The 72,089-nt window shown below is 39.9% G+C and overlaps 1 protein-coding gene across 1 annotated transcript; it reads right to left on the reverse strand.

Annotated features, from left to right (window-relative positions):
• Positions 1-46,355: 46,355 nt before the first annotated feature.
• On the reverse strand, positions 46,356-48,221 carry LOC139644123 (leucine-rich repeat and immunoglobulin-like domain-containing nogo receptor-interacting protein 1). The gene has a single exon (XM_071519499.1). The coding sequence runs from the start codon at positions 48,201-48,203 to the stop codon at positions 46,356-46,358; it is 1,848 nt and encodes a 615-aa protein (XP_071375600.1). The 5' UTR covers positions 48,204-48,221.
• Positions 48,222-72,089: the final 23,868 nt, after the last annotated feature.

Below are 72,089 nucleotides of genomic sequence, written 5' to 3' on the forward strand. Positions count from 1 at the left end.
TCCTCGTGCTTACCGTTTAAATAAAGAAACCATAAATAGCCTCTGTCAACATTTCTGCCATTATGAAGGATTAGTGGTAGATCATCTTCTATTCACTTTACCTAACAAGGGTCACGCAGCTCAATGCCTGTCACTCCAACGGCACAAAGAAAATAATCGGTGCAAAGATAATCTTAAACGTGATAACCTGCAACCAGAGAGGCAGAATTTTAGTCACCGCAGTGACAGGCGAGCCAGACAACACGCATAGCAAACAATTCATGAAAAATTAAACAGCAGGTTTAAAAAAACTGGAGTGGGCTTTCATGTTCTGAGTTTGTCACCTTACATTTTGCTGTGAAATCTCCTGCAATGAAATGCCATCAAATGGCCTTTACATTACTGCCCAAAAGGATTACAGGTTGGCATGCAATACGTCAATAACAGCGATCGCTTCTTGTCTGAAATGACCTTTTTCCTGCTCTGTCTCGGGGGTCCTATTCAACTGCCCCTTTTTAGCCTTTAACACAACAGCTTCCCATTAACACACACTGTAAATGTACTCACAAGGCCATACGAGGGGGTTGAGGGCAACCGTAGCCCCTCAGGAGATTCACCGGTGTCACTGCCTGACTTACTGAGGCCAATATGTGGCTCATCTGTGAGGCGAGGGGGGGGTTAAGACTCGTGAATTCAGCTTGAGAACTTATCAATTTCCTCCCCTCCCAAGACGTGCCAAGGGGGGGGAAAAAGACACATTCAGCATCACTCAACGCAAAAGAAGAAAAGCAATGGCCCAAAGTTTAATGAGTACCATCACTTGGCACTGCTCAAAAGCAGCAAGTGAGGTTATCTGAGGTAAAAAATACAGTAGGAAGTAAGAAGAATATATACATTAAGCACAAGATTATGTACATTATTAAAGCACATTATTACGCAGTGCTTTTTTAGAAGGGCAAAAAGTGCTTATTATGCAGAAAGTAAATCTAGGATGCTGTAAATGTGATGCAGAAACTGTGAATGAGTCTTTTTCCTCAAGGTGTAACCAAATTCAACAGAGCAGTAAGTGTTCAGTTAAGGTCAAGTGAATGATTGTCCTGTTGGTAGCACAACCAGCCTGGAACATTTTTGTACATTTTGTTGAACTGTTGAATGAGATCACAGAAATTAGGGAGCTATGCATTTTTCCCACATTCATGTGTTCTTTGTATTTCATTTCCAGAGTAGTCTCACTCCACTGCTCAGCATTCATGACTTCCATTAATGGATTGTTTCATCCCTGCATCAAATCAATCTGCCACTCTCACTGACACACAGCATTTGTTATGAGCTTGAGGTGTTTGAAAAGAAACAAACAGAAAATTGCCCATCACCTTGGTGTGAAGTCTTCAGGAATCTATCTGCTTGTTCTCAGTCACTCACATCCACTCATGTTGATAACCCTGCCCTCGACGCTAATACTCACCCATATCAAATGAAGCAGTGCAATATTACAACACAGAGTTGGATGATTACCATCACAAAAGCAGTGAAATGAATATATTCCTAGAGCTTTTGGTGGATGGAAATTTAATCAATTGAAAAGGGGTTGGGGGTACATTATTGAACGCTTGCCAGCGCTGCCCCATTAGTAATGACCTGATTTCACAATTCAGTCATGGAATCATTTGTAAAAAAGCTTAAAACAGCATCTCTGAAGCAAGATGCCTGTACTCCCTTATACAGTAACACTAGAAACAGTGTTGGAATTGCTCCTGTGACAGAGGACAACTCTACATTGCCACTTTCAGCTTTTAAAAAGGATAGATAGATAGATAGATAGATAGATAGATAGATAGATAGATAGATAGATAGATAGATAGATAGATAGATAGATAGATAGATAGATAGATAGATAGATAGATAGATAGATAGATAGATAGATAGATAGATAGATAGATAGATAGATAGATAGATAGATAGATAGATAGATAGATAGATAGATAGATAGATAGATAGATAGATAGATAGATAGATAGATAGATAGATAGATAGAAATGTTAATTTCAAAGTATAATCCATTACAGTTTATTGATCGTTTTAAAAATTGCAATCAGTAATGGAATCCACTGGAATGATCAAACTCAATAACCCTCATTTGATTATTCTCATTTACTTTTGGGTTATTTGCCTCCAAAATCCATCAAATATGCAGTTCAATGAATATTTAAATTTAGATACTGTAATTTGAATAATGTAATTGCTATCATTTGCAATCACTGTCAACCACTGTTACAATATTACATTACTGTGTGTCGTCTGATCGCTCTGTTTTTATAGCGATAGTAACAGAGTACCATTTACAGTTTTTGTAATTAGATTACTGTATTGTCAACACATGCAGTCCTTTGATAATTCATCCTAACCCTGGTGATAACACACTGTTAGTATCACAAAGCTTTTATATCAATCATTCATGGTGTAGTGCATTTGCATGGCAGTGGTGCATTGGCCATATTGGCTGTCCAGCCTGGGAATACGTAATTGATAGTTTCCACAAATCATTTTGCTTGATCCTTAGATTTATAGAGAGCCTCACTAGGTATTCTTTTTTATTATTGAGTATTTAACGCCAGCATGCAAGCCCTGAAGCGATTCATATCATGTCAGAAGCATGCACTTAGTGCACTGGCAGATGTAATAAGCTGTAGCTAGCCTGGGAAACACATGATTTATGTTCAGATGTATGATAGTTCTTTAGTGGGGAATGCAATGAGTGGTTTCAATCTCTTACAATATAGCCATACACACTTGTAGATTGTGTGTGTGTGTGTGTGTGTGTGTGAGTAAGAGAGAGAAGAGAGAGAGAGATGCAAATACACACACTCTCTGTATGTGTGTATTTGCATGCTTGAGGAGGAAGAGAGCCAGACAGCGAGGGAGAAAGAGAGAGTAATATATGAATATATAATATATATTGCACAGTACTTCATGCATGCCTGAAATCCACACCTCACACAATAATTTATATTAAATGAATGGAATTTCATTCAGACACATGAAAATAGAGGAAATTTCATGCATTTATTTTCATTTGCCTGCTCTCGATCTATCAAGGTGGGATATTGACGTTCACCAACAGATGTTCTTCATTAAACTGTTGTTTGTACAGCACATCTAGCTCAAGGCTGTGGCACACTGAGCAAGGGGTTGATTTCACTTATTGGATACACAAGAACAACAACCCTATTAAAAACCATGGTATGAGAGACAGTAGTGCAGGCCCAGAGGAGATGGTTTCATTAATATTATTACACATTTGAAAAACAATAACCAATAAAAAACTAAATGGCTCCTTGTTTCTTTTGTTCAAGAGACTGATAATTATTCCACAGTTTGATGATGGCGAGTTGGGACCAAACTTGCAGTGTGCACTGCAAGCAATATCTTGCATTCTCACGCTCCGCTATGATCTCCTCGCAGGGGAGGAATGAGGTCGTAAAGTCCAACAGCCGCCAGCTTAAAGCATTTATTTTACATGGTGGGCTAATATGAGTTTTGCTCCAAAATGAGACCAGCCACTATTTGAAACAAATGGCAGAAATCAAATGCTCGTACTTTTTAAATGACAATAGGTAACTTACTTATAGGTAACTGTAAGTTCTTAGGTGACACTTTTCCAGAATGGATCTTCAGCTATGATGCATAACAAATTTCAGAGAAATCTGACAATAAAGTTCTATTGTATTGTATCATATCGTATCGTATTGTATCATATCGTATCGTATTGTATCATATCGTATCGTATTGTATCATATTGTTTCGTATTGTCTTTCAGATCCATTCGTGTTCAGGTCCATCCCACCTCTGACAACAATGTATTATCTGGATGGCATTGGGATCAAACTGAAAGTGGCCATTTGAACCCATTCATACTGAGTTCGGTAATGGATCTTTAAAGCAAGTACAGCAACTATTTTACACAACTATTTTTAACTATGTCTCGATCAATAAATGTATCTAATGTCGGGATTGTAGCATCTGCCGCATAACGAGACCTTGAAAATTCATGACTTTCAATTAGACAAATATATGACCGTAAAGCAAATTCTAGACATGGTCTATTAAAAGGAAAAATTTAGTTTTCTACATTTTATACAACAGTAAAGTAAGATCCTGTACAAAAATGTGTCATACACTTTAATTAGGGGAGAAATTACATTCTGCATCTGTGAATGCTACGTATCTTTAAATCAAAGCTTTTAAGAAACAGCCTTGAGTGTTTTTCTTTTGGAGAGAACTTCTGAGTTTTCTTGGAGATAATCGTGCCCTCCCTCTCTGACACTACTGAATACTTACAGTTCTCCATTTCTTTGTAACTCTCAAGGGCTGGGATATTACTATTTCAAAAACAAGCTTAATGAAAAGCACTAGTCTCAGGTCAAGAGATTACATTCGACTCTCTTCAGACTAATATTTAATTTTGGGAAAAACATTTTAATTTTCCAGTACACTCCTCAACGTGACCTCATGAACATTCAAACATTGCTGACATTCACTGGCCTGGAATTGGTATTCACCATTGGCATTCAGGTTTTTTCTCTGGCTCTCTTTATCATTATTGCAAACACGCAAAATAGCTTCTTGAAAAATATAATTAAGCATACACAAAAAACCTCCCACTTCTCTTCCATTATGTCAGAAGTATGATGTTTACACTAACCAAAGTGAAACAAAAGCAACTTAGTGGCATGAATGCTGTTAACTGAGACAGTTGTATCAATTAAACATTTCTACATATAAGTTAATTAAAATTCAGGTTTGCTACTGGTGTCTTATTAACTAAAATCTGGCCATATAGGCATACCATTTTGAATGTACCCCAACCTGAATCTACCTGCACAGCTGTCAAAATGTATTTTCTATGAATAGCATGTGTTGCTAACATTGTGTTGCCCCAATTTTGCATTGTTGTTTCCCATGTTCAGTGTTCCCTACTGGATTTCAGCCAAACACAATGTTGATTCTCCCCATGAATATCAAATGAGTATGAATATTAATCAACTCCCTTGACTGGCTTCAACCAGAGTGAGAATGGAATCAAGCTGGAGGTTGTCACAGTGAAGAACAACACTGTGAAGCTCTTCCATCTAAAATGGGTTTCAACTTTCCATCCTAAAGAAAGACAATTTTAGGTCTATTTAGTTATCAGAAGGACACGCGCATCCCTGACCAGTTAATGGTTAACTCTTGTCGAAGCAAGGATTATATTAAATCTAACTCCGCTTCAAGAGAAAGCCGGTTTAAAACTAACGTGGGCCTCGTTTCCCACATTCACTGGTCTTGAATATGCTGATGCAATCTTCTGCCTGGGATTTCAAACAACACCAGGGAGCCAACCGGCAGGGGAAAATATTTCCAAACTTTCTTCAAACAGCAGGCAGAGAATGTGGAATCACACAGATTTTAAGAGGAGCTAAATTCCATTCATTCTTGTTAGTGCAACAACGAAAGCTAACAATGAAGAGAGAAGTCTAGCAAAGCACCAAAGAGTTACAGGGGAAGCTCAAGGCTCAGGTCTGTCTCCATTGCACTACAGGCAGCAGAGCAATTGGATTTAATACATGAATTCTGCGGGGAATTTGCATGGTGCGTGGAGAGTGGTGCTTACTGAGGGATGGAGGCTGCAGTGTTTTCTGGCTGCTTGGGAGATCCTGCGTGTTGCTGCACCCAGTGGGAAGCTAATGACCAGTGCATGTCGACAAATCAATGAGGATCTCCAACACTGCTCTCCAGTCCTCTACGGAGGAGGGGGATTTTCTCCAGCAGCTAAATGAGCTGAGAGTGGAAGCACATCTCATTTGAAAAAAATAAATAAATATATGTCTACATATATATCTATATAAACACAAATCATGAGGACACATGGCAGAAGTGAGACACCTGGGGGAAAACATCACAAATATTTACTGTAGATTAATGAGGAAGTCTTGCACCCATCTGTGTGTCAATCTTTGCGATGCAGTAGATGAATGCAGCTACTGCACTTTGATTTACTGTAAAGCTTTCTTCTAAAATATACAATACATATCAAATGGCAAAAAAAATGGTACCATCTACAAAATCACCAATCACAAACAATCACCAATCTCAAGGAATTGGCACCACATAGCACAATCAACAATTAACATCTCATCTCTCAGGTCATATCATTTAGAATTCATGAAAATGTATAGTATGTACATATCATTTCATAGGTCTGTGCATCGCTGTATTGGTATTCAAGATACACTTCATGAAAATTTGTGTAGTTTTCCTCCACTCCATTTATTGTGTTGGCATGTGCTATTGTCTTGTGAATAGACCTGGAAGGTTCTCGTCTCACCGGTGTTACATGAAAACAGAATTGAAAGTTCTGGATCAGTTTGGGGTTGTGAATTAATGGAGTGGTTTAATTTGCCTCGGGCATAGTAGGCTGCCTTATGGTTGGCTGTCCCAGGAGAACGATTACCTCAGTGTGTTGTTATTTATGGAGAGCCAGGTACAAAAATGTTTGTTGCTTTGAGCCATAGTGCACCGCCATGTAAATTATCAGAAAGCCAGATGCATGTGCACACAAGCATGAACACAAATGAATGTATGCATAAGCATGTGCATGGAAAAACACAGGAAACACACACATATACACACACACACACAGTTGCCCTCCATTAGCAACCTTTTGCCAGCATGCAACTTCATTCCTTAGTCACTTTCGCGTAAAATCAATCAAAGTTAAAAGATGACTGTTGGTAGAAAAAGGAGCCTGATGTGTTGTCTATGGTAATTTCTATTTGACAGTGCATTCAGCTTTGTCCTCCAACTTCCCCAAGGTAAAAAGAGGCTACACCTCTTCAAATCATGTATTTTATTGTTGTGGAGGAATCATAATTCACAGTGAAGTGCAACAATAAGTGTCTCCTCTAATTCTACTCTAATCACACCCTGATCTTGTAGTGTAATAATCATGAACTGGGTTTACAGTATTTATATTGTTTCTATAACTAAACCATGTTAGAAAAGATTGCGTAAAGATTATGCACATAACTCAGGGGTGGCCATAGATCTTTTGGCACCCCAAGCAGAATTTCAATTTGAACAAGAACAGCACACACAGATTGAATAATGTTGATGCATTTGGAATTGAGCATAAGTAGCCTACATTTTGTACATTTTGAAATAATGCATAGATATGATGTGGTATCAGTCAAGATGTAGACGCCTCACATGTCCTTGCATTCCTGAAAATGCTTGTTGCTGTTGTTGTTGTTTTTATAAAACCATATATAACAGTCAATAACCTTTCATTGTTTCGAGGATAAATTTGGCCAAATTAATTTTTAACTTTTTCCCTTTCATTGCAATGCCTTGTGTATGAGAGAGAAACATGTTACCAAGTCATCATCTTGTGATGAAATAATATGCATCATCATTTTAAACAATATACTACAAGATGATTAGCTGGACTTGGCTCACAGAAAGGCCAACATGGCTACAGGCAAGGCAGTTGAATGCTGAGTTGCCCTGGGGAAAGAGCCCAGCTTGTGTGAGCTTTGCTGCCTTAGTCCTTTTTTAAACTACCCAATGAAAGTGAACAAAAAAAATATATATAGGTTCATCCTTTGTAATATGGTTAGGTCAACAAGTTATTACTGCAGTAAAGAGGAGCATATAATTATTATAATCCATCGGCACAGTGTGATGGGACCGAAATTTTGCCCAGGGCACTAAGTTTACCTGCAGGAGCCCTGAGGAGACTTATCCATTTTTATCTTCAGAGGAAGGGGGGAGCAGTGGGTGGTCGTTGCATACAAGGGGTAGACTCAATGAAATGGAAATGTAATGCAATTGATTTTGGAGCAACAGCGCCCCTGGCATGTTTAACAGAAAATGTGCTACATGTGACGCTTCAAGCACGGAGCAAAGGTAACAGATGTAGAACCTTCCATTCTGCAAAACAGATGCCTGCGGAACAAAGCGTGTGTGTGAGAGTGTTTGTTTGTGTGTGTGTGTGTGTGTGTGTGTGTGTGTGTGTGCGTGTGTGTGTGTATGTGTACGTGTGCGGAGATGCTCATGGTGGTTGGAGGTGAAATGATGATTAATTCAGTCTTCTCTTCAGCTGTATGTGTGTGTGCTCTTACTGAAATCTACACCGCAGAGACAAACCAGACAAAATACGAAAAAAAAAGACAAATTGGTATGACTGGGTTATTGACAGTGTACCTGTGCTGTTGACAGAGAGATATCAATATCCATTTCCATGTCCCTGCTTCTAACTGCTGGCATCACCATGCTCATTTGTGACTGAGGAGTAATGATGCACAAGTCAGCCTGATACTGAGCAAATGCCCACTGGCCACAAACACAAAAGCATGACACAACTTACACCTGGAAAGCTTGCTTTCCCAAGTAAGCCAAGAATTCATGAATAACACCTTTTTTCTGCTTCTGCTCATATTAGTTGGTTGCAAATATTTCTCATATGTTCATTTTTTTCCATTTGACATACCCTTTGCCTGTGTAAAATGTATTAGTCAAGCATGCGTTTTCTGTCCGCAATTCCTATTCTTCAACTCTGTACAAAACACCTACTGAGAATGAGGAATTAACTTTTCAAGCACTTGCCATCCATAGCCTTGGTCTAAAAAGAGATGGATAGGCCATGATGACAATGCAATTTGCTTTTATTCTGTTTTTTTGCCTTTTATTGTTCCATCTTATTGTTGTACTTTTTTTCTTTTAATAGTTATTGTCTTTGGACTTTCTTTTATTTTGACAGTAAAGCACTTAACTGTGTTTCGAAAAGTGCTATATTAATTAATTTATGAATTACTCACTAATAACTATAACGTAAAGACTAGAGATAGAGAAAAACAGGTGCAGTGAGAATTTATATCGTCATATTTTAAGACAATAATAGTGTCCCCTAGCTGAATTTCATATATTTTTTTTTTTTTTTTAAGTAAAACCCTCTATAATGATGTCGGCAATCGGCTCATGAAAATGTCTGAGTCAAATTCTCTCTTGTCTCCTGACCTTGAAGAAGACGTATCAGGTGAGCTCCTCGGAATAGCTTTTGGAGAGTGACATTAAACTCGCCTGCCTCGCCGCCCTGGAGCAGCGGTGGTCTGATCCCTTCTTGTTATCCAGCGGAAGGCAGGTAGTGACTCCCTGACAACAGTGGGACTCAATTGTCTGTGCTTATTATCCCTTTCCATAGAAACATCTCACGTCTTGCTTGCTGTGCAGGCTGACCTCTATTCCATCACTTAACTGCAGATGATAAGATGGAGGAGACTCGAGCTGACTTATTCATGTACGGCCAATCGAAGGTGAATACACACCATGTCACAGGTCACGGGTCAATCATGTTGACACGTGTCAGTTGTTCAATGAATCCAAACAGTATTGGTGAAGCTTGCTTATCCATATTCAAGTGGCAGCATCTTACCACCTCCAGTGTTGGCCTTTAAAGATCCAGCACTTATTAATAGCTGGGAAATTCAGCAAAGCATAGCCGCATTTTGGAAGAAAACAATAGGAGCTACCAATTATGCTCAAATGCTGAAACACTCTATCGGCAAACAGGACCGATTTAATAAAAGTGGTCCATGATCAAAGTGGGTCTGAGGAGGCATGAAATTGGATGTAAGAATTTTTTGGTTAAGTATTTCAGTGTGGAACACACTTCTTAAACGTCTTGAGCGCTGCTGGGTAATGTAACTCTGTACACACCTTGGGATAATCACCACACAGACCATTGCACATGCAATACCACTCTCTACTGAACTGTAGGGTTCATTCTGCAAAGGTCAATGGTGTAGGGTTTGCTAAGGCTATTAGATATCTGCAAGCTAAACCAATCAATGTTCAACCTTATCAGTGGGCCAATCTCCCATTTTCATGTTGACAAGGAAATGAAATGTAGGAAATGAAAGGGAGAGTGACCAAAATAGATTGCAGGTATTCTTAGAGCCTTGAAAGACAAAATATTAGGAACAACTTTCTAATCTTGACTTTTGCCTAGATGTCTCACGGCTTAAAAATCCTTATTTATCATCTCCCCTTCATGACTAAAGACAATTTAATTGGTGAAATCAATAAGAGTTTGCTACATGGATTCAGCTAGTCAGTCTATTTAAGAAACAAAAAAAAAAAAAAGACTTGCACTATAAGGGGACCGTCTCATCTTTTTTGTGTTTTTTTTTTTGTTTTTGTTTGTGTTTTTGCCTTTTTTAGGTCTAGTTCATTTCCTAATCTTTTTTCCACCCAGTGAATTTAGTGTTTAATAGAATGTTTACAAGGTTTAAAAAAGAGGTAAAAATGCTGTTAGCCAAAGAACATCAAAAATTCTCTCTCGGAGGCTGTTTTCCCACCACGTGTTGAACTGTTAATTTATTTTGAGTCTTAGTCACCTCTTCATCGATAATTAATTCTGTTAATTTTTTATTGAACTGTTGATGCATGAGAAGCCAATTAAAATGCACTTGACTTTGCGGCTATTGTGAAGTATGAAATAAAAGTGGCAAACATTTTCTCTTCATTTAAATAAGAAAATTGCGCTTGTGTTACATAATCTGAGGTGACGAATGGAGATCCACACAGACTTTTGTCTACAATTGGTCTTAAAGTCTTATTTTTCTTAAAATAGGTGAAAAAATATACTAATATGATGAAATACTTTCACTTATTTCCAAAGTAAATCCAACTCGTTTCAAAAATGTTCTCGATTCAAACATTTTCTTGAATCATCTCAATAATAGTATAGTGTGGAAGACAAGACTTCAAGACAAATTACATTTTAAGATGGACGTTTTTGCACTGCATGCCTGTAGACACTTTGAATCTGTGATCTGCCATCAGCAAACGTGTCAAAACATCTTCACACTCCATCTGTTCACATTTTCAGAAGTGCAAGGAAAGCGATCCTATATACCCTGCAACACACACACACACACACACATAATTGGGCCTCCATAATTGGGCCTTTCAAGGGGATTCATGGACAATTACAGGCATAACATGCCTACATAATTGAAACCATTGACATGTAGGGGAGAGGAGGAGAAGAGGGAGTACATCTGAGTACATCTGGTGCCCCTGCAATGCTATGATGCAAATGCCCAGGTAGCGGAGGTTAACATGGGTGAAGTGTCTGGTTTGACATTATCAATTTGTTGATATATTGTATGGAGGAATATTCATGACAAATTTAAATAAATAATTAGATCATTAATAATTAAATTAGTGCACAAATTAGCACACACAAAGGGAGCAATTGGTCATTCCTTTTATTCCTTAGAGCAGATTGAAGGCTTCTTTGAGGCAAATGCATCGATATCAGCCCAATCTGACTATATGACATTGATGATGCCGTACCTGCAAACCGGAAGGAACTTCTACAGTGAATTAGGCTGCATCACAGGACAATAACAATAACATATACTAAAACAGTTACTATAAAAATAAGACTATTTGCCCTGGATGCCCCTCTTTTGACTCCCATCCCCCTCCACACAGACACACACACACACGCACTAAATGAGTGTGCCTTTAAGGAGCTGTGAACCCACCTAAAAAATGCATTAGTATGGGTCAATGTTTTCAGTGCCCCATAGTCTAGTTCAGAGGTGTATCCGTCCTGCCAATAATAAAATTCTGGGTAGAAACAATGACTCCTTCTCGCCATGTAAAGATATTGAATATTGGCACAAAATGTTGGCTAACTTAACTGTAATTTTAATACAGCATGAGACTATTTGTTTTAGGGGGAATGCCATGAACAAGAGAGTTGCATTTTGGATATCTAATTTTTTTCCTACTGTTACCACCTACATATATGAGTCAAAATTTAGTTTATGGGTTGACCTGTGGAACTGAGACCGACTCTCCTATTTTCAAATTCATATGTCCTCGAATAAAATTTAAAAAACCCATCTTAGAATGCGTCGCCCTCAGTCATTGCTCCTGTCAGGCAAAATAAAAAAAGGAAGGTATGAAAGTAAAATATTTTTGAATTTCAGTCTTTGGGCATTTATTCAGTCCTTTCACCAAATGAATAATTGGAAGACCATAGACCACAGACCACTTGTGAGGACGTCAAGAAGACAGTGAATAGTTTGATAGATGACTACCTTATGCCCAGACCCTGGGCTTGTGTACCAGACAAAACCAATGCCCCCACTACCACCATGTTTTCAAATTTAAGAGTTTAATTGCAAAACACTATACATACATAGAAGATAGATTGAATACAGAGGATCCAGTCTGAAAGTGTGAACATTTCATCAACCAAGAGGTAGAGGTTACTAACTATCCATTAAAGCTGTGCCATAATTTGTTTGACTTTTGCTTATGATTATCTCTGAGTAGGTGTCACTTATTTTTCAAATGGTGGATATAATATTTTGGAACAAAACTCTTCAATTATTCAGAATCACTTCAGCGGTGGGATTCCTCATGTGTATTTTCGAGTGGAATTTAGTGGGAAGATTAGATTCAGTGAGTGGGCTTAGCTAGTAAAACAAGACAATTCTGGCATAAATATTTATACCTACGCAATATTCATTTCATCACACATTACTACTTGTTGACTCAGGTTGCAGACTATTCCTAGAGAGAGCATCTGGCCCAGACTCAGAGCAATATGCCAACAACTTTTTACTGGGTCACATCATGAAACCCAGAAAATGAGCTGCCATCATCAGGGTGAAATTACAATAATATGTGCATGAAAGCCAAACCCTGGTGGGTGAAATATTCAAATTCCTGTTCATTTTCCCAGCAGGGAGTGATGTCATGATCCCATGTACGAGCATTTGGCTTACACATGATAACGATACTTTTGTGCCCTTTGCAACGTTCACCCGAAATTTGCCATCAAGTTAAATTTTCCACCACAGGAGATAAAATTACACTCCACTCATACCTTTTTTTTTTTTTTGGGCAGAACTAACATAAACAAGTTAATAGGCATCCTGGCATGACAGCACCTGGCACCGCATTAGAGTTCAAATATGCACAATATGGATGATTAATAATAATTAAATATTCCTCTTACAATATTACAGTGCAAATGGCTCAAGATTATAGCCTACAAATTATGCGGGTGTGATGTTTGTGTGTGTGCATATGTGTGTGTGTGTGTGTGTGTTCAACAGCTTGCATAATGTCACAGTCATGAAATATTAATTAAAAGCAGTGATATTGAAGCCCCTACATTGTTGCTCTGCTGTAATGAAGTTAGAAAATCAGAATGTTGTAACCTGCTGCTGCCTATTGCCAACTAAATGCCCTGCTAACAGAAAAGGCCTTCAAGGTATTATACTGCCAGCACTATATTGCAAGCACTGTTACCCAGGCTACAGAAAGTTCAGCATTTGCACCATAAAGCACCGTCCACAGAGTGAGCCGACAAAGATTTCAGTACAGTCCAAATCCTGAGGGGAGCTACCGAGGACTGAGCTCAAAATCCAATCAGAGGAGGAAAAGAACAAAGAGGATTGATCGTTCTCTACCTGTTCATTCCATGTAAAGTATTGACAGCACTCTCTGCCGCAGGGTAATCCACTCAAAAAGGAAGGAAAATGTAATTTTGGTGCACCAAGTCTTGGTAAACAGTCCAGCAATGCTAGCTAGATAATCCACTTCCCAGATGGTGAAACTGAGCCAAGATGATCACTTATTCGTCTGCCGTTATATTAAATTAGAAACTTGTTTTCTGGCCCACTTGCAGCACAAATGCTGATGCACATTTAATATCATGTTTTCTGTGTTTGGTTATGTTCATCTTGGTTCATTGTCACAAGGCATCATGGGTGACTGTTTAGCATACTACTTCCTGGATAGTACTTTTCTAAAGCCTGGTACTCAAAAATTAGGATGAAAATAACATGCTGGCATTTTAATAAAGCGATGCTAGAGAGAAGATTGCTAACTAAAGTCAGCATACAAGTCAGCAAAGTCATATTTATCACACAACTTAGAATACATCTATATTTTAATACTACTACTCATATTTTCGGGATATACACAAGTAAGGGATACACAACCAAGGATTAAAGTGAGAGATTATTTATTCTACCGACACACTTTTCAGAGTCGCTTTACTAATAATCCTGGACTCCAAAAGTCCTGTCTAGGTCCTTGTCATTGTTACAAGCACTATGTTTTATGCCCTGCTTTGTGAGCGCTCCTCAGCTGTTCATTTTCATGTCATAAAAACATCATGTTTACATTATGAATACAGGATCACATACCGCACACTACCAGACGATTTATTTCAGAACCTCAGCAAAGATGTTTTCCTGTCTGGTCGACTGCCGGGTTCTGCTCTAATGTTGACAAATCACACTGTCTTGTCAAGGTGGTTTATTTATGGTCAATGTACAGTAGCTTTTGTGAGCACATCTCAATGACTTGACGTTTTAACCCTCCTCCAACATCTTGCGTTTCAGTTTTCCTATTCATTCTGTCACTGCTTGCTAGAGGGTACTGTGTGTGCAACATGCCGATAACTTGTTTAGACCTTTGCTGAACTTGTCTGTAAAGAACAGGGAACAATGGATTGTTATACTACTGCTGACAAAAAAAATATATTCTATTCATTCTCTCCTTTTCTCTTTCATACTTATTCTTTTATGAAGCATTTATACATTGTCATGTTTATGATATTATTATGTTGATGTGACTTCCATTTGCTTTCATATATATTGAAATATGAACAGCATATCTACTGTCAAATTAATCCTACTGAATGATGTACATAATAGAAATACTCTAGGTCTTCTTCGATTATGTAGGCCTATGTAAGAATGAAGAAATGTAATTTTTGTTTTTTGTTCTAGATTTGAATGTGAATGAATGTTTTGATTTGTAGATACCAGAGGCGGGGACTCAAGTCACATGACTTGGACTCAAGCCAGGCTCAAGTCACAATTTTAACTGCTTGAGACTTCACTTGATGCATGAACTTGAGACTTGACATGACTTGGGTCTGGTGACTCGGGACTTGACTTCAACTTGTACTTTGATGACTTGAAAAGGTTTCTAAAGTCTTGACAAAAGATATTGTGTTTGTGTAAATGACTTAGATTGAAAGTGATGAGATTTGTTCCACCAGGCAACTGAATTTAAATTATTTTTTTCTGAATTTGTATGGAATGATTGAATTTAATGTAGTTGAAACTGATTAGAGAAATAAAACTCATGATGCACTTAGTAAGTTTTTATACTATTAAAATCATATCGCATTGGAAAGTCTTAAATATTTTCTTTAATACATTAAATTGATACTGGACTCTTGATTTGTTCTGACTTGACTTGGTGTTCTACATTATTGTTATACATTTCATTTAAAGGAATTCACTAACAGGTGTAGGCAATGACTTGACGAGTCATTTTGCCAAGCTGCATAGTTTTTTTATTTGAAACATCTAAAATAAATCAGTCAAGATATCTTTTTTAGAGAGTAGATTTCCCTTTTTTTGATCTTGAATTGCCTGTTTGAAATCGATGCACCAGAAAAGCCTTATTTTATGTACATTGTCTTACCCCGCATAAGGACTTTCTCAGTAATATTCTGTTATACTTCCTACTTATTCCATGCTATTGAATTATTTTCTATTGTATATCAAGGCAAAATGAAGAGAAATTAGCAGTGGAGAAAGATAAGTGGGTGTGAATGGTATTGTTCGCATCAATGCCAGACAGAAGCGGGGTGAATTCCCAACCATTTATTTTTTGCCTACCACGGCCTTGACAAAAGAGGAGGGGGAGACGCACCCCTTCCTCTACCTTGAACCTTCCACGCACCTCCCTGCACAATGTTTATTAAATCAAAGAGCACATGAGTGTTTTATTAAATGAGAAAATATTTAAATTCAGACATTTCTCTCCAGTTGAGTTTGTTCTCACACTCCTCTGCTCTTAAATTGATTTCACGCTCTGTGGCTATCTGCATGGGAAATAATGTGCTGCATTATTAACTGGGAGAAGGGGAGGAGAAAATCACAGGGGAGGACAGGAGGCTCTGACTAAGAATCTGGGCCCCAGATAAATGCTGCCAGTCTGTCATCCATCCAAATCTAAAGTGAAAATTCAGTCCAAATTACCATAGTTCTTTTGATGCAGTCTTCTCCTAAGGACTAGACATTTGAGCAGCCCTGTTGTTTATTGGGAAAGCCTCTGTGTTGATGAGCATCTCCATTTTTTTTTTTAGAATGCGGTGCCAAGGTTGCCAACCTCCTCTGCTCTCATCAAGGGGAAATTGATTGCCGTTTTCTCATTGAAGACCCAGTAGCTGGGGAATGTCACTGGGTGTGGGGTATGACCAAGAGACAGACAGTCATTGTTTAACAGGTAAATCGCATACACTAAGACTGTTAATTTAAGACAATGTAAAAGCTTTTTTCTCAGTTTTCTGTTTTTTTATCAGTCGGTTTTTGTTTCATTAACTAGGTTTTTATTTCTACCACTACCCGTTAATCTTGGCCCTTAGGCAGGAATACCACACACACATCTTATTGCCACATTGAAATCAAACCAAGTAAATAGTGAATGATAGGCTTAAGCTTCCTTTAGAAAAAGAAATAGCAAGCATTTACGAAGCTTGAATTTTATCCATCTTGCCATGCACAAAGAATATGATAGCTTTTGTTGAAACACCACTGGCTTTGTTTACATAGCGCTTTGTGGGATTGAAGATAATTTTTCACTCTGCAATTTGTGTAAACTTTCTGTACAAGAACTGGCACAATATGACAGCTAAACATGAGGTTTAGAGGCATTTTTGAAGCTGTGAAAAGTTTGTAGTAACTGAACTAAATTAAATCACATGATTTCCAAAGGGTAATTTTAAACACAAATATTTCAGATGTCAGAATGTGGAGAAACATTGAAGGCACGGCTGTGGAGGAAGGGCCATATACTGTAGCACAATGTATATGCATATACAGATGGTATTGAGTGGTGCAGGCACTGTTTGTTTTAAGAAATTAAAGTACCAAAAGTGGCAAAACTAGAACCTATCACAAAAAAATACATTTACCAATTTATTTTTGTTTGTGTGGCACAGTGCTCCTGTACCAGGGAGAACCATTAAGCTGTCTGAAAGGCTCAAAACATGACAACTTGAAAATACACTGTCAGATCCATCACTAACCCAGAATCACAAGTGGGATCCTTTGATGATGGAAGAAAAGCAAATACCTTAGTTTGGGTTGTACTGAATTTAAATTTAGCCCCTTCAGAGCTCAAATCATGTCTAAGACCAAATCATGTCGATCAACCAATTTGTGCATTTACACCTCGCTGCCATGTTATTTCCTAGCGCTCACACTAACGGATCCGTTCAGCAAACAGTGGCGTGAACACCAGCAACGAGGCGATTAAAGCCTCAAATTATGTTTCACTTGCATAATAAGTTGTTGTTTGCTATGTGTTTATCTTTTTATGGGTTTTATGTAATCCAAATGGAGTAATGTTGTGTACAGATGCGGTGATAATCTGAAGGACACGCTTTTCTACTTAGTTTAATGCTAAACAGGTTAGGGGGGTGGTTCTATAATGAAATCAAGTATTTAATTCATGACAACTAGTCTGCGGCTGTGTGCTTTTAAAAAATAAGAAATTTGACAATAGTAACCACAGACTTCAACGACCTTTGTGTAGTCTCTTACATAATCAGATAATATAGTCCACATGTTGTGCCCCAATGTCCTATTAGCATGAACCAAGCTCTTCTCTTAATGCTAAGCTACATGTCCGATGCAAAATGATGCTTGGGGCCAGATGTATAAAACTTGCATGGTTTCAAGACTGAAAAAAAAAAAAAAAAAGTGCATACTTGGTCTAGAAGAATGTTTCACACATTTTACATAAGAAAATTACTAAATGAGTCCCTATACACATGATTATCAGAAATACAAATACATCAGAAATACTGGGTAAACAGGTTCTGGTGTGACAGGAAAATAGCTTTGAAATAATTGTTACTGTAAACGTACACCATTCTTTATAGTCATCACATAGAGGGAATATCATATTCTACACATTGAAAGTGAATAGGCATATTGCATGATGTTACATGTTATACAAATTACATTCCTCAAACTCCTTTAGTATCAGCATCGACTTTGCAATACACAAACTAAACCACCCCTCCCCGTTTTGAAAAAAGCTGACCCCTTTTGATTCAGTTCACCTCCCTTAGTCTCTCCTGTCAATCTTTGATGCACTGCTGGCTTGGGATCATCTCTCAAAACAACACTGAACAGAAAATGCAGCAAAAACAGGGACGACAACATCAGCCCATAAATTGGGGATCTGAAGAGGATCTGGTCAGCAAAAAAATAAATGAAATCTAAAAAAAAAAAAAAATTGCAATCTGGCTCGCGATGACACAGAAAGTGCATTTTAATCTAATAGAGAGCTTTTGAGCTGTGAATTAGTGTGCGTATGCAGTGGAGGCAGTAATCCTCAGCCTGGCATGAGCTGGCACACTGAGTCCTCCTACGCTGCTACAGGGTGACACACACACTTCCCTCAGTAAGTTCTCTTCCAGTCCTTGGCATGTGAGGGACGCATTAGACTATTTGTAAACAGTATTTAGAGTACCCACTGTGTCCGGTCAAATGCTGAAAAGTGCTTGCTGCATTGCTTATTGGTCTTGCCAGCATTTGGCCATGTGTCATCCTCATTGTCTGAAGCTGAGAAGGCTACATTAGAATAGAACAGTACTTCATGGTCCATTTGCGTGTAAATCCGCCCCGCCTGGTGCAGTGAACCGCTGGAACCGCTTGACATCCGGTGCCTTGCTAAAAGGCGTTTTTAACAGTGATGGAGAGCTTGTGTAATGCTAGCTGGCCTCCAGTCACTGGCTCACATTCCACTTCCAACACTACCATTATCACTACCAACTAGGGATGGGACGATATGCTTACCTCACGATACGATTCGATACGCGATATGGGGTTCACGATTCGATACAACAATGTAATAAATAAAAGTTCAGTAACAACAAAGTATGACTGTGCAGAATTATGTTTATTTCTGTGACACAAATCATTCTAACAATGGCACTGGCTTGCTAGAATGTAAACAACAATTTAAAAATGTCATTATAAAAAGTGCAAATCATATAATTTGGATGGAGAACTTGTGAAATTGTAATGGGCAAGCTCTAATTTGTGATTACTACAGCAGAATAAAATGTAGCTTATATAATTGTTCTGCCCTATGATACATATTGTCACATTTTTATATTGCAGTACATTGAATTTCAATATACTGTCCCATCCCTACTAGCAACAGTAACGCTGTCATATTAATGTTTCAGTTAACGCGCTCTCTGTGTCACCTTTCAGTTTACCTACTTTCTAAATCAAGAGAGTGGAATTCCATGTTTCTTCCTTTTTTGGCCAGATAATTTTCCCTTGTGAGTGACCTGTTCTGTATGGGATTTGAGGGGTTAGGGGAGGTAGACACTGTAGGCTGAGGACAGATTCAGAGAGTATCAGTCTGGGGAATTGAACCATTGCATTGGAGGGCACTGAGTGGGTCTCCAGGGCCAGCTACTGCTCTGTTGGACCAGACCAGACGTTTCTGCTATTCCCTCAGCTGCCCTCCTGCGTCCTGCTGTCCTCGCTTTGTCAAACCACGGCATCCCAGGAGACAAAGACAAAAGGAAAGGGGGAGTGGGGGCCTCTATCCCTCACAGTATCTACCTCACTGGCTTTTAATAACATCCTATTATTGCAGGTTAGGTTAGCACAGAATTGGGAGTAATTCCCTCTTCAGAGCTAGCTTTGTTTGCAAATGCTTGACACTTCATTTGACATTTTGTTCATATTTCTGCAGAGATGAAGAACTAATGCATTTCTTGAAACCCAGCTAATAACATATTCTGAACACCTGATGCTCATCGTAATACTACTTGGCATATTTATGAATACTGATTCATGCCTTGGTGTTCATATGATACCTTTGCCTATGTCCTTTACCCAAAGACAGGTTTTACAGTTGGGAATGGCAGTTGCCAGGAAGACTATTATTTAGAAATTTCCATTTAGTAGTTTCGACACCAATCAACTGCTTGTGAGTATTATACGAACACTGCATGAGAGGTAACATAGTGCATAAATAAAGTCACAATGAAATGGCATTTTGAGAGCATCTTGCATTCTGTAATTTGACGCATTTCCTTTGCATCTGAAACAGGATGTTGGGGTGGGACTATACGCAGGGAGGGATCATTCTGAAGCGGCCAACACTTTAAACCAATTGGATAGCAGTATCTCTTAGGGAGAGAAGGGCAGTTTTATGTGGTGGGAGGGGCAGAGGGAAGGGGGTTGTTAATGATCTGTGATGGTATTATTGGGTGGAATTTTATTAAGTAACCACGAAAAAAAGCTGTTTTCCAGGAAGCGAAAGTAATGTGATATTAATGTGTTTTGTTTCTGCCATGTATTGCTAAATTGGTGTATATTTTATCATAAAAATTGCCAAACAAGGTCAAAATTTCATATTTTATTTCATTGTCACTTTCATTTCATGTACTGTTAGTCAGGATTACCTATGCTAAAGGCAGTGGACACATCTCCAACCTGACATACAGGTACCACACCTACAATTGTATGAAAGGGGACATAGAATATAGGACAGAATAAACAACAGGTGGCATTGCAATTGTGTTAGGTTTGATACACAGACATAAACTGCAATCAATCAGCAACGCACATTTCTGTCTCTCCCTGTCTAATGCTAGACAGCTTGAGCTAGCAGAGCTTCAGGGACGGTAGGAGATCGTCTGACTTGGAAGAAAACAAATGGAAGGGGGGTGATTATCAGACGGATGTGTTTCTGACATGGAACAAAGGAGCACCTGTTTTCCCAAGGTCTGAGAAGAGAAGAGAAGAAGACTTTCAAACACCAAATGTGGAGAACTGCTACTGAAGACTGGCCAGAATGTTTGTTTGCCGGATTTTGTTTTTGTTTTAATGATTCAATGGTTAATGTATTAAGCAGAGGGTTTTTTTCCCTGGAGAACAGAAGGAGCTCAGTGGGGAGCAGCAGTGTTGTTAGTTTTCATCAACAATACTGTATACTACCCTGTAAAGGCAAAAACACTTGCTTTTTTGCGTGTTTTAAAGGTCAAAAGCTATGACTAGGGTTTAGATTTCACATCAAGAATAAATATAGGCATACATTTTATTAAATCATGTGCTATCCACTTTGAGCAGGAGATAAACTTTCAAGTCATGCTTTGCATTTTCACTACTTAGTTACTGCTCCTTGTAGGGCAATATACTGCTAACCAACCCTGTCTTTGTGCTCTTTTTTTTAGCATACACATGTAAGCCCTAGATAGCCATTGGACAGCTCCTCTTGAAGCAGCAAGGCTTTTCATAATTTTTAAGTGCAGGCCATTACACCAGTCTGTCATTTTATTTACTTCATCCTCAAATAGGCCTTAATATGGACATTAATAATAATGCTTTAACAATATCCTATGTAAATCTTAAACTCATCCATCTTCTGCAGTTTGTTTCCAGAGGGAATGGTTTTTGCCACATCCGATTTCACATCTCATCCACCATTTCACAGAAATTAGTGACAGATAAGGTGTCTCAGATCACTAGGGAGGGCGAGAAGCACACACCTTTCCACTCACATTTAAAAGTGTTGCCTAAGGCAGATTTATGGGGAAATTTCACAGTGTTTTCTTACTCCTTGGTGACAAAACAGCAGTAGATCCTAAGCAGCCAGAGGACTGTAATAGTTTTGGCAATGATTACAACACACAGACATAAACACACATGCCTAGTCTTTTGACAAATGTCGCACCTTTGAACTAAAACACTAGCAACAGCAATGGAATGGAATGAATGCAAACAATTTTCTAAATGTTTCATTGAAGACAGATAAAATGCACAAAAACACATTTCCACACCCGACAGAGCTCTTAAAAGAACACGTTTTAGCAAGGATTGCTGAAGTGATACAGAGAAGTGATAACATCCTAGCAAGGGAGCTGTCTTTGAAATGTTTTGTCAGATCCTATATGCAAGTGCTATTCCCCTCTCCTAACAACTTCTCTCCATACACTCAAACAAGGCACTCATGCATGTGCCTGTCAGGACAGAGAAACACATTCGCTTAACACATAAGCACACATGCGTACACACGGACACACACCTACAGAACCTGTGGATGAATTTCTGTTCTGCTCAAATGAGAAAGCTCAGGTGACAGCTCTTAGTCAGTCTGGTGTCACATCAGCCATGCTCATCACTTACAATTGCAACAGTTGCAATGTTATTCTCTACACACTCATGTGATAAATAATACTGTTTACAATAATGTTAATAATAATAGGAGTAGTAGTAATAATGATATACAGTACTTTATTTATATAGCACTTTTCTAAAAACAGAGTTTTTACAGAGAGTGAGAGAAACAAAGCACACAACAAAGAATAAGGATGACAACACAAGATTAAAAACAAGAGAAACAATTATGTAAAAGCATGGGGTTTAAGATCTGAAATGTAGCTATGTGAGCCAGACCTCGACGAGCATTAAAAGTGATCAGTAAAATCTTGAAATCCATTCTGTGTGAGCCGGAGGCGTGAGACAGACTTTTGGCTGAGGCAGGAGCAGAGGAATCTCAAGGAGAGAAAGATAAAGGCACGGATGTCCTAAAGACAAGCGGAGCGATATAGGGACTGAACTGAGCGATGGGACAGCCACTATTAGCTGCTACTCCACATCTACAAATAGCGTTGTAAGCACACAAACACGTGCATTCTGCAAAATATCAGCAACACCCTCCCTATTTATCATGCACCCTGGGGCTTTAGTTTCTTCTGCAACTGTGATTAATCGTTCAGATGTGGGATGCCATATGCTCACTCTGAGATGCTATATTGTAGTATTGGACTGTGGTGTCCGAATTGTTAGGCATGTGGATCAGATGGCTGATATAATAGTTTGTTGGTGGCTGTAGGTGATAGTGTTAAGGTCACAGAATAAATACAATCCATTGTGAATTTTTTTTTATTCAAGATCATGGTTTGCTCTGAATCTTTTAAAAGCAATCCTTTGAATCAGGAGTTGGTTTTTGTGTTTTTTCTTCATTTGGGTGTCTTCTCCCATCATGTAAGATATTAACAGGATGTAATGTGCCTGGAACATATGACACAACAACCCAACAACAGATGTACTGCTATTAAAGCATCACACAAAAACAAGAATAGACACAAACAATATCTCTCCAAGTGCTTTGTTTTCCTTCTCTACCTTCTGCCTAGACATACATAGAATCTGAATGCCACATTCTGACCGGTCTAACCTTTTATTGCAATCATTGAAGGTTATTTGGCTCTTGAGAGAAGCCTCGTCAAATGAACACAACTGTGGCTTTGAATCTGCAGGGCAACAATAACATTTTGAATGCACTCCAAAGAAAAAAAAAGAGAAAGAAAATCTAGAAAATCATTTATTTCATTGCACAACATCCAATCTGAGCAGTATGTAATTGTCTGAGTTATGTTCAAATCCATATCTCAACTTGCTATGGATCGACTCATCAGTGTGAGATTGTTGTATTTGCTGGCTGGCACACTGCTGAAGCAAAACAGTGGCGACAACTAGGGACTGCCTATAAAGATTGATATTTGCTGCCTGAAGAGGAGCTTTCATGAAAGAACAGAAAAATACCAGATGTTGCAGACTGAATGAAACTTTACACTAGAGGCTACTGAACAGATGAATGCATGTCAGTAGCTTCTAACGAGGTTGTGGGGTAACATTTCCAATAAAGGTGGATGCAAATGGTCTTACATAGGAGGCATTTTACCAAACATTGGAAGAGCCCAGGGCAAGAGGCAGAAGAAACAAGTTCCACCAAAGTCTTTCGGTTTCCCTGTTAGGTGATGTTAAGGAGGTGAGCACAGCTGTCGGGAACTCATTCTTTCCACTTTATGCTTTCTCAGACATAACAATATATCTAGAGGCTAGCAACTGTAGACTCATCTTTAAATGCAAATTGCAGCAAGTCCAGATATGTAGCCTTAAACTTTTTTTTTTGGTTGAGAGGCGTTTACTGAAGCGAGGAGACGACATTTTATAACTAACGCCAAGAGAGACTGAAGCGAACGGCTACTTTGCAGAACTCAAACTGAGTGGAAGGCAGGAAGAATACACTATTGCCGGTGCTTCAAATAATGACAACTTAAGTGTTGAAACGTGTAACAAAATAAAGTGAGTTACATTTCATAGTTAAGATGTGAAAATTTGTGAGATCTCTCAGTTAGAGAGTAATGCTTGATCATTTGGCTTGGAAGCATATGGTGGGTGGTTCACTACCTGTCCCCGATTGGCTCCTGTATTGGGGATTGAGAAGCACTAAGTTGAGCTAGTATAACACTAAAGCATGCTCTCTTCTGTTGGTTGATGCTCATCCAATTAATGAAGATAGTATAGCAATTCTTTATTTTGACTGATTTAAACCCTTTAAAACCTTTACAGCATAAATTATATCAGTGAGGATGGCAAAAATAAGTCAGACACTTATTTCCATAGTAATCCTCATGATGTAAGATGGCACAGCAAATTAGATGAAATATATTCAACTTTAAAAATAATGTTAGAATTTAAATTGAAAATCAAGTGCAACTGTATTCATAATACATAAATCGAGATCAGAATTTATAACGTGATATCCTTGACAAGGCTCACTATCTAGATGCTTAACACAGCAAAGTTTAAAGCAATCATTTGGAAAGCAATCAAAAATAATAGTGGAATTAAAAGTAAAATACTGGAGAACAAAAACATTGGCTGCTTGATGTTTATTCACTTGGGGTATATTCCAAGTCCCCTGTGAATGCCTGTCTTTAATGGCTAATAACACCTCGCTGTGTTCTACATAAACTTTATTGATTTAATTTGATCCATTTGAAATCCGGGGGGGATTTAGAAGTGGGTAATTCTTCAAACAGAAATGGCTGAATGTGATGGAGATCTCTATCTCCGGCTGCAAGAGTCAACACCATTCATCGTTCTTGTCCATTTCCTATTTCCTGTGTTGAGCTCACCCATTCACTCCCTCTATCCACAATACATCCAGTGAGGCTCATCCATCCACAATGTACCCATCTCTTATGTAAACAACCACCTACACAGACTCCTCTGCCACTTCGTTTATAATTTCTCCCGGCACACACTCTGGAGATTTACTTTATGTTGGTGTTAAGGTTGAGCCTCGATAAAATACAAATCAAACAGACGCTCTCTAAAACCCACAGTAGATGCAACAAACCAAGATGGAATTTGTGCAATAGAGTGATGCATTGTTCTAGGACAGGTCAAGGTTAATCTTGTGTGGTCTCTTCATGAATTATGCATAGGTGCTGCAGGTGTGTGTGTATGTATGCGTGTGTGTGTAGAGCTTCATGTACATTACTGCAGGAGAATTACACACACAATTGCCCAGCAGTGATGCGGCATGTGTGCTTATGCATCTTCGGCATGGTGTGTGCAATGTTTGCGTTTACAAATGTTCTTTATTGCTGACAAGCTTAAGATGGCAATTGTGTTCAATTGTGTCAAAATTGGATGGTTGTGCTGTGTTTGGCAATAACACTAGATCATAATAAATTTCACTTAATCCTGTTTCATTTCATTTTATCATTAAATGGTTCATATATTGTCAGATAGCATTATACGTGCACAAACAGTGATAGACTATCTCTGACTGCTGCACCTGTCACTGAGTGGCGGTCCTCAGCGGTAATAGTGTGGCAGCCTTGAGTTGGAAGAATGCTTCCATTATTTACAAAAGCAATACAATGACAAACAATAGTAATTATGTTAAAGACTATAGGTACCAATATAATCCAATGAATGTGCTTTGTTTGTGTACCTTTGTATTCCATATCATTAGTAGTTTGAACAATACGCTGCATTCCCCCCCTTTTCCATTAATTTTACATTTACCTCCGTCTTATTGTAGAGGCCTTGTTGGTGGACAAGTATAATTGATGGTAGAATGCAACATTTTTTATTTGCCCTCAAGTTTAGAGCAAATGCATTTACCTTGCACAGATTAGTTTCGAATTAAACTTATATAATATGGGGTCTAAGCAATCAGACCTTTCCCGGTAGCTCCCTGCAAGTCATTTCTTTGAGCAAGTTTAATTATCTTTAATGGCAAAGTCAGGCCCTGCATATCTGGTGTGAAACAAGGTCCATTCCTCATAAATTCATTATATTGTTGGGCCTGGGTAGGAGGTGGTGCTTAAGGCTAGTAAATGTCTTTTGTCATTTATGGAAATGCACAGAATGGGGTTTGTTGTGGTATTTTTTGATAAAACTGTAGAGAAAGTTTTCCATTGAGACAAAAAATAATGAATTCTAATCAACTTCAATTAGGTGGAGAACAAATGTTTAATAACCATGCACACCTTCAAGAGTGTGCAAACGTGTGCGTTTTCAGAAATCACATAATAAATCTACAACAGATGTATGGGTGTGTAGGGGCAGAAAGCTGGCTAAAAGCAAATAGCAAACACAAAATATTTTTTCTTATAACAATATAAGCACTGAATCTATAGCTGCAAATGTGTCATGTGTTACATGAAGTGACTTTGTCATTTAAGGATGACATTATCTCAACAGCCCTCTTTACACAAAAATACCTAGAGATTAGGGATAAATAGAAGATGATGATTTTCCTCTGTTTTTTAACCATCTTTTACACAGCATTCCATCTTCGCAAAGCACAGATCCCACAGGAGAAAACGATGCATCTCTTATGACAAACATCTGTGGAAGGTGTTAGGTCATAGATTAACTTGTTGCTGCTGCTTTGTTACCATGGTTACTGTTGGTCTCTGCCAAGACATTACCCGATACATTTCTTGTTGTGTTGGCCATCTTACTTTTTTTAGACAAGCAGCTGTTCTGGATATCAGCTGCCCCTTTTGATGTTGGTCATTCGCCAGTGCAATGTGGTACCTGGTTCTATACATATGAACCTGGCAAAATTTAGTTAAATGAAATTCATACAGATTGGAGTTTTAGTTATACAAACATTTCTCTGAGGCAGAGCTGCTCTGAAGGCAGAAATAATCTCATTGGTTGAGTTAAAGCTCAACCTCAGCCAGACGGGTCCAGCGAGTTGATCTACTATAAAACCTCCTTGAAAATGCCTGGCCTCCCTGAGAGATGGGGGCATGTCACCTTGCATTATTTAAATGCTCAAACCAATCAGAACAAATCATATTGAAGACACAGAGTGCTGCTAGGTTAGCTGGTAAACAATGATGAAGCTTAGCACATGACAGCAATATTTACCATATGTATATAGGGTTGGGTATCGTTTCACATGCACTGAGCCGGTGCTTGAGTATATGGGTGAAGAACGGAATTCTTCATGTATATAAGCATTGCCACGGGGTGTACCAATATTGTTGGTGATGTTTTTGAGATATACAGCAGAGCATAAATGGTACAATGAGACTCACAGATTCAGATCTCTAATCTTTATAGAAGCTGATTTCCTTCTGAAGTGTCTGCAGTTTACACTCAGTATGGTGCTACTATTTATACCACTTATAAAACCACAGATAATCTCACTTTTCTCACTTTTAATAACGTGTGCAGTAATGTTGCATATCTTTCTCTGTAGGGTGATTTTATGACATAAACAGAGCCAAGATCATTGAACTTTGGAGAGACACCACAATAAAAGGTTAGACACTCAAAGCCACTGTCCTGGTCGAATTCCTATCTTCAATGATATTCTGAGCAAAAAGTATGAGGGGTATATCAAGTTGTTTTATGAGCTTGTGAGTCACGTTAAGGCTCAGATTATTAAAGGTTTGGGCTAGTGCCAATAAAACAGTGCCAAATCAAATAATGGCCACAAAAATCGACTAACACAGCACACAGGGTATTTGCGCCTTTGCCTTATTGCATATGACTTTGTGGATGTTCTCAGGCTGGAGCCAAAAATAGGGAGGGAGGGAAATATGGAAATTGGCAGTGAATATGATTCATCAATGCTGGAAGCTTGCAATCTGTTTATTGCACATGCTATTAAAAAACTATGAAAAGCATGTGTTGAAACTTTGCACATAGGCAAGCACGGCTGTAGCTTGATGGATGCATCAGCAAAGAGTGGAGGGGAAATAGCATAAACTTTATCTTTTTAATAGAACAAAAAATAATAACTGAGTTGGAAACTGAATTTGAAATTGTACTAAATACTTCCAATGTTAGGTCCGGGATTTTTTGACAAAAAAAATCACCATCAGAGAAAACACCACCATGCACACTCACCTCCCTCTCATCTCACCTATGTTGTCCAGAGGTGGTCAGGGATAAGCCTAATAGTGTGTAACAATTCTTAATTAAGTGTCAGACTGCACTACTCTAAATGCCAGTAGCCTGATGTGTGTGCACACTGCGAGCAACAAGTGACCAGAAGCCCATTCCTTTCCTATAGAGCTGAGCGACCAGGGAAACTCGGCCAATGTGTTCATGGTCAATAAGTTTGTCAGCTGAGAAAAGATGGCCAAAAGTTGTTATTGTTAATGCATGCTGTGCTACCTCATTTGCACCATTGTATTATAGCACTTCATTATACCTTTACTTATTGTATTTATTAATATATTAAATTCAGAACGACACATTTATCATCACATCATTTACATCCATCCATCTATCTGTTAGTGTCCATTGTGTGTCAAGAAAATCCTCTGATGTGTTATCCTTCTGTGAGACTGCCTTATATATCTGACCAGATCTAGACACTACACAGAAGTTTAGGACACTGCAGTTAAAAGTTGTCACTTACAAAGGCCATTAATAAAAAATAAATATCTCTGTAGCGCCCCGGTGTAGTCTATAAATCAATAGTAATGGCTGTATATATTTTCCATACACACAATAAAATTACTTGGCAAACCTGAAGAGGACATTGGCACAATTGGGATTATCAAGTGTGTTTTGCACACACCAAGAACAAGTCAACATGTAAATCGTTTTGAAAAGAGAACGGGCACAGACTACTCAAAACACAAATATTAAAGCAATTCACTGAAACATTAGACCTCACGATGGGTTAATGGCTCATCTTCCAGCGGACCCCTGGCAGTAGCATGTGCAGAAGTTGCTTGTGGCAACCTTTGCTTTTGTTGCTGTTATATTGGCATATTGTTATATTGGCAGGCCCAGAATTCTGATGAATTTTCTGCCTGTGCTCATTTGCTTGCCAAGTCTTAGTAATACGTTGCACGCTTGGGACTAATTTCGCCAGCACTTGTTTTTGCACAGTGCTTCAAGCTGCGCCTACGTTAGTAGCACCGGGCCTTAGTGTACCAACACACCTGCATTTGGCATTACCTTAAAGGGCTGCAAACACGAACTCTCTGCTTGGTTGTACTTTTTTCTTTGTTTCAGTACACAGTAGTGGTGCTTTGAGTCTCTTTTGAGTGTCTCCTTTCATATGTTCAGATACTAGTCCTCAAGTAACCTCGCCCCATGAGCACTTGGTCTCTGCAGTCTGATGTGTTACAGATCCCGTCAGGAATTTGGGATTATCCTCAGAACAGGTTCCTCCTCTGTGGGTTGTAGTGTTGTTCCACATTGCTGAGTTACCCAGCTAGCAGATACGAAGTCAGCTCCTCTCTCTCCAGAAAGAAGTTGTGCTGCACAGACTTGCAGTAAAAGCTGTTCAGATCCTCAATGGAGTCAAAGGTTCCAGTTCCAGTATGATGGTCATCAGTAAGTCCCAGGCTTTTTGAAAAACCTATATTTATCCACAAACTGTTTGCTGTGCACACATGCTGTTTTTCAGCAACACTGTGCTTCATACACACTCACACACACACACACACACACACACACACACACACACACACACACACACAGTTACACACGTCCACACTTAGCCACCGAGCAGCTCCACTCAAGCAGTTGACTCAACTCAACAGTAGTTGTTTGGGGAAGGCAGAGGGCTCCTCCCAGATTTTCCCCATTAGCCTTTAAGCGTCTTTGAGTACCTTGAAAAGCACTATACAAATGAAATGTATTATTAATTGCAACCAGCAGCTATTATAAGTCTGTCGCTCGGTCGCTCGGTCGTTCCCAAAAAAATCCAAAAATTGTACTATGCATGCTCCACAGCTATAAAGGCTTTATGAGCCTGACTGCTGCATCACTTTGAGTTAAGGTCGGTTTGTAAAGCATAGGTTTGCCAAGCCAGAGATCCCTGGTTGGCCAATGTCCACCAGATGCATTTTTTATCTGGCATTTAGACTTGCGAGTGTCAGAGCTGACACACAGCCATGTTATTCAGTGTTGGTCTGTCCAGCCAGATGTGGCAGCCAGATGAGAGCCACTGTTCCTTTCTTACTACGCTTCTTGTCTTTTTTTTTTCCAGAGCTGCTTGCATCTGTGAAGCATGGAAATTATTCTACACTATTTTGACTTGTGAGTGTATCTATATACAATAAAGAAATAGACAATCAATATATTATATGATCTCTTTATATATTGCAACAAAATTTCAGTTTCCCGATTGAAACCAATGAATGAATGATGATCACTATAAACTCACTATAGAGTACCATACACACGCTAAGTCCCTATAGTAATACAATAGGAATATTACAGTGAGTTTGGGGATTTTTAGGTTGTATTTTAGCCTACCTTTTTTCTCTGGGTTTGATTGCTCTGTAGCCGGTCTGTCTTGTCAGCTCTGTGCCTATAAATTAATATATAACCTAAAATTATTGTGCCAGGAGTTCAGTTTCCTGATAGAAGCCACAGACTGAAATGAAAAAATGTGACAGGACCGCCACGCCTTCTCAAAACACCAAGCTGGTTGCACCTTTTCATGAATTACGGTCTTGTTGTAATTATTCTAACCATCTAATCAAAATCTGTTTCGCTAATGATTAGGCTGCTCCCGCCCCAAATAAGCCCCATGTGGAAAGCAAGGTACTGTGTACCTATAGGCAACTGTAACAAATCAAAGCTGTTGTTCCTTTTGTAGCAATTAGGCTATTATGATTCTGGGTTATAGCACCAGGTAGTTCATCCAGCCTCAAATCAAATATAAAGACATAGAGGCAACAGTGACCTAAACGTTAGAGCAGTTTACTTGAGACAGAAATGTTGCTGGTTTGATTGTCCGGCCTGGCTGGGTGCTGCTCAGTGGCCAGCAGTATTTGACTGGTAGCACTGGGTGGCTCACAGACATCAATGTAACTCAATGAATCTGTAGGGTGTTGCTGAATAAGAGCAAGAGTGCTCAGGTAACTCTACTTTGGGCAAACAAAGGTTAAACAATATATTTGCATTTGCAAGTGTAGAAGGCTACATGCATATCTACACCACAATTCCCCGCACAGTCCACATAAACATATCTCTGCTACAAAATCAACCCAGGTCACAAGCAATGGATGCAAATTCTGTGCATGAGGGAAAGTGCCAAATGTGTGTGTAGCTTGTTCTACACTTTATGTTGTCCTTTTCCAAGATGCAACCTCTGCAAAATGTCAATTATGTGAAATAGAAAAAGGGGACATTCATTCTTTTCTGGATGCAACCCTATTTCAGTGAAAGCGAAATGGAAATCCAAGATGAAAGCAAGGGTAAGGGAAAAAATAGATATATATTCCATTCAGTTTAGTCAAAGACCAAGCTAAGAGTCAAGACACTGGTGAGTGGCTTGCATAGTGTGTGTGCAGCATGCAGAACGAACCCGCCAAAGCTGCTTTTGTGTACCCTTGTGCCTTGATTAGAAACCACAATTCAAGTTTTACTGTATGGCATGTAAATGTACATCTTGGGTACAAAGTTACTTGGCTATGTGATTGTACATCCACAGAAACTATCCAGGCATTGTGATTGTGAATTTAAAAGGGCAGTGCCAATACTAGGAGTTTTTTTGCTCACTACCTCAAACCAACCTGTTCATTCAATAGAAAGCCTGACAGGAGGTTGACATTGTAGTTTAAATTTGCTGTATAGCCTTCTATTCATAGCATTTCAATCAGTTTGTAACAGCATCAAACTCCCACCTTATCTCCTCTACTTGTTTGTGTGTCAAACATCAGAATGTTGTTTTTGTCAGATAGAGCTAGAAAATTGAACTGATGAACTCTACAATTCCAAGCTATTTTCAATTTGTGTTTTTTCCCCTTACTTATTCATGCAATTTGTTGCTGCTCTACCATTTTCCTCCTTGCTGAGCGTTCTTGACACACAAATCTATTCAAATGTTTTTTTTATAAACTATTCACATTGGGAAGAGAGGCAACAAATCACGGTGCTCAGCAGTGAACCCATTGGTCCATGTTTGTTAAGTATTATGAGTTCATTATAATTTTTTTATAGATGTCCCAGTAATGTATTGCCGATATAGGCTTCATGGAAAGTAATGCATTTCTACAATTGGAGTCGCATAAGTCATGTTGTAAGGGTTGGTTCACAATTGGTTACAATTGATTGAATGATTTTTTTTTTTTTTTTAAATCCGTTCAAACACACATGCAGGCAGGCAGGCACGCACATACACACACACACACACACACACACACACACATACTGTATAAACCATCTGTAAAACTGTCATAGATTTTTAGATTCTACTCAGTGACGATGACGTTCCAATTTGATTTTTTTATCCTGTTTTCTCGACCCTATCTCTGTTAAAAGTGACAAAGCACACTAACCCACATAAACAAGTTACTTGGTTGCCTGGGGATTTTAAGTTTCCTCATGTTGCCCTGATTAGTTGAGTCAACTTTTCTCTTAGCTGTAGCAAATACCATGTTTTTCCATACCCCACAGCAAGTCTCAGTTGTTTATACTTGTGGGGAAAATGTGGAATTGTACATAATGATGTCTCTTAGTATTGATGGCAGCATTCTAAGTCCTTGCAAAATGCTCACGCTGAAGCAATAACTGATCATAATTTCATATCCTAGAAATACAGACAAAAGCTTTGTGTTTTTATGTCTGGCTTTTGATAATGAATAAGCCTTTCACATGATACATGGGCTGTGGTATTAATGTGGTTTTGATACTATAAAAAAGTCATCCTCCACTCAAGCAATGATTGAAATTCAGGGGAAAAAAAAAACTTCAATGGACTCTTTATGCATTATTTTGTAAGACAACTGAGGCATCTCAAGGGCTCTCCTCTGCAGTGTAATTTGGAGAAACAGGATTTTCTCACCCTTGTCTTTCTCCCCGTGACTCCTTTTAAATAACTGAAAGCTGAGCAAGGCCCAGCAATTCTGTCTCACTGAATGAGAGAAAATTCTTCTGTGGGTTCCTGCAGTGAGACTGTTGAGAAAGCCAAAACAGCTTAGACTTGTAATATAGCTACAGCTATGTGGTGCTTTGCCATTGTTGTATTGCTCATCCCTGGGGTTTCGCAGAGAGAAAGTCATCGCTGAGGCATTCAACTAGTTTCTGACACTATTTTACACCAAGGGATTTGGCTCTAAGAGGACAACTTGATTGATCACAGTCCCTTTTGTGTTGTTAAGCCTGTCTGATGTTCCACTGCACCATCGCAATTTTAAGATATCAATTGATCTGTGGAAGTTACCCTGTCAGTTATCACCTCTTTAGGAAATTAGTGAATGCCTTGCAATTTTATCACGATTCCTCGGGCAATTATGTGATAAAGCATACTCTATACAATGATTATGGTGTGTCTAATTCGATATAAGTGACTGAAAACACACATCTCCTTTTTGAGAACAGCCTGTAATTAACAATTAGTCAATTTTGAATCCTTTCACTTCTAGGTGAACAATAATAAGATGCACCTCTAATGTAGGGAGCATAGTTTATCATAATGATGACAGCATTTTAATACAGCCCATCATGATTTTTTATGGATGGGTGAATGCACTCGATTTGGAAAACATGCCTTTGATTAGGCACAGCTGTGTTTTGAGAATTATTCATTGCTGGAATACCAGCCACCAGTGTTTCTACCACTTAATTTTCACCATCAACTGTTCAAGGGATGTGTTGATAGGCCACACATTGCCACACATTGATGTCTACAGTTGCATAACTGTTGTTAATAGTCGTTCAGGGCAGGAATTATACTACTATACTATAATATTAGAGAGAGAGCTATGAGTGCTTGAGCAGAACTAGTGTAAGTTTAAATGTACAGCGGGTAATTAGCCACTGTAATGAAGAATATAGCTAAATTAACCGGGTTGAGAGCAGCAAAAAACGCTATCAGTAGCCTGCATGTGAGGCGTTTAGGGAACATCTGTAAATTGTAGCGTCTACCGTTAGTCTGCATGTGAGGCGTTTAGGGAACATCTGTAAATTGTAGCGTCTACCGTTAGTCTGCATGTGAGGCGTTTAAGGGACATCTGTAATTTGTAGCTACAGAAAATAACCTGGGTTACACTTACGTTACCGTGTGTTACTGGACATGTAACTAACTTTGCAGTCTGAGCCATCTTACATATGTGCTGTATCACACTGCAGCACTTAATTTTTCTATTAGGATATTTATTTTGTTGAGGAAAAAGGACTGAAAAAAGGATTTTAATAACCATTGGTTTTGACCTTGGTGCCCTACATTTTGGCCACGATGCCCCAATAATTTTGTATTTATCAAAGGCCAAAGTGGCCTTGCCCTAAAAATGACTTAATTCCAGGCCTGGTCGTTCATGGTCTACTGGTCCAATTTGAGTTTTTAGCACTAGCTGCATATTATTTCAGGCATGTAGTATTTTCTCAAATTAAAAGTGAGTTTATAGATACATGAAGAGATGTTTGAGATTCTTGTCACAAGGTTCTTGTGAATAGCTGTAGATTTTTGTCCTTAAATACACTTTAAGGAGAGGAGGAGAGGATAGGGCTCCCTCTTATCTCTTTAGACTAACTAACGTTATATTATTTTGCGCGACAGACGCTTAATATCCAGGTCAATTCACACACCTGTGAGTAAAGCATATAAACAAGAAACTTTGCGCTTACCTGATAATGTCAGCACAACGATTATAACAACAAGCACCGTGTAGATGTCAATTTAGCTGCGGTTACATGAGACATTTTTTTTCATTCTGAATGAAATCATTCCAAAGGAAGATTGCCACGCAAGTGTTTACATGAGCGCTAAATATAACGATCGCATTGAGATGTGCGTTTACATGCTCCACAGTATGTAATCAGAATAAAAATTTCTGACATGCGCAAAACCCCGAATCCAGCACTCTAACATGGGCTTACGTTTTTAAAAGATGGACCTGCGTAAATTATTTCTTTACTGCTGTTGAGACACCTCATATCATATGTAAGCTAGACAGACATTTCCCCAGCTCATTACTGTGCACAAATGTACTGTATGTACTTAGGCCTCAAGAGCCCTTCTGGTGCCGGCAGACACAGAAACCTCCTGGCAGGGCGCGCTTTGTGAACGCACCAAAAATTTTGTGCAAACTTTTTTTCCGCACGCGCGTGCTTCACCGCCGCTGCTACAACTCCATCCTAGGGGAAACACTGCAAGGAATAGGTATTGCAAACAGAAACACCAAAACAAATACCCACACAGGACATTTTAGGCCCAAAGGACACAAGATTGCCACTGAGCTGATTATTGCTCTTCCCTTCTACTCTGGGGCTGCAATACACCTGGGAAAGTTGGTTAGTGAACTTCCAAGCCAGTCAATATCCTCAATTGATCAATTAGCTACCAGAGAGACTAGACTAATAGTCTTGAGGCCGGGGAATTAAATAACCTTTGGGAACCACCCGAAGATAGGGGGTTAGCATAAAGTAATTATTTTCTCACTTAGTCTGATGCATGTTCATGTGTCCTCTGTATATGCTGGGTGTATCTACATATCTGCTTTGATAGATGTTACAGTGTTTTATGGCTAATGTAGGACAATTACTACAAATACTGGAAGGAAACTAAACATGGAGAACCACTGGGTTTGTCAAATGACACATCTTGACTTTTTCTAGCCCTGCAAAATTAAATAAATAAATGAATAAATAATCTTTCCATAAAAGCAATTACACCTAAATGTACCACAGCTCATGATTGTCACATGTGAGTATTATTATTTCCTGATGCCATTCTGGTGTAATTAATAGTCAAGTCATCTTCCTATATGTATAGCCTGTCATTTTAGTCTAATAATTGGTATTGCCTCCACTTAGTAAGGTGTAATGAATTTGCATATATCCCCCACTAAGAATTAAATGATTTGAAATGAAATTGTACTCAATGTCTGTCTTAAATGAAATTGGTAATAGTATTCCAAGCATTAAAATTAATAAAAATAAGGAGGTCTGGTTCGCACAACAACAAACTCTGGTTCACACTTCAATCACAGTCTCAAATATATCTAAATCCCAGCTTTTGAATGACTCAATACGAATTTACTCTAAATGTGGGTCCACGCACACACACTCACACATACTGCAACACACAAAATAAGGAGAATGAAATGTCCAGCAAAAAAAAAACCATAAAATGTTGCAGGCCTGTGACGCTGCATGAGTGCACGTGCAAATACAGTACTCACGATTTGATGACACAGCACTTGATGGGATGAAGAGGTGAACAACAGCCAGGAGGATGGGGTGAGAAATGGGTGACAGTCTAATCCTGGCAATGGCAGTGGTATGAGTTCGTAAACACGCACACAGAGTGTAGAAAACGTCCTGTCTTCCTCCAGTGACCCAAGGAGGTTGTGCTGGTCTTCTTTCAGTCTGTCACTTACAATTGTCTCCTGTGTCAATATCAAAAAAGTCAGTAAAGCAACAAGTCAATACCAGAGATATTCCAAAATGGAGAGGGGATTGGCCACTCTGCATACTTTCAATGTTACTGCTGGATTATGAGCGCTCCATGGCACAGTGTAAATGAGTAATACATGACTAGGTGTGAATGGGGCTACATAGCTAAAACACCAAATTCATGTGAATATGCAGCTATTAGACCATCACGTTTTTGTGGTTTTGGAGTTAGGCTAACTCCCAACACCTCAGAATGCCATAGTTTGCATTGCCACTCATGGACAATATTATTAGATGGGGTTTTTTCTGTTGTGTTTTTTTCTGACACATCTTCCCTAGCATTATAGCTAACCAACTGCTGTCTCAAAATTGTTTACAACAGTATTTTGACATTGTCAGCAGCTTGTAAATTCAACAATTTACATTTCCTTTTCACAACAAACATCACTTGTCATCTTTCTTTGACATTGTTCGGTACCTCTAGTAGTGCATTTGAGGTTCATATGGTAATGATCTGCTCATGTAAAATGAAATGTCATGGTGGCTGACATTCGCTCACTGCCTGACAAAACACGGTTGTGGAACCCACAACATCACTTTTCAAACGTTTTTTTTTCTGGAAGGAAGACGAAGGAAGAAGTCCAAAACGGATAACGTGTCACCATCTAATATAATCTCTCAGCTGTGGATAGCAAGATGAAGCTAAATTAGCTAGTTGTTGCGAACCTTTCTATCTTGAAACCAAAGTCATAAATCAATTTCAGCTGTTGACTGGTGACAACCGACAGCTTCATTAATTATTACTTAGTAAATAAAAACGCTATTTTCCCAACGATTTACAGTATATTCCGTATGAATATATCACGAAATGTAAAGATTCAGATAGGCTACAGATAGCACAGGGAGTAGCTAGCTACGCTAATAATGCTAATCACGATTTGCTTTCATCTCAATTTTATACCGTATCAGATAGATACAGCACTGAACAGGAATAAAGACAAGTTTTACCTTCCTACAGCTCACAAATAAGTTCCAGCAGATGATTTAACTGGTCGTTAACAGAAGCTGTGAACATTATTGCACTCTGATAGAGTTTATGGTCGTTTAGTCTTCCAGACTCAACAGGCTTCACGGTTCTGTCTAGTTCCTCCATATGCGCCCCAAAGACCCGCCTCTCCACTTGCACTCCATTCTGATTGGCAGATAGTCAAATTAACACCCAATTAACAACAACAATAAACAAAGTAGACAGGTTTGAAGCGCCAGTGAGCTAGTTATGTACACTTGAATTTAAATCAAACTATCCAACTATTTACAACGCAAATTCAGACTGGGCTACACATTTAAGCTAAGTAAATGGATCATATTTTACAGGATGTCTAGACAAGCAGGGCAAAAGGATAAAGTACTAGCACAAATCTACACAGTTGTGATTCTGTTTCTATAAATACAATCTTTTGTCTTGATTATCCCGTAGAGCAAGACTGCTGAACAATAGGATGAAATTTTACTGAGATAACGTGACAGAAAGCCCTCTGGAAAACTACCCAGACAGACAAAAACACAATATCAGAAGGCAGATGGAGAAAATAATGAAAAATGAAACCCACACTCACCTGCAGAAATCTTGGAACAATGCTGACAAATGGGAGCAGCAGCCTGGCTGTGCTGTTTTCATCAGATCACATCGTCTATCTCACATCGGCACCTGCCTCGGCAGCCCCATCGAATTTCAGCAACCTGCTGTCCTTGAGGCAGGTAGGCACAAGCCAAATCATTTGGAGAGTGGTTATCCACTTCAAGGTGAAACAACAACTGAGCGCTCAATTATTTCACTGTGGCATATTCAGGCCTCACGCAAAGGAACTGGAAGTAGAACAGAATTACAGGATGGATCGGCCCCTTACCTCCTCACCTATTTACCTTGATAATTGCCCAAATCACCTTGGTAATACATCTACCTGCAAACAATCCGCTGTCCCCTGAAGGGAACACACATTATAGGTTCAGTATAGGCGCTTGCCAGTACTGAGTCCTTTTTAGCGAGCAGCCAGAAAGAAGGTTTTAATGGCAGACAGATGCAGTCTTTTGGCTGTCACATTTTTAGAATTGGGAACTCATGACTCTTTCATGGGGTTGTTAAATAAATAAGGAGGGTAGATTGAGTCGCCCACAGAGATGCGGGCTGTGGCATATGGCCCAGGAAAAAATGGGCCTCAACAGATCGCCTTTTTGGACAGCACCCTGATGCACGCTCAATAGCTGCGACCTTGGCCAAGAGAGTAAAACAATAGCAAGGCAGTCAAAAGCAAGTAGCAGAGGGTTATCGGGTGGCTATTTCTGTGTTTCTTTTTTTTTTTTTTGGGAGGGGGGGGGGGTTGCAGAACTGTCTGCTCAACATCAAAGCAACAGCTAAATCCCCTCATGGGAGCCACAGCAGACAAGAAAAACTCTGCAACTGCTCAACTTAAAGCGCCTCATAAATGCATCTGAATATCATGTTGCAAGTATAAATAGACTACCCACCACCAGGAAATCATCCTCCACACCAATCACATGATAATTAGATATTCTTAGGAAATGTATAGGGGGTTGATACTGTTATTAGTTTCTCTGGGAAGTGAAATGATGCGTATTTACTTCAGAAACCATCTACTGGGTTTCCAATTTCCATATGTTCATATATTTGCATATAGGCTTAGATGCTGAAAATCAACAGAAACTATACTGTAATTAATGCTACAGTTATTAATTCATTAAAAATAGACTTGGAATAAACTTTTCTTTTCTACTTGCATGCACCTCATGTTTGTTTTCTAAAATACCATAATATCTGAGAATCTATTTTAGCTCATGTATTTTTGTATGAGAATGTAGAATTTGGGGGACAGTTTTCACCTGGAAAGCATCCAATAAGTTTAAACTGGGACTTGGGGATGTGTTGGGTCAACAAGATAATTTGGATCCTGAACATTTATCGGTCTTCTCGGTGGAGAACAGTCCCAGCCAACAAAGCCATAAACCCAGCCTGGTGCTTTCTGGCTTGTATGGTAGCCTCTTAACCATATCATACAGTCATTGGGAGTCAGTAACAGAATAAACTGTCATGTCCAGTTTCTCCACAATCCTGTAAAAAGAAGACCTGAGTCAACAGCCTGAGTCCAAAATTCTGGACACATGCTGATACGCATCTGAACTGGGGCTTAAGGATGCTGACATTGCTTTGATTTTGACTTTCACTGAAACAAAAGAAGAGAGAATTCGTTTTGTATGTCCAGTCCAACTCAATAAGGAGTTAGGGCTTAGAAGAGCTGCGAAGTGCTTAGCCTTGGGCTTTTGTCAAAACTAGGAAGTACTCATGCTGTATTCTGTACACATTAATATAGGTCAGGTAAATCCTTAAATGGCCAATCCACAATCTGAGAACACTAATACGGCTTTGATTTTGTGAATTTCATTGGATTGACTACATTTTCTCACTCAGATTGATTGGTTGAGCTTTAATACAATTCGCTTTGTATTTTGTGTAAACACCAGAGCAAAATGTACTATTACATTTGAGTTAATTTTAGCTGCAGAGAAATTATTTTCCACCCACATTATTATTATTATCATTATTATTATTATTATTATTATTTTACCCCTCTCTTCAAGAAACACACTGCAGGCACACAAATAGCCTGGATTGGGCCTCTTTACATGTATGTTTAGTTCATTCTCTCTTAGAAAAGGGTTCTCATGTGCTAATGTTGTGTTTTGGACCAAATCCAAGGCAGAATTTTAATGTATGAAAAAAAAAATGTCTATCATTATCTATCACTATCATTGCCTAAGGTACAAATAACATGGATGTAACTTAGAACTATTTCAATTGCCCTATTCTTTGAAATAATCATACAAGTCAAGGATAAAGTCAAAGAACATGCATATGAATGCAAATGCAATCCCTCAACAGTCAGAGTCTGACAGCATCTGACATATTTAAACCTATATAATTAATCCTCCTCTCCTTCCCCCTCTTCTCCCATGGTACAGTACCTACAGTAGCTTGACATGGCTGAATAGTCAGCCAACCCAATAGTAAATGAGTTAGTGAATTTGGAAAGAACCAAACATAACATGGTAGACATAAGTATTTAGCTGTATCGTGCCTCACAGAATAAGGTCTTCATTATGGATACCATTTTATGATCAAAATCCAAAGGTCGCTCAAGAATCCAACAGTCGGGAATCATATAGGGTGTTGAATGTGCCTCAGTCTTTGTGATACACACTGTCATAATCTGGGATTCATGTGACAGGTCATCCGGCGAATAAAAAAAAAAATGATAAAGCTGCAGCATGTAACTTTCAGGGAAATCACCGCCTCCGGAAGACGTCTGAGTTAACATTATGTGCTCTTCGAAATTGTTGTTTGCCGCTATATCCCATTTTGTCTTAATGATGCGTGAAAATGACTATCCGCGGCAGACAAAGTTTTACAACGGCGAAGCGATAAACTCTAAATAACCACACTGTTCTAAGTTGACCATGATAAGTTATATCCCACTAAGCTGCATTTATCCTGTCACACCTGAATACCTGATTTTGGCATTGCTGTAGCAGGTATTTCGATGCTTAAAATATTACATATAAATATTATTATTGAAGCTTCAAATATTATTATTGAAGCTTCAAATATTATTTTTTTGCCTCTTATATCATGACACGTATGGAGGGGAATATTTCTCTATTACCCAAGCTTGTCTGTCTGTCTCTCATCCCTCAATATCTCCACCGAGAGCCTTAACATCAAAACCAAACCAGATGCCGTTAAGAAAGCCTGACTGACTTAAATGATAAGGATGGACAGAAAAACCCCAGTAATTAGTCATTTTTAATGGTCTATACTGTGTAAATGATTCCTTATTGATTTCACCTCACTTCATTCACAAAGAGGAGATGTAGATGAAGGGGAGGAAACAGATTAAAGAGGGAGTTTTAATGACTTCGAAAATTGGGTTTTGGTTTATGCAAACGGTGGTACAACTTAACATTAGTAGGGTGGTCCTAAAATGTTGAAAAGAGCACTCGCTATCACCAAAATGACCAAACCAGAAAGCCATGGCAGAGGGCTTTCAGTCCTGGAATCTCAAATCAGATCAGAAAATGCTCCAATTATAAAGGGCGCTTTAGAGTGGAAGGGTGCCAGCCTTGATGGGTTAATTTCACATCTTAAGCACGTAATTTGCATTTGCATTTGGTAATGAAGGGGCTATTTGCTTGTGCAGTACTTATTTGCGTCACAACCTGATATGCATACATTTCTTAGTGAATGAGAGGAAAACTGCACTCTCAGTTCAAGCAAGTGAGGTGCAAAAAATGTGCAAATTGCCCGCAATGCAATCTTAGTGAATCTGGATCTCATGTTTTGCACAGACACAAACAGAACTGAGTGCCATTAATTTCTTGTCTTCCCCCACAGTCATGTATCTGTTCCTTTTCTAATAGATTCCCCTAAAATAGTTTTTTGTGTCTCATCATATTATTTGACCTTGATCTAAAGAACTTTTAAGTTGCCAACAATATCCTCCATATTTTGTTTTGTGCTCAAGTGTTAGCTGGATTTATGCTTTGATAATACTAGTAAGTTCTAAAAAAAAACTCTATATAAAAAATGGGTAATGCACGACTATACAATACAGTATATATATTGTAGAAACATACTTCACAGACTCAAACAGGGGCTTAGGAACCTTTGATATGGAAATGCCATATGGAAAGATGGCCAACCTGCCATGAGTTAGGATTCAACATCTAAGTATGAGTCTCAAATGGCATGCTTTTTATCTTGGGCATCTGATGTTTCTATTGTGTGATAGAGGCACAGCCAACGGCAAATTCCCAGTTTTGTTTGCTTACATACAGTGTTTCCCAGTTGCAGTTAAGCACATGGATTTGGATGAGTGCGAGGAACACCCAGAGGTGTGTCTGTATTTTCATGCTCAGTTGAGGAGAAGAGACTTGTCGCACAATGTCAGAATCCATCAGCCTGTTCCTGACCTAGAAATCAAGCACAGATCCAATATGTGAGGAATGAAAACAATGGATTTCTCCATTACTCCCGGGGGCTCTAGGGCCTCAAGAATAGCTTCTCTCCACTTCTATTCTGTCTGTCTGTTTTCAAGTCAGAAGATAAATGAGTATGCTTTGATACAGCTTCAGGAAAAAAAAAAAGTCAAAAGTCCCCATGGATTCCTAAGGCGGCAAGCATGTGGAATAAAAGGAATGGGACAGAGATCCAAACTTAATGCAGAGGAGCACCATGTTTTATGGAACTAGGCTATCCTAGTCATATCCCTGGTCATTTCCCATAACCTTCAAAGGAAGGGTAACCCAATTTGCTCATTTTTCACTAAGAGACACCCCAGAATAAAACTCTAATTCCATGTAAAAGGACAACTATTTTTTGATTTTGGAGCCCTTTAAGATAACAGATTTGCAATGTAAATTAACAATATTCCCTATCCATATCATATTGCCCGTGATCCTTTACTAATGGTGGTTAATTAACTTTTAGGGACCAGAAAACAACAAGTGAACTACCAGTTCCCATGTAAACAAGTAATTAGCACTGTAACATATGAACAAGATGCTAAATTACCTTGCCATCTCCACCATCATTTAATGAGGCATTCAATCAAATAAATGAAAAACTAAATTGCTCATTTGGTCATTTACACACCTAGAAGAGCCAAATGTTCAGTTAGGATTTAAGCTGTGCTTGGATAGCAAAACTTAAAAGGGGCATTAAGCAATCTATGACTTTTATCGACCTTTATCGGCAACCAAGGAATAAGGACAGGACAAGTCCCTGGCACAGCTTACAGTGGCCTGTAATTTAAATAAATATAAAAGTCACAGAGATAAATAAGCTGGCTAATTGGAGCTAGAGAGATCCAACGCAGGTAATAGCTGAAATGTCTTGCTTGTAGCACTGGCCTCTGTCATTGAGCAGTTAAAAATCCAAGTAGGTGGGGTGGTGGTAGTCGTGTGTGTGTGTGTGTGTGTGTGTGTGTGTGTGTGTGTGTTTGGGGGTGGGGGGGGGCACAAATCTCAGCACCTGGAAAAGTAATCGTTGAGTCACTGCTATTGATCAGCCCTTTGAAAATCCTGCAGACACAGTATATTGTATATTGTGGTCATTTTGTGCTATGGGACAGTGAAATTCTTGCTTATTGCACCTTTAAAATCAAGATAGGACTATCATGTGTTTAAAAAACTCCATAGATTGTTTAATACAACATACCATATTCTCAACAATTCAACATCAACAAAATTTTGTTAATTAAAAAAAAAATCTGCATATTACCTTTATTGCACAGAACAATTTGAATGTATTTTTCCATAGATTTCTTTTTTAATATCTTTTTTGTAAAAAGTTGGCTTGGACTACATGGTCAACATAGTCCAGGGTCAAAAAAAAAAAAGGAACAAGAGAAAAGAAAAACAAAATCCCGGTATCATTCAGGACCAAAAAAGGCTCGGTACAGTAGCCACACTTTGAACGAAGAGAGCATTCATAATCAGCAAGAGGGAGAACCATGAGCCATATCCAGTGTTTTTTTTTTTTTCCTTTATGCAAAACGGATTACACCAAAGCTGCTTCAGATCGCTCCATGGGTGAAACCATCTGTGTCACTCCAAACATCTGCATATTCAGTCCATACTTCCAGCCCATTACTGTGTCGTTGTCTGTAATGTCATCCATCATAAATAACTTAGCCTTTATCCTCGCACACACTCGCAAAGCCCAGCTGTCCACAGTGTGCACTTGAAAAGGTAAGGGCGTAACCTCATATCTTATATGCAGGGCCATTTGGGAGCGTAATATGCTGCAGTTCGTTTTTTCCCCCCACAAACATCACACATTTTTGGGGATAGCATACCTGTAAATAATCCTGGAAGGTAATATTTCCATGGCTTTGATGGGGGGGAGCAATGGGATAAATAAATCATGAATTCCATAAAACAACCAAGAAAAATAACCACCAATGAAAGAAATATTCTACAGGTTGAGGAGCACATTGTATCCAAAAACTTGAGCACCACAACTTTTATTCCCCACAATCATGTTAAGCACAAAATAATACCGTTACATAAGACCATTTGAAATGCAATTTAAAAGGCCAGGGATAAGCACATACAATATAAAAGTACCCATGCCAACCGCTCTGTTTGACGGCAGAACGTTAGGATAGATGCTCCATCTATTGTTGGCACGAAGCATCATATCCACAGCAACATCTCGCATACTTCCATCTGCATCATGCGCTGGATACAATTAGCGTGTGTATTGTCTCGGTGACTTCTGAAAATTAGGGCTGCATGACACTGATACTGATATGAGACATTGGGCTAAAGAAGCTATATCAGAGAATTTCCCCAATACAAAATTCTCATATCAACAGCCACATATAACAACTTGATTTTCTGCCTCTTTTGAACATTACATAGTTAAACATTGTTATATCTGTTTTACTGAAATAATGGATTGTTCGAACCAACTGATATACTTTTTATTGGCTAATTTTTACAGTGTAGTACTCGTTAGTATCAGTAGTAGTATTGATGCATCCCTAGATATAATCACTGTGTCCAGGTAGTTTCAAAGCACTTTTTATGGATCATTCAGTTATTCAGGTCGCAGAACGATCAATGTAAACAGTGTTACTATTGTACCATGTACCATGTCTTGGCAAATAATATGGATATGCATTTGTTGCTGTGACATTAAAATTAAGTTGTATATATCACTGACAGTTTTATATTGCCAATGTTAACATCATCATTCCGCACTATTATCTTCTGCTAATCGCTGGGGCATCTTTCAACAGACAATGTCGATGTGGTATTATGATACAGGCATATGATATCTGGAACACATCAGATGACTTTAAGAACAATCACTGTAGGAAAGAAAAAAATACTACCTACATGTAGCACATAGTATTCACAATTGCAACACGAATGTATTGTAATAATGATGTATATGAAATGCATCATGTAAGGTACCACAAATATTGTGTAAATGTGCTCACCAACCCATACAAATATTCTTTCATACTTGTTTAATACAAATTTCACCTACCCTTGGAAATATAAAAGAAAAACAAATCAATAAACTAAAAATACAGACAAAAGACAGCAATGGCCAAAACATGATCTGCCCCTTGCATTCTGGCTGTTAGAAGTGTTTCTCTTTTCTGATATATTTTTTCCCAGTATAAATCCACAGGAATATGAACTGCTTATGACAAAATTGACTTTCAAACAATGCCCCCACAGGCCTCGCAGAAACCACCAATGCACTGTAACATTGGGCGTGTGTTTTCATTCCCTCTCACTTTTAAAAGCCAGGAACTGCCCTCCTCTCTTGTGCTTCAGTCAGGAAAAAACAGATTACTCTATGTTAACAGACCAGGATCCACAGGTTTGTAAGAGAGGAAATAACAAGTCTTTATTTTTCCATTTGTCTTATTTTTAAGTTCAATGTTAATCACTTCCACAGCTCCATTAAATCATTTTCATGTTAAACTTGCGAGGAGCATCTGCCGTGCTGCTGCTCATGCCAGCGTCCGATTTCCGTGGCACATACTCGATCTCAATGTTGTGCTTTGTGTTGCCTTTTCCTCTGCTCCAAAGGAAGAGCAACACCAGACAAAACAGGACAACACCAAGGAAAGAGATAAAGCCCATGGTGGTAGCGATGATCAGCGTCTTTATATCAAAGGGAAAAGGGACATTGGCTCGTGTACCGTTAGCACCATTTTCTGTGGGCTGGTTGGAGATGAAGGCAAAAGTCTTGTTGGGCTGGCGAGGCCAGTCGGGTGAGTAGCTGTGAATGTGCAGATGGGCAAGAGACGTGTCATTTCCGCCTGCGTTGCTGGCTATACACACATATGTACCATTGTCCTGAATCTGGGCATAGCGCACTTCAAGGGTACCATCTGGCAGCACAGACAGCCTTCCAATTGTCTTGGTGGTGATGAACTTCTTCTGCGGGGAGAGCCACATTATCACTGGGGCAGGATCCCCATCTGCTTGGCAAGCAAAATGAACAATAGCTCCCTCATCAACAAATTTCTGCTGGGCTTTGCGATCTCTGATCCTGGACTTGCGACATGTGAAGTAGTTAGGCTGCAGAACATCCGGGAAGTCTTTGAACTCTTTGCCTTGGACAAACTCGGGGGAGGCGCAGGTGGGCTGCTGCCTGTTGAAGTTCAATCTCCAGCGTCTTCGGAAAACCCACAACAGTCGGCAGTCACAGGCCAGGGGGTTATCATACAAGGCTAGGGTTTCCAGGTTGCCCACTGAATGGAAAGCAGACTCCTCTAAAGTGCTAAGAGAGTTCCCAGACACATTTAAAATCTTCAGGTAGTTTAGGCCACGGAAGGAGTAGGGCTCAATCATTGCCAGCCTACCTCCGACCAGGTGAAACTCCTGAAGTCGCAGAAGATCATGGAGCTTATTCCCCTCAATGGTATGGATGGGGTTATAGGACAGATTAAGAAAGCGTAAATAGACCAAGTGCCGCAGAGCTACATAAGGAATTGTGGTCAGGTTGGCATTTGCGATGGTCAGCGAGGTCAGATTTAATCCATACAAGCAATTTGGGGTCATAGTATCCAGATATGGCCAATTGGCAATCTCCAACACTTTGAGCCGATAGAGCCGTTTGAAGGAGTAATCCCGTATGACATTGATATTGAGGTGGCGCAGCCTGAGAGTAATCAGACTGTGGAGGTGGGTGAAGGCCTCTGTGGGCACAGAGGACAGGTTGCACTTCTCCAAACTCAGGTGCTCAAGGCTACTTAAGCCATGAAAAGCCCGGTGGGAGATGAAAACTAGGTCGTTATCACCCACCTCTAAAGACCGGAGGTTGTACAGATCCTGGAACATGTAGTCCAACAGGATGACAATCTTGTTCTCACTTATGTCCAGCTGTGTGAGATTGCTCAGGCCTGTGAAGACACCCAGCTGGATCAGCTTCAGCTTGTTGCTACGCAGCCCCAGTGTCCGCAAGCCATACAGGTTGTTGAACGCCCCTGGTTCGATGGTGGAGATGGTGTTTTCATTGAGCTCCAGGTGTTCAAGGTTGGGAAAGTTGGCAAACTCGTCTGGGTTGATGGTTCTGATGCGGTTCTTGCTGAGGTCAAGCAGCCGTGTTTCTGAGGGAATGCCCTCAGGAACTGTCATGAGCTTCTTGCGGTGGCACATCACAGAGCGCTCTTGAACATTGCACTCACAGCGGGATGGGCAGCCTGTGGTAGAGCCAGACAGCACAGTGCCCAGCATCAGGATCAGAATGGGCTGCCAGCAAGCCACCAGGTAGCTGTGCCCATTCGCTTCCCCGGCCGCCATCTTATCGGTTACCTGGGGAGACACAGAGACAAAGAAAAACATTTGGTGAGAAAATCAAACTCACTCAGCTGTCACACTGATGATTTCTAGGACCCAAAGTCTTGCGGATTTCTATTAAAGTTTTTTTCCAGACCTACCGAAAAATAAGGTGCATATTTCAAACAAAAGATTTGAAAATGCCAGCTCGAATGATGCACAGGAGAAACACTAATGTTACATAAGGTTCGCTCTATTCTTAAGTGCTCCTTATTTTCATGTTGTTGAATATTGTGCTGTGTGTGTATACATGTGGCGACCTCTTGTATGGTGGTGTAATGATTGGCATCACTGTACTATAGGCTGACTTTGAAATATGCTGTGTATTTTGTTTCACATTTTCACAATTTCACAGCATACAGGTAAAGTTGGGGACTTGGGGAGGCAGAATCACTTTATTTTGTTACATTAAAATACAGTCTTCTTTTGGCCATTGTAGCTATTTTCTGCCACCTGGCCAGCTCAACAAACCTAAGTGATAAAATATAAAGTAATGCCATTCTCATGTGGCACAGTTCCTAACAGAACACAGAGCATGAATACTGCTGCAATATTCATACCACAGAAGCAAAATGAATGGAGGTGGGAGGTAACAGAGAATAAGGTATGTGCTTGCATAATTGAGAGTGCTGACAAATTTGAATTCTGCATCATTCACTTTTCTACACAGAGCTTCAAAATCATTTAAAATGCAGGTGGCCTATGTGAACCAATAAGAAACTGATTATAGGGTTACCACAACACTGTATTGGATTTATTTGTGATATATACTGTATAAGGAAATACTGATCCTAGATACAGTATCACAGGCCAAAGAATTCTAATAATCTACCTAGTGTTGCACTGCACCCTGTTTGTGTCTGCTGTGGCTTGAACACCATTTCCACAGCATATCCTAGAGGCCTTGCCCAGCACCTTGCTCAGGATCAATCAGTCAACGCCATTGCGCTGATATGAAATGATGGTCTCTCAAAGGGGGGCAGTTGCAAGTAGAATTAACCACATTTTTCAGAAAGTAATCCAATTCATGCTGTGTCATAGACACGTATGCTGAGCACATCTGTGGTTCGTTCTGTTAGCATAAAGTCATTTCTTTTTTTCCTCCCCGCATCTTCTCCTGTTTCCAGCTTGAATGTGCTGTGTGAGTTAAAAACAGTGGGGGGTGGAGCAGCAGCAGCAGGAGGATGCAATCAAAGACGGATGGTGGCAAGTGTGATGTATGTGCTGTGGTTGACACTCAGCCCAGGCAATCTTTTACCATAAAATATAGACCATGCACCACTAGGGAATTGGATACAGAGAGATAGATATAGGCTTTAAGAGCATAAAAACAAACCATATTTAATTTCAGTGCCATCTGTCGGTGTCCCTCCACCCCTTCCATTAACAATATAATTAACAATTGATTTTATCATTACAGAATTTCCAGTTTTATGCAAAGAACCACGATGGCACCACGGTTACAGTTATTTATTCAATAGTGTGTATTGACCAATGGGAGCATAATTTATTCTACCATTTGCAGACAATGATTCTCAAAGCTTACAAGTGTGGGAGGTCCTGCAGTAAAATGCTGATGAACTTTACAGCTAATGCTTGAAGTTGTGTGAGGATTTGTTAAGCAGCCAATTTTAATATGGTGTCCAGTCATGTTTTGTCCCATTATAGCCATTAGTTCTATCAATTAATGCTCTAATTGGCTCTTGAAGCACTTCACATCAAACATTCATGAATGCAAAGTTGGAATGCAGTTCATTGACGTGATTAAATGTGTAAGAAAACCCAACTCCTCCACATCAAACTCCTCCACATCAAACTCCTCCACATCAAATTCTCACTCGTCTTTAGACATGTCTCTGGGGGATTCCTGTCAATTTGTGATGGCTGTTGTCAACGTACCAAGAATTTCCTCAGTGCTACGCAGTGTAACCTCTTGTTATTAATTTGTCTCTGAAGTCAATTGCTAACTAGTCACACTGCCCTTTTCCTGCTTCACAGTATGCTTGTGAAGAAGGACAATGCACACTTTTGTGCTTCAGCGAATTTAATGGGCCATATTACATGTGACAGAGTGTGACTGTAGGGAGGGGGGAAAAAATCAATATGTTATGGTTGACAGTTAATTATGGAGTGACATGTTACTGCCATTGTGGTCACCACTAATAACTTTTTGCCACTGAGCAACAGACAACTGGACATCAGATTCATCAGAAAAAGGGTTTATGGGTTAATCTTTTTTTTCTTCACTCAATTTCATTTGATTCCCTCTGAGGTCAAAGTTCAGATGGAGAATTTGACGATAACATTGGTAATCAAGTGAAATACCTTCTCAAAACAAGCTGAGATGATGGCGTGTCTGAGATCAGAGACCTGCATCAGAGCCTGCTGCGCTCTCTGCTGCCTCAAACCTTGATTCATCGTTCTCCCTTTCTTATTCCTTAACCCACATTGATCAATTCAATTCTCAGCGATGTGAGAGACCCAAAGAGATGGACTGGTGTGGAGCTTTGTGCAGCACGCTAAGACACCTAACAAAAAGGAGGGGCCTTATCTCCAGATCCGCTTCATCTCTCGCCTTCTGTCATATGGCTATTGCATATTGGATATCACTCACTGAGATGCTATTATGTCCAACTCTATTACCATTGACACTGAAACCCAATCAAGAAAATGATCAAGTCATAATCCCTTGTTGGTAAAGCTCCATGTCTGCAACTTCAGCCAGTCATGGATCGCAGTCAGGCATTAGAGTTATAATGAGTCCTGGGCTGGCAGTCCTTCGCCTCTAGACAGGGTCAAAATCCCCATGAAATAATATCCCATCTGATAACTTAATCATACTACATCTGATTATTTTCCAAGGATCATTTGAAAGAGACAGTGTTTCTAAAGCCATTTTGATTGAACTAAATGAAAAAGGTATGCCCGTGGTTTCTCATGACAGAGCAGCTCCGACATTTATTGCACATGGCTTCAACAGCAAATATGCAGGGAAACAAGTGAGGATGGGGACACATTAATATGAAAAATGCTACCCATGGTTAAACATTTACAGCTCCGTTTTGTTAATGATCTGGTGTTATCATTCCCTTGCAGGCATGTAGTCTTAATGCAATTCTTCACTCCAATCAGCGCTCCAGTTAGCTCCCAGAGAAATACATTAATTGAGCCGGAGAGAGAGGAGGCCCACTTCTCAAAGAAATGAATGTGGTTGAAGAGAAATAATACAACAGGGCTCATTAAATCAGGACCCACTGGTCCAAGACCAGTAATGACTAGATCAATGAATGGTGAGATGGATGCATCTATGACAGCATCCTTTGGGATCCAGAGTGAAGGTGCAGCATTACATCATGGAGGTGGGTGGTTCTCTATGCTCACAACACATCCAGTACAAGAGAATGGTTAGTAAATACGAGTTCTTTCATTGTTCCTTGTACAGTGTAGACTAAATGAAAACATTACAATACAGTGGCATAAGAGTAACCATCCCAGCAATGGATGTACAACCATTATTAAAAGGGCAATTATTAAGATTTTTACTGTCAATACCAATGACGATTACTTCATCAGGTGCTGAGATTTCTGGCTTTCAAAACTCACTTTCTGGCCTGTATGTTTGAATATTGTGTATGAATTACAATTCCCAATACACATGTTCTGATGTAACTGTCCCTTATGCCAACAAGAGTGTTTAAGCAGAAACCATGTGTGGATGTTCAAGTAAAGGGATCTACGTTAGGTATAAGTAGGGGGTTAAAATAACATGAATAACACCATAATACTGGAAAAGATCCTCAATATACACATATGTATATTGTGTGTACTGCTAAGGAGGAGGGTAATTTCAGCATATGTAAACTGTCCTCCCATACAGTATATACACTCACACCTATGGCTCACACCATATCCTTCTACATAAACAAACACACGCATGCACAAACACACGCATGCACACACACACACACACACGCACACACACACAATTATATCACCTCTTGTCCAACCTGCCGGCATTCAATCGAGTCTATTGGAAACTTTTGAATCAATTTTTAACTGTCATCTCTCATAAGAAGAAGCATTTGCCACATGAGGGTTTCATTTCTCAATTTCACATGTTTCTTTTTCAGAACCTTTTCAGTCTGGCACCCAACTTAAAACGTTCACTTTGGAACCCAACCTAATAATAAATACTGGTTCTTTATCACGCAAGAACCTATCCCAAAAACAGGCCCGTGACCAATTTAGGGTTCTGATCCATAGTTTAGACAACACTGCCATCCATGAGTCCTGCAGTGTGTGGTGACCCTCTGAAGAATCCCAGTTAAAACCCATGTGCAGATGTAGCATCATCCACAGATAGGAGGATCTGTGTGTCTTTGCATACACAGATTAACAATGATAGTATACAACTTTCACCAAAAGATCATCCCTTCTTTCTCTATAATACCGAGTTCAGGATAATAATTACTGCAGAGCCTACTGTATTAGAGAGGATCAGGATCCTTTTGACTTGCTTGGCTTAAACCCCTTGGCTCCAAGTTTAACATGTTTTATATACCTGACTAATTATAAGAAAATTTTACAAGTTGTTCTGAAGTCTTTTCTTTATTTTTTTTTTTTTGGTAAAACTCCACCAAATCTTGCCACTGCATGCTATAGCAAAAGAAAAGCCAACAAAACGCAAAAAAACCCAAAACCTAAAATGCTGATGTTCCTTGTATCACAGCGAGAGCCTAGCAGCGTAGCATCACTACATTCTCCACAATAAGCACAATTGAACATAAGAGGGGAGGGGTATTGTTAAGACTTACCCATCACTAAACCTATGGCTTTAGTTTACCTGTCACAAGGCATCACTCCTGAGCCTTGTTAAATACTCTCGTTAAATACCTGTAAGCTTGGGGAAAATCCCTGAGATGCTGCTGACACTATCTGCAGCATAAAGTGTTAAAAGCCCCTAGAGCCAACGCCTCTGCAAACTGCTTAGTCAGCTCCCAGGCTAATCCTGGGGGGACAGCCCCACCACCCTTTGATTATTTACTATACCATTTGCATAGTCTATTTTGGAACAATTTGAAGTGAGCATATGTCCCTATCTCCAGCCCCCTCCTTAAGTAGAATTGACAAATTGATGTGGGGGCAGAATACCTTTTTATTGCCATTATTTTTCAACCAACAACATATTTCTTTCCTGTATTTCTTTTAATTTCCACTCCCACTTTTTCATCACTTGGAAATTAATCACTTTCCTTACGTGTGCTGGTTACATAAACAGAGGCATTGCAGTGCCATCTCCGGACCCAGCTGTTGTGATGAAAAGGAATTCATAAATATCTGTGAAACTTTGCTTATTGGTTCAGTTTTCTACTGTAAGTAACAGCTGGCTGTTATGACAGGGGGAACATGCATATTGACAGCCACACTTAGGGTAAATCCTTATTACACGGGCATTGTTAAGGCAGAGTGTCTGACCTTTAGCTGCCCGAGTAAGATCACTTTCGCGTTGCTATAATGTCGCCTTGCTGAATTTCAAGGGAAAGGTTGCCCCAGTGTCATTGAGAGGCTAAGCTGCCTGGTGGGATTGCTGGCTGGAGTTGGGCCTGTGAAATGGCAAGGCTTAAATGTAAGCCGACGCCGGACAGATGGGCAGCAAAGCCCTAATCCGGGCGAAGAAGCCGGTTGGTGCAACAAGGTGCAGAATTCCAACAGTGGCCAGCTGTTGTCCCATCGAAACTCTGCCACGAAACCTGTCAACATGTCCCTCCTGAACTTCACCTCCAGAAGGGGTCACCTACCATTTCTGCTCAGGTGCCCTCCTCACCGCGGCCCATCATCATCGCACAGCCACCAACACCTCCCATAAGCACACATCCTACTTGGAGCGCTTCGGAAAAGCACGGACAGATGTTTCCCTTCAGCATGTAAACAGTTTAACTATGCAAAGATAAAAGTGTTTGAAGAGAGAAAATTAAAAAAAGAAAGTTGCTTGCTCGCTATGCTTGAGATGAGGAAGTTTCACTGTGAGTCTGAACGATGAATTGAAGTCATAATATAAATCTAAATGTGTCGAGTTCAGTTATTTGCAGTTTTTATCGCTTAACAACTTGGTTTATCTGCTCATCATGCTTTGTGTTATTTTTAGCCTGATAGAAATACTGCACTTTAATAAGGTGAATCATTCTCACACATATCTTGTGTTCTTGTCTTGAGCATGAATCTAAATGTCAAGTATTTCTGCATTTTCTATATGTTCCCCCAAATACAGGGCTCTTGAGAAAGACATGGGAAAGATAGGGGTACATTTTCTGGTTCAGATGTTATTCTTCTCCCATTCTTTGTCTATTTGAAGCGCTCTAGGTTTTGCATCTTTATGATATCAGTTCTGAAGTGTCCTTGAGCAAGACTCTGAATCCCTACCAGCTCCAGGGGCGCTGCCTCTGTGCTCTGACCTTCCTGGAGGGGAGCAAGGGAATCAATAAAATATCCCATTATTATTACAGTATAATTATTATCGCAGGTTCAAGGTTTTGTCTGGCTTTGGGAATGAGTTTTTCAAGCTCACAAATAGCTCACAAATATTGATTAGACTGTCACAGACCACAGTAACAAATTGAGTAGGATTCCTCTTTAATACATCATTGTAGCTTTTAATGGCAGTGGGAGTTTTAAACATTAAACTTTTAAAAAATAATAATGGCAAAACTCCACTCAACTCCACACTGGTGACAATGTGTGCAGAGATCTGTAGTTTAATGATTCTGGTTGTTAAAACTCTGCAGAAAGTCATATTTCATTACGACCAAGTTCCCCCAGGCTCCTAATTTGGACTTTCACATACATGCGGTTGTGTGTGTGTGTGTGTGTGTGTGTGTGTGTGTGTCTGTCTATGTGTGCTGCTCCTTCGTTATATCTGTTGAGCTCATTAGCCTCATCTCCCAAACTCCTTTGAGAGAATCAACATTAATTGTTGGTTATTAAGGCGAAGTGTTTTCAAAGAGGAACAACCTCTAGAATGTCAGACATTTAAAAGGTGAAACAGGATTTTGGGAGGACTCATAGATTACTTCTCACTAATCAAGACCCTTTCAGAACATCCAAAAAATATTTATGTCATTATTGTAGTTTATAGTAGGAATAAATCTGATATCTGCATTTCCTAATCAAAGGATTAGTTATCATTCAAGTTCTAACACTGATAAAATTATACAAATAATAGAATTAGTTCATGCATTTTCACCAACATCTAGCAACCTTTGTGGAAAAGTAACAGATCAATCGGTTCTGTCAAGGGTAAAAGCTCTACTGATATAACCTCAAAACGTTTAATTCACAGTGCCTGGCAAAAATCCTGCACCAAAGTTGTTTTGACATTGGCTTTGATTCATGTTCAGCTCTGATTAAAAGTCTTTGCAGTACATTTTGATATGATTTTAGCTAAGGCCTGATTTTTCTTTGTAACACTGTGAGGCGTGTCAAGAATATTTCCACAACAATTGAAATTCCAGTGGATGTGCAAGCAAAGCAACTAAAAAAAAAGAAGAATTATTTATCAAATGCCAACATCTTACATCCGCTTCAAAACTTAAATTATGATAACATGGCATTAGATTGCGATAAAATAGTCTCTGATCAAAAAAAGAGCACAAAAATAACATTCACATCCATTTTCCACTGTTTCCTCTGTGTTTTCTCTTTAACATTTTTACTGATACACAACAAAAATCAAATACAAACTAGAGAATGTCAATATATAGTCTAAGAATTAAGACTTCAGCTCCCCCCCCCTTTAGTCAGTTAGTCTATATATAGTGGAACTGTACACAGAATGGGCAAAAATCAAACGTGTTTATTGTAGCAGCCGCAGTACATTTGGAGAGTTAGGGAGCAGATACGAACTGACCAGCAGCAGCTAGATTGTGAAAGATTGAGCTCCCCCCTGAGAGAGCTGGAATGGCCTTTTCCCTCTCTTTCCCTAAGGCTGAGAGAAAATGCTTCACAGGCGGGGTGGCCCGGTTCTAACACAGACAAAACACATGCTCTTACAAAATTTCTGTGTTTGTCTGTGTATCGCTTTGTCCCATAATGCTATGCCCCCCACCTCCGAAGCCAGATCTTTTGAGTTGGGGACAACTTGCCTGACAGAGGCTTCGAAGACTTGAGGCAATTTTGGCAGGAGGGCACACGGCAACGCACAGACCCTTCTCCAAACGCCCCGGGAGATGCCAACCTTTACCGCTCCCTGGCACCACGTGCTGCAAAACTGGCAACTCTGAAAACAGGGCCGCCATGGCAATAAAAGACAGGGGAAAGAATAACTGATGAAGGTCACATGGCTTCATATTTCATATCGGATAGTGAGTGACCTTGCAGGAGTGTTTTATCCTGTGGGCGGAACCTGGTCTGTTCAGCCCACCACTTTGTTTAGCAAGGTGGATTCAGAGGCCAGAACTAACAAGGCCCCATGAGGTGCTTTTAGGAAGTCTGTTTCAAGCAATGGGCCAAAGAGAATCTGTTTTGCAGTCAGCACTTCTCTTCATGCTACATACTACTTCTAAAAAAAAAAAACAGTTATATCACAGCCTTTGTTTCACTGACTACAACCATACAAATGTGTAGTTGTAAAAGGCAATTTATAAAACCAACCAGGCGGACATGAGTCTAGTTTAAACGCCCTCACATCAGTAGGTCCAGGAAATTTGTGGTCACACTTAAAATATTTCATTATCCTAGAGGTCATTTCAGTTGGCATAATTTCAATAAAAAGTATCTAATAAGCAACAGTGCCTCTCCATACTTAAAAATGTGTTGCAAAAACAATTCCTCAACTTCTCCCACACTGTGCTGGCGTGTGTGCAGATATTTGCAACATAAAATCCATACTTTGCTGCTATTTGCAAACAACAAAATTCAACTTCACTCTCTGTAGTGGGTATATAGGCTTGGTTATTTCAAATCAAGTGGTAGTTTAGCTCAGGTTTGGATCCTCAGTACACAAAATCCTCCCTGAGGCAGAATTAAAACTTCATTGAAAATAATCCAAAAGACCTCACCTCGTTCTTCAAAAATGGCTTTGCTCATACTGGAAGAAGAATGGTATGATTGTTTGCATTACATAGTGCAAGGTGCCCACATAACAATTAAGATAAGATAAGGTGAAGTTGCATTGCGACTTCGAAAGTGTCTGCCGCACACTAAAATAGAGTGTTATCCAATCCCTTTTCATCCAAAATAAAGCATCCTTTTCCTTTTCCAGCATAATGTACCCACACGCTTCTGAATAGGAAGAAACACTGAAGTCTTGCCATTATCAGTGTAATGAATTCACGGGCTATTGTGCAAAAAGCAAAGGAGCTTAGGCAAATAAACAGGTTCACCCATTGACAGAGCAGCCACAAAAACACTCACTTACGCAATCATCAACCTTTTCTTCACTTTGACAAGGCATTTCTTTTTTTTTTTCTACTGTTGCACAATTTTTTTAGTTCAATTTTCCTTGAAAGAGAAGTAGAATAATATCCAAGCCAAACCACATTTTAAGATAAGAGATCCAGTAGCCGCGTGCAAATTCGCTCCAATGACTGCTATTAGTATTATTCTCATAAAACATGCATGAAATGCTTCTGCTTTATTTTGAACATGGTTATTAATTATAGGATACTATTTATACTGCTGCCATTATGACTACATTGAAAACATTATATGGTTGTAAAGTCATAAATACAAAAAATTAAGTTCATCACCCAAGGCTGTAGGACATCTGAAATTCTAAACAAATAAATAAAGTCCCTGTCAACTGAGTTACATATCCTGCTGGTGCATCCAAACTGATTTAAATAATCCACATTTTGCTCAGAATTAATCATTCATGAGTTTTAAGTTAATGTTATGCAGCTAAATCAAGCCTTTACCTCCTCTATTGCACATATGCATTGGCTGAGACACAGTGTCAGATTTAATACAAGAATGACAGTACTTACTTATGCAAGCCAAAACAGTCCTTAAGTAGTGCTTCACCTTTCATTTTTGAAAGGTGAAAAAAGGTAAAAAAAAAAGAGTAAATTCAACATGAGAACTCGGCTGAAAAAATCTCAACTCCACAAATTAATTCAAGGGTGGAGGGAGGATAAATGAACGTCTTGTGGGGGGAACTAAACATATTACTGTTCTCACTCAATTTGTGAATGAATAAATTTTTCCCTTAGATGCAGTGATTTGGCAGCTTCCGTGGTGTGTGTGTGTGTGTGTGTTAACGTGTGTGTGTGTGTGTCTTGCACCGGCCTACGGAACCACCAGCCCTTCTATCATATCTATCCCTCCACATAAGCCTGCAGGATGTAGCTTTGATAGCGGCGACCACATCGCGAGCCACATCGGTTCGTCGATGAGGGGAGTCAACATGGAAACACGCCTTCATCTCACAATGAATAATTAAGGCTGCATCTTATCGTCTGCAAGGGTGTGTGATGGGCACAGTGTGGAGCGGCTGGGGGCCATATTGACTTTAATCGTGACTGGCATTTAAAGGCTTTCCTCCCAGTGTGGCGAAGAAAATGTCCTCTTCGCTTAGCTGGCCCTGCAGCTCACAGAGAGGCATTTAAAGGGAAATGAGCTGTAATTAGTTGATAGAGAGGTGACCCCTCCCGCAGAAAATGCCACACTAGCACACTGGGCTCAGGCACAGGAGGCGATGGCTGCCGCCTACTAGTGAACAACATAAGCTAAAGAGCAAACACTGCCTCCTCACTGAAGGGGGTTTTCTACCAATACAGGCACTGTGTTCTACAATCTTCATTGTATTTCAATGTTTTATTTAAGTGATTAGTATGCAGTTCTTGTCAGTTTGAAAGGGACTGCACAATGTCAGGTCTCTGCGAAGTAATGGGAGCCACGGTGGAAAACGACAGAAACATCTAGAGCCACTCTTACAATGCTAATCAGTTTTGTATGGAGCCGTTGCAAACTTGCTGATAAGTCATGATTACTTCAAAAACAAGCCGAAAAACAACACGTTTTTTTGTTATTCAAGGCATTCATTCATTTGTTTTCTTTACCCGCTCATTCTTATTCAGTATCATAGGGGGACTGGGGGCTATCCCAGCATGCACTGGGTGGAAACACCTTGTACAGGTCGCCAGTCCATCACAGGGTGAACAAAGATAGACAGACACTCATGCTCACATTAAGGCCTATGGGCGATTTAGAGTCTCCAAAGATGGGGACATCATTTACCTAAATTTCCCAAGGGATCAATACATTTTCATCTTATAATGCAAACACACAGAAAGGGGAGGAATTCCTTAGTTTATTTTGTGTTTTGTTCTGCTAATAATCGCAAAAATGAAGCTGGCAGTATCAATAATTTTATTTTTCAAATTTCCTTTTATGATTAAAGAAAGAGTGAATTTTCAAAATGACTTGCAAGGACTGCCAATAATGCCTGCCTGAACTGCAACTGCCAATTCAGGCATGAGTCCAGTGGCATTGAAAGGATTAAAGCAACAATGGCGTCATCCGCCTCCCAAGGCCTTCCTCCCACATCCATACGAGAGCTGTTTCACACCCTGCCACTGACTATCAGTAGTCTTTCACCATGAATCAAAGAAAGAAAATAAGCATTCAAAAGACTACTAGCCTGAACCTTGTGTCATTTTTCTGATATGTGAAAGGGAATAGTACTTTCCCATACCTCTATTTTTTTTGTTTTTGAAGGACATACTCCATGAATGTGAACCTAATACAGAGATAGAGGACAATAATTCATGGGTTTCAAAGGAGTCCCAGTTTAACCACACCTTCACCAAGGTGACAAAGTACAAGATTCAAGACACAATTTCATCTTGAAACAATCCATAAAGGAGAAAAAAAATAACATCTTTGATTTTCTCCCAAACTGCTCTTGATTTATGGCCCTTGAATGCACAGGCTCTTGAATGATATATAAAACTGCCTGAGCAAAGTCACTTCGGTTTACTCATTTAGGATTTATCTCCTCCAATATGGTGGGCTCAGAAAAACAATTTCTCATAAGTGCTTTATCAAAAACCAGGGGTGCATTATAAGAACTGCACAAGAGCCAAACCAAGCTGTGAGGCGGATGGTGTAGCTGCACCATAACAAAAACAAAATGGGCTTTTTTTTTCCTCCGCTGCAATGTGAGCCAAGTCAAAAGGTAGCTAAAAACCTCCCACGCAATTAGTGATGGGTTTGCAGTGTATCATTTGAAGCTGCTGGGTCTTCCTATTCACCCTCCCTTTACATGGCTAGCGTATGCTGGCTGTTGTTTTAATGAGTGTTGACCCGAGACTTTCATCTGTTGACTTTCAACACTGAAATATAATGAGAGTGGACCCAGCACAACAAGGTATTTGAAATTCAGACTGTGCTGTTCTCGTACTGTCGAGCAGTGACTCAGTATCCCCACTCCAACTAGAATGAATCACCTGATTGTATATGCAAAGGAAATGGCGCCTGTTGAGGCATGCAAAACTAATTGTAAATGAATTGCCTAAATGTGAAGGTCTGGTAGGTTATTGATTCAAAAGCCTTTCTGCAGGTTAAAATGGGCTGGACCTATCAGGGGCAACATGACCAGACAGACCAACGATGAAATGACAATAACCTGTAGGTTGTAGTGGGATTAGTTACACACTTTAGCTGCAATATAAGCTTTTGTGTGACTTGCACAGAAGTCATGAATCAATTATCAATAATTGTGTTTATTTGTGCAATTTGGAAAAGAGAACATATGAACAAATATATAAAAAAATATTAATAAAGAAAGGCAATAGTTCAAGTAAATTAAGTAATTGTTGTTCCATTCTTCTTCATCTCTTATGATAGTCCTCCTCACTACTGAGATTCTGGTTTTCTGGGAGCACATACTACACTGATTAAAGTCCAACTTGAATGTACTTCAAACCCTTTGTATGCTGCTCTACCATAACTCATCAATAAATGAAATGTTATTTTTCTCCTTTTTCTAAGTATCACTTCACCAAAACAAGCTGGATGTGTCCATGTGTTTTCCATTCACAGCAATCTGCAGAGAGCAGAGTGGGCCTGGCCGACCCCGTCGTGGCTCCAGTGCAGAGATAGGGGAGCTTAATCCATGTCCTCTGAGAGATCGCCCAGAAAGATGAAGCCTTAATTAGCTAGATAAAACCCCACATAATGACGCTATTGATACAGACTGGGAAATGAGGACTAAGCAAAACAAAAAACCAAAGACTATACAGGATGGCCGAGATGGGCTTGTGAGGCAGTTAGCAAAGTAACTGCAGTGGATGGAAAAAAAAAATGGGCAGTTCACTCTCACTCTCAACTCCAGCAAGGGAGTATTGTCTCATCTCTCCAAGCAATCCACCTGCTCCAAATTCTCTCATAAGAAGCTTAGAGGAAAATGCTGACCTTCATATAATCAAAGATTATGTGGAGGAAAACAACAACAGTTTTTGGAGTGCTTAAGCAATGGCACTCATGGGAGTTTTGAGCAATTAAAGGCAAAATTACTTGTCTAAGCTGTCCTTGTATCCTCCCGTTCCCTATCTTTGTTCCCCTGTTGTATGAGAGGAGGTCATAAAGATAGAAAAAAGAGAATCACATCTCACCAGCTCTGCTAATCCTAGGGGCTCTGGAGGAAGCAGAATCTCACTTTTAGAAAGACAATCTAGGTATTTCACATGCTACTCATGGATCAATGACAAGGTGACCCTGTATAGTAATACCAGATGGCTTTAGAGTTGACAAAGACACTGCAAATCCCTCGTCAACACTTGTGGACCCCTAAAGAGAAGTTTCAGAAAAGCAGCACTTTATTCCTTTCAACTTCACATGTCCTCGAAGCAATCTTGCAGTGATGACACAGAAAGATTTGAAAAAGTATATTTCTGTAGGCTCGCACATATGTGGATTTATATCTCTGAACATTGTGAAAACCTAATTTGATTCTGAGTGCAACTCATATCAAAACACATCCAACCTCAATCTGCTGAGCTGAGACGTGTGATATATTCTGCCGCTCGTGCCTTAATTAATGAGAACGACTGCCTTTTCTTTTGTTTCCCTGGAACGAACAGTGTCTCTGTTGAAGCACGCTGACAGGCAGATATACTTGCGGACATACGTTTTAGAATTTCTTCCTCCTAGTCATATCATTTTAACATTGTTATGTGGTAATTTGTATTGCGTTTACAGAGAAAACTGAAGCATGCAGTGCTAAAACATAACATAAATGTGCTAAAAAACCTGAAATTCACACACAAACTTCTGGATTTCTCTCAGTTTTAAAACCATATTTGCACAGTCTAGTTGATTACAAAACATTCTTATTTACAGAAATGGCCTTGGGTTTCACACAGAAACACACTCTTATCTGTGAGCTACCACATAAAACCAGTTTTGTACTTTTGTCCAGTGAACAGCTCCACTGCTGCAGTTCAAATTTTAAAGATAATCATTTATAGTTGACACTAAAAAAGGAAACCTTGTTATCACTAAAATGTATGGATGTTGCCACCGAAAAGACAAGACAAGAGGAGACAGAAAGAAAAACACTATGTACATTGACAGGCGCTGTAAAGGTACACCAACATCGAGGCCTTGGACCCAAATCTGTTCTGAGGCCTGTCATCTGAGGCTGATGGAACAGCCAAGGTGAATGGCAGAGACAATACACACTTTATCACTGTTTTGCTCGTTATTACCGACAGGTAAGCGAGCAGGAGCGAGCACTACGAAATGCAAAAGAGCTGAATTATTTATTTGACATTTGCATATCTAGCACAGGTTCAGGACCAGGGTGAGGGGGGATTGTCTTAGGGAGAAAGATTAATTCCGAGGCTTCTTTTTAGGGTATAAGACAAGCTTCACCAATTTACAGAGCCTATTACTTGTCATCTTAAGCGGGAATGTAATGCATAGAGAGACTTATGCCACATTTCAATAAGAGGCACACCAGAGGCAAAGTCATTTCCTCACCTGAGACTGACTCATTTTGTCATCCTAACACTTTTTTTCCCCACTTTCCACCTTCCAACGTGGCCCCCTGCTAAATCAGTAATGAGATGGAAGGGTTAAATTGCTTGGACCATCCCCTCAGCGGCATCAGTGGTCTGCAGACCTGAGCTCTCTCCCCTCCCGATTCCCACAGGTGCCCAACTACTTTGCACTTCTGTGGCAACACGTCACTCGCCAGCGTCCAACAAGGTCAAATGCCATTTCATTTTCTCGCCTTTGATCCCCGCCTGGCTCTTTCATCAGTCTCGCCCTCCCCACCCACCCGCACACCACCACCACCATTTTGCCGGTCAAACTGCCCTCACTCATCCTCTCGGGTTCAGAGAATGTGACTGGCGGTAGCTGAAGTTGAAATATGTCTGTCCCCAGAGGTAGAACGTCAGCGATCGACCGATTGATCGTCAAATTAATCAAGTCAGAGGTATGTGTTGCTTTTAGAGCAGATACAAAGACAATGTCCAACTAGAACACAACACCGTTTGAAGATCTTTTAGAAGTGTTTTTTTTACTGATTAGTGCATTTAGCTTTGGCGCTGGCTGCCATCACTCTGAATGCCTTCTGGTATTAATTCCGGTTCTCCTGTCCCTGAGTGAGGCTCCCTGCATTCTCTTCCCCTGACTGAGATCTGAAACACATTAAATGAGAAAATCCATCTTGCTTCTCGACTTAATTCCTCCCCACCCACATACTGTGCGGCGCAGCTGAGAAGGGAGGCTATGCTTTATCCAATCATGCACATTCCCACCAAAACCAACCACTTCTTCCATATCAAGCTGTTTTCCAAACCAAGAAATCTCCCGCCTAATTCACTTTGAGGGTTTGGTGTTTGTTTGAATGATCTATTAACTCGTATTACTATGTATGAAGTGTTGATATCGAAGCAAAATGATCTGCTGCGGTTATACATAGAACATGTACTTGACACACTTGGGCATGCTGTTATACATATATTAACATCATTGCCATCATCCTCTCACTAATCATTGTGTGTCTTTTAGATATGAGACATCACCTCAAACTGATTACCTCCTGATTGAAGGATGATGAAATAAAATGAGGCTGCCACAAAAGGCTGCCAGTTATGGATACACTAAGCTTCTGACAAAGGCAAAACATATAAAGCTATTTTATCAACAACAGCAGGTGAATTGAAGAAATATCGTACCTTTTTCATTATAAACTGTCTGAATAATGTCTCACGCTGCCCTTGGCTTGGACAAAGTTTGACTTGGCATACAATCATGCACTTTAGCACACACTCCTCCAATTCAAAAAGCCATATAATATGATTCTCTTTGACTTTTGTCGGTGAAATGGCACGAGCTCCAGCATTTCTGTGAGATGCGAGACAGTTTGGTCTCGAGTCGAACTGTTGGTGGAGTATTTCTGCTTCTACATGCCCAGCAAACCAACATGCATCCGTGTCTGGTCGATAACCTGAAATCCGACCTCTTGTTTCCAGCATGCACTTTCGCTCTCCTCCATCGACAGTATTAGCAGTTCTTTTTACAACATTCTGTCATTTCCCTTTCTCTCTGTCTTGACAGTGAGTGGGAGAGAGAAAGCAAGACAGACAGAAAGAGAGAGAGAGAGCAAGAGAGAGAGAGGGGAGAGAGCTTTTAGGGAAGTTAAAGAAACCAAGAGAAAGAGAACTTGGAGAAAGAGAGAGTGACAGAGAGACAGAGAGCAAGAACACCAGAGAGTGGGAGAGAGAGAGCTTTTTAGGAACTAAAAGCCTCTGCCCCTTTGTACCTCAAAGCAGGGGCGCTGTTGTCTTGAATCACATGATGAATAAGGACAGGCTGTCAACGAATAAAAAGCAACTGCATTGATCTGGTGAACGGAGGGGACAATGGGCTTGAAACACATTAAAATATTAGAATCATCAGAGAACGCTTTAATTCAAGTATCAGGGAGGGTAGCCTTTCTATACTTTGGCAGCATTTCAACAAATGGGCATATGTCCTCAATTAATTATAATGGGACCAGTGGCCATTAATGGCAGTTTTTTGAGACCACAGCAACAAAACAGGTTCAGAGATGGTTGGATCCTATTGAAAATGCATTAGCTCGACATAAAGGTGGGCAAGAAGAACCTCAAACTGCATGTTCTTGAAACTTCCCCACATAAAATACAAATGTGATGAATACTATTTTAACTCAGCCTGTTATTCAGTTCTGAAGTAGCCTAATGAGGAGAGCTGCATTGGGTTGGGTGCAAATGACAACTGTGGCAGGGTCAGCCGACTAGAAAGAGGAGAGAGTCAAGAGTGCTCGAACCGAAACACTGAACCCGTGAACTCTGAATCTCAACAGGGTATTTTAACAGCCATTATATCTGGGAGCTGGGCCACAAATACAAACCTCATTTCCACTTATGGAAAAATATCATATGCTCCATTCAAGTGTGGTTGTATAAGTGGATCTACTGCTGTGCCCACTGTTGTGTTTTCTATTGCCACTGAATAGCACTGTTTCAATAGATGCTTTCAATAAATGCTACATATTGTCATTTTGCTGCACAATACTAATCATCACCAGTGCAAAACAATTCAAAATATTTCAGACTCCAGTTATAAATGCATGTACAAATATCAAATGGGATGATAATGTACACTGTCCACAAATGGAAAGCATTATTGAGAATTCACATCCAAAACATCACATTATGTTGCTTCTGTTTTCATGTGGTTTTCACATGCCTCCAATTCAAACTTTTGAAATGTAATACACTTATGTCGCCAAAGCTCCAAACTATCTCCAGCAATATACTGTGTAAATGGTCACCACAGGTAAATAAACGAGTGAAATTAGGGAGCGGCCTTTGCCTGGTGCTGCTTACCTCAGCGACTTCTGGTCAGCTACCTCTGCTCTAGCCTCCCACCCCAAGGCACCAGTCTGGGGCCATTTACTGCCTCGCCCAGTGTAATTTACAGTCCACTTGCAGCTTGGCCGAGTGACACACATGTCAGTCATACCATCATCCAAATGATGGGTGTTGCAGTTTAATTCCACCTAGCAACCCGCACCAGCATATCCATTGATTGGTCCCTATGCGGTGAATACAAATTCCCTCTCCAGAGGGTTGTTGAGGAGCCTTAGTAAGCACAAACACACCTCCCCAACCCTTGACCCATAACCTCATCCACCATGAATGCCTCTTTTTTAATGATGCATCCTCTGAGGGACCCTGAGTGCTTTATGGCTGGATGTTATTTCAACCCCTGGCATTGATTAAGACTTCGCATCAATAACATATTTGATTTAGTTGGCTAGGAATATATAGTACTGCGTATGTGAATGTGTGTGTTTTACTGAAATGTGGAGGTACATGAATTCAAGAGCTCATCAAAAATTGGCTTATATATCAAGCACTGTTAGAATAAAATCCAAGTCGGTGCTCTTTACATGTAGGCTGAATAGGGGGAAAGGCTTGTGGAAATATGTATCTCAAGGAGTACACTCGCCAAGGATCCATTTCTGCTGGGTATTGCCATTTGAAGATATGTGGTTATCCAGCGTTTCATTCTGGACACCTGAGGGTTCTGCATACACGCATGATAAGTGCAGTCACTCTCACAAGGCACTTACTGTATGAACTTGATTCCTCCTAGGACATTGTGCACAACAATTTGAGGCAAATCGTAATTAGCTGCATTTGTATGAGCTTATCAAAGGTTTTTCTAACATGTCTCCTTTAGAAGGTCAATGCTCCCTACAGGCTAATGTGACATATAGATATGACATTTATTGGGCTAAGACACTCCCAGGACATGCCTCCAACAATACTCAACTGTCCAGTGACATTTCACTTACCACATCAATTCAATTATTATTGGTCCTCACAGATATAGTATGTTTCTTTTTCACTTATTGCACTACTGCTTTTGATTTGGACAAGCCCTGGAAGACCTGTGATACAGCCACATAAAAAGGCAGGTTACAGTAGAATAATTGGATATTTCCTAGCAGTTCATTATTTAGTAAAGACCTACTATTCGTTCCGATTTACATTACAAACACAATATTTGCTGGTCAGTTACCAGTATTACTGATATGTCTTTATGTAAGGGAAATGCAATGTCAAGAATTTTTTAAACTTATGCAAATTGTGGATTAGTGCATGCCATCAATGCCACCAACATGACAGCATTATGGGCAACGCAATCAAAAATCATCAGACATTTGATTTCAGCACTGACACAGTAATATCTACTGAAATTAATGTAGTCATCCAGGTACAGAACGCCATGGCAACATCTTATTATAACATTATTATATCTATTATACATCTCTTATAACATTATCTACAAAACAGCACTGAAACATGGTGTTCCCATTCCTATGTCACATCATATGTTTCTAAAAGTAATTTCAGCTAGTTGCATGTAACTGGCTGTTGGAATATTTATCACTATTACTACTTCTAATAAACTACTAATAAAGAGGAACATAAATACTGGGATGACATTTTGATTAAAATAATAATAATCAACCTCTATTATTTTTTTCCCCAGTCAGCCCTTAACTTTTAAAGATCCAGTGCAATGATTTTAATTTAGTCAGAAATGCTTGCTATGGATTTCTAATGAGAGGTTTTGATGGTTTTGTTGTATCTGCTTTAGTTTCCATTTCCTTATGCTCAGCCAGTTGTCAGTAGATTGAGGGGGCGTGACCCTGTCAACCTGCTTAGAATCACCTATTTTTTGTTGTCCAAAAGCATCTACTGTAATGTTCACCGTGCTAAAGTGAATTCCTTTTTTCAAAACAAAACAAAAAAAGCCTATGAAAACAATTAAAATATTTTAAATGTCAAGTGTCGAATTCCATGCCAAATAGAAAGTACAAGCCAAAGAGCTCTCTCTCTCTCTCTTTCCTTCAGTCCCCTTATTCACAGAGACCAGTTCTGTTGCTTTTTGACCATCTTGTCCAATTAACTTTAGAAGTCTGATGAAAGGAAAATAATATGCTTGTTCAGTACAAAGAGAGAGGTGAGAAATTGCAAATAACCGCATTATTTTCATTTTACTCCCACATCACTCTAACCAGCCACCAAGGTAATTTCTCAGTTGCCTTTCTCCTCTCTCTCTGTCACATTGTCCCTGGCTACTGTCTGTGGCTACAGACAAAGGGACACCTCATTAATTATGCATATTGTTTACCAATCAGAGCATTCATTAAAATCTGGGTATACTGTCGACCAATCAGAACACTGATTAAAATCTGGGTTTATTTGACTTTCTTTAGGAAGTACATTAGACATGTAAATTGGTTTGATTATGCTGACAAACAGAAGGAAAAGAAGGAAAAATGGCATTGGTCAGATTTCCAACACTGCAGCTGTGATATGTTGGGTAACTTTGCATTTACATGTCCTTTGTTAAACAATACCATGGAATTGGGAAATGTGATTCTCATGGCACTGGACCTTTCAGGAAGCCAGGATAAAGTAATGGCAAAAAAATACTTATTTAACGGAGCACATTTAGAGCAGCATGATTCACTCTGTGCCTGGAGCTTAGGCTTTTAAATTTTTGCCACAATGTATGACAACATTACTGATTCGGCCACAAAGTGGTACAATACAAACCCTGATGCTGTATCCCTGTGAGAGCAGCAAAATAACAACAACACTGCAGCTTTTAGGTACACTACTGCCAAGTACAAGGCCAAATTTGTTTGACAGTGCAGCACATTACAGTAAATCTGTGCAGCTACATTATACCCTCTGCACCTATTTTACATGACAGCAAGTTGTCACATCATAGGAAACAATCAGTGTTTCATAACTGAGCTTCACCTTCGGCAGATCAGTGAAAGGGGGATCAAGTGAAATAAGCAAATGTTCCCGCAGTGATACTTTTGAAGACACATGCCATGCATGTCACGCTGCCTGGGACACTTTCACAGCAGGCGAGAAATCCAACTCTCAGTGGGAATGCACTGCTGAAACACAAGACCAAAAAAACAGTGTATGACTTTTCAACATCGGCAGCTCATGTGGCCACTTAACAGAAGGAATCGCAGCGAGACTGCTGTTCCTGCTTATCTAGTTCAAAAGACATCCACCAAGGACAACTGCGACTTTTGAACAAGGACACCCCCCCCCCACCCCCACCCATCAAGCGGCTACTATGATCCCACCGCAGGCCTTTTATAAACAACCCATCCAGCCTGGGGCACCGGCGCATCAAGGCAGCGGTATCAAGTGGAATGGCAGTTGTGTCTTATAAAAACAACCTAATTGCTGTCCCCAATGAAAACTCCCAACACTGTGTCATCATAGCATTATATAGGCACCATGGCCTCACAACTGGGAGCTAATAAACACCTTGTCAATGCAGTAGGTGTCAGTTTTACACCCAGGGTGAGTGTCTCCAAGAGACATGCTAACACGTCATAAGCCAACATTAGCCCGCTCCTCGCCACTATTGGTCATTTAGTGTGTTGTGCGAAGGTCTTGAAGGCATGAGATCACACATGTTAACATCACAGTCCACACCATCACCAATCTACTCTGTCTCAACTGCCTGTCTGTCCTGATCTACTTACAAAGCCAGCAATGGTGAACATTCAAAGCTGAATTCCTACCCATTATCTTCGATATCTGAAATCTCCCAGTTTATCAAACTGATTGCAATGCTACACACACAATCCCTCTTATTCTGGTCTCATTGGTATTCTATTTTATCTGCATTTGATTAAATTACAAACAGGACAAGATGAAACCATACTCCAGTGAAATATAATGCTGTTATTAGGCTCATGCTTTTCCTGTGACATCAGATACACTGCATTATATGGGCCACTATGGAGAGGTTTAGCTTATTGCAAGCATTGATCAACGCACTGTAATTCAATAGAGAATGTCAACAGCAGCATTAGCTTGTAGGATGTGTGTGTGTGTGTGTGTGTGTGGGGGGGGGGGGGTCTGCTACATCTGTCCAGGCCCTCTGCGGGGCAGAGAGGTGAATCCTGTATTGACGACTCGCAGAAAGCCAAGGTCAGCGGCCGCACATTTGTTTAATGAAGGCAGGGCGTCTGGACAAAGCGGATCACACACTTTAGCAGTCTCATAGCTGTTGCAAGGCAGCCGTCATCGAGTCAGCATCCGAAAGAACAAAAAGGAACACTAAACCTTAACGAAAAAGAGCCATATAATCTTAGAAATTAAACTCCACATACACTGCAAAACAAAAAACTACCTATAGGCATATAGTGACATCTTAGGATATAAATAAATACCATTAGGTTACTGTAAACTCGCTATGGAGTGCCACAGACACTTGAAAAATATCGGAATATTATATTTTCGATATGGAGAGCACACAACTGAAAGGAAACACCTTGAGGAGAAAAAAAAAACCTAAGCATATAATGCACATATGAAGTCCGCTATGCCACACCCTTGCCGATGTATAGCTGCGATATCTCAAAGTGCATCTGCTATCTATCATCTGGGATTGTGTGGCCGGATACAGCGCGGAGAGCCTGCGCCGCCGCTAGAGCTCCGGCAGACTGCTGCTCCTATTCTATCTGGCTGTCCGCTCCCTCCGGCTATTTATAACCAATAGAGCTACAGCACTTTATGAATGTCCGCAGGCACAGCATCACACAGTCTTCTGATACCCCAACGCATCTGTTTTGGTGTGGCAAGGGCTGGGAAAATAAAAGAATAAAAGACTAAAAATTCAGGGGCCGCTGTCATATCACCTACCTCTGCAAACGCCGTCTTGAATAACAAATAACAGACGGCGCGAGGCAGCCGCTGTGCCCACAAGTTTCACCCAGATGCAGTGAAGGCTACAGATCCCATGATTGTGGTCTTTTTTGGCAACGAGTGAAAACAGAGACCCCAAAGTCGTTCCTGGGATCAATAAAATGCACGACTCCGTCTGCAGCAGATGCTTGGTTGCTTTTATATATAGTGCCCATTTAATAATAGATGGCCATCTTTGCAGATGAATAAAATGGCACGGGGAAGATCCCGCGACCGCCTCACTGTCACAGACAATGAGGGATGTTATCTCAGCAGACCCTATACGTGGGCAAATAAGGGCTAGATTAAGATAACACTGTGCAGTCCATATGCACACACACACACACACACACACATACACACGTATACACACATATACACACCTCCTCTTCGGCTGTCCCGGATCAAGGATCACTTCAGTCAGGATCAGTGCGGAGATCAGTTGTGGGCCCAAGAACAGTTTGGAGAGCTGGTTTGGTTCCTCTCTCCTCCATGTTGTGATGTGGATGGGATCCAGTCCTTAGAGTCCAATGCCGCCTTTCCACCGCATGGTACCGGCTCGACTCGACTCGACTCTACTCGCCTTGTTTGGTTTTCCACTGGGCGAGTACCAGGTACCAGGTACCAGGTACCAGGTACCAGGCACCAGGTACCAGGTACCAGGCACCAGGCACCAGGTACCAGGTACCAGGTACCAGGTACCAGGCACCAGGTACCAGGTACCAGGTACCAGGTACCAGGCACCAGGCACCAGGTACCAGGTACCAGGCACCAGGCACCAGGCACCAGGCACCAGGCACCGTATCACCTGGTACCTGGCTACTTTGTTTGGCAGCACCTCCATCGAGGTTCTAAGCGAGCTGAGGAGAAACCAAAACGCACTGCCTGATTGGTCAGAGAGAATCGTCATCATATATGCTAACGTTAGCTACCAGGTTAGCTTACCCTCTTGCGGTCTGCTGTCTCGCTGCCTTCAGCCTCTTCTGAAATAAAATCTGTTTCCTTGCTGTGACTAACAGCCACACACCGAGAATCAAGAACACCATCGCTTCCATATCCTCCATAGTAGCTG

Source organism: Centroberyx affinis, unplaced genomic scaffold (genome assembly GCF_046629955.1).
Source record: "Centroberyx affinis isolate AG114_WGS23_722 - 3 ecotype Tasmania unplaced genomic scaffold, CSIRO-AGI_Caff_v1 ptg000710l_1, whole genome shotgun sequence".
NCBI lineage: Eukaryota > Metazoa > Chordata > Actinopteri > Beryciformes > Berycidae > Centroberyx > Centroberyx affinis.

Bases quoted from the DNA above. Each gene is read 5' to 3' on its own strand.
- LOC139644123 (XM_071519499.1), bottom strand. From the start codon at position 48,203: ATGGCGGCCGGGGAAGCGAATGGGCACAGCTACCTGGTGGCTTGCTGG.